Source organism: Hibiscus syriacus, unplaced genomic scaffold (genome assembly GCF_006381635.1).
Source record: "Hibiscus syriacus cultivar Baekdansim isolate YM2019G1 unplaced genomic scaffold, ASM638163v2 tig00111366_pilon, whole genome shotgun sequence".
NCBI classification, from domain to species: Eukaryota; Viridiplantae; Streptophyta; class Magnoliopsida; order Malvales; family Malvaceae; genus Hibiscus; species Hibiscus syriacus.
Genome location: NW_024063071.1, coordinates 437,179 through 491,892, shown reverse-complemented (window position 1 = coordinate 491,892; position 54,714 = coordinate 437,179). Strand labels below are relative to the sequence as shown.

At 34.7% G+C, this 54,714-nt stretch overlaps 1 protein-coding gene, 1 long non-coding RNA gene, 1 other non-coding gene and 5 pseudogenes across 3 annotated transcripts; 2 read left to right on the top strand and 6 right to left on the bottom strand.

Annotated features, from left to right (window-relative positions):
- Nucleotides 1-3,186: 3,186 nt before the first annotated feature.
- On the bottom strand, nucleotides 3,187-12,929 carry LOC120159494 (annotated as a pseudogene).
- An 822-nt stretch (nucleotides 12,930-13,751) lies between these two features.
- LOC120159493 lies at nucleotides 13,752-16,749 on the bottom strand (annotated as a pseudogene).
- Nucleotides 16,750-18,940: 2,191 nt separating this feature from the next.
- LOC120159628 lies at nucleotides 18,941-20,460 on the top strand (annotated as a pseudogene).
- Nucleotides 20,461-21,986: 1,526 nt separating this feature from the next.
- LOC120159557 lies at nucleotides 21,987-27,024 on the bottom strand (annotated as a pseudogene).
- A 10,675-nt stretch (nucleotides 27,025-37,699) lies between these two features.
- On the top strand, nucleotides 37,700-37,837 carry LOC120159636 (annotated as a pseudogene).
- A 1,184-nt stretch (nucleotides 37,838-39,021) lies between these two features.
- LOC120159635 lies at nucleotides 39,022-39,176 on the bottom strand. The gene has a single exon (XR_005519371.1). It is a non-coding gene; the product is annotated as a U1 spliceosomal RNA (small nuclear RNA).
- Nucleotides 39,177-41,263: 2,087 nt separating this feature from the next.
- On the bottom strand, nucleotides 41,264-54,341 carry LOC120159453. Its single transcript, XR_005519353.1, has 3 exons — nucleotides 54,331-54,341; nucleotides 52,912-52,917; nucleotides 41,264-41,613 (listed from the first exon to the last, which is right to left on the bottom strand). It is a non-coding gene; the product is annotated as an uncharacterized LOC120159453 (long non-coding RNA).
- On the bottom strand, nucleotides 41,697-45,431 carry LOC120159451 (putative disease resistance protein RGA3). Its single transcript, XM_039170046.1, has 3 exons — nucleotides 45,224-45,431; nucleotides 41,994-44,779; nucleotides 41,697-41,770 (listed from the first exon to the last, which is right to left on the bottom strand). The coding sequence occupies exons 1-3, from the start codon at nucleotides 45,395-45,397 to the stop codon at nucleotides 41,722-41,724; spliced, it is 3,009 nt and encodes a 1,002-aa protein (XP_039025977.1). The 5' UTR covers nucleotides 45,398-45,431; the 3' UTR covers nucleotides 41,697-41,721.
- Nucleotides 54,342-54,714: the final 373 nt, after the last annotated feature.

Here is a 54,714-nt window from a genome sequence, read left to right as displayed (position 1 = left end):
TAAGTTCACAGAAACTCAAAATTTTCTAGAAACTTGTGATATCACACAATCACCAAAAATGTCTATTACTAACGGAAAAAAATATGCTCAGGTACTAACGACTTTTTCTTCAAATTACAAGTAAGCTCCATAAATTTAGGAGAGATAAAATAGATGAGTCTGCATCAACCCACTGGATAACAGAGAAGCATCATTATATGCAGAACGAAAACAAAATAGTAACCATAACCAACTGGATAACAGGTAACCCATAGACACTATGATGTAGTTTCCACTATTTTAACTCATCAAGATGTTTCATGGTTCGTTGTAAGCCATAAATAGATTTGATGCATTAAAGCCATGTCCTTCCTCGTGGGGAAAAACATTCAAGCGTATCAAAAGCTGCAGGAAACTTGGCCTAATTGAACAAGGCTTATGTCACATGCAATCAATTTATCATAAGTGAGCAAACACCTATGTTACCCAAACTTGCAGGCAGTCAGATATGTTAATGTTCCAACTTCCAACATGAGTATCCTCAACCCTAAACCTTTCATCAATAGCTCTTAACTCTCTCGATTTCAAAAGGATGTGTTGACAAAAGCAATCAATACCAGGCAACTATCCAATGCCCACTAAAATTAACATTTTCTATGCAGTTTATTGTTCTTCTTCATCTTAGAATTAAAAAATACATTTTCCTGAAAACAAATCTGATTATAAAAAGACGACTGATCATTAAATTACACAATCATATAAACTAAATTAGAAATGGAAACAGAACAGAATCCACTATGTTATTACAACCCAAGGGGCAAACAAAAGGCAGGGTCAAAAACGAAAGCTAAACATTGCAAGCAAAAGTTATACAACGGAAGATTTCCTTTTCCCTTCTTTCAAGAATGAAATAAAAAAAATCAATAAATGGCGGCAGATTCAATAACAGAACCCAACAATCTGAAACGAGCGTAAAAAGAAGAAAAGGGGGGGAAAATCATAGTCCGAGAATTAAGGGCCTACCGCTTGCAAGCATAAAGATAAGAGATAATTATGTATCTCTAAACATAAATCCCCGAAATAAAAATGAAAACTTTCAGCTAAACCAGAGACAAAATGGAAATAATGGAATTAACTTCGAGCTATATTCTAGCTATTTCTTGAGTTTTCGAAGCAACCAGAAAGGAACCTGGCGTTTGTCATGATCTGGGAGTTACTCAATATCATGAAAATTTATGTACTTTAAGAGCCAGGGAAAGAGGAATTTTAGAAGATATGTTCTCAAAAATCAAAGAAGAATTCTGGGTAAAAAGCAAATAAGACAGTAAAGGAGGAGAGATGGATTAGGACTTACATAAGAGCAGAACAAAAGCAGACCCACCTAGTAACAGATAGACGAGAAGGATCAAAAGAATAAGCGGTTCTATTATGATATTATATTTTCATTTTATTTTGCAATTGAAAGGTTCGGAGTTCGGACATGGAAGATTGGAGGAAAGCATCTCAATTTTAATTTAGATTCTCGAGAACCCATTCTATATTTCCATTTCCCATTTATTATATATATATATATAAGAAACTATCAATTTTGAGTGAAGATACTTATATAATTTGATACATTTTACAAGTTAATCTTAAATTTTAAAAATACAATTAAAGATTGATTTTAATTTAAATATATATAAATTTCACTAATTTTAATAACTTTAATTACATTGATGAATAAAAGAATCTGAGTTTTAAAAAAATAATAAAATTAATTGAAGTTCATAGTTTAAACCTTAAATTTGTTATTTTATGACTAACTCAAAATTACAACATTATTTTTTTGAGATTTTTTAGACTAATAATTTGATTTGATATAAACATATTTCTAGACTTACAATGACTTTTTCAAATATTTTAGATATTGATTACAAAATTATGATTTAGTCCTTACATGTAAAATATTTTACTTTGATTGTATTAATGCATGTTTGATGATGAAATGATATGTAATATGCATGATTTCATTGTTTATTAATTATTGATTGATGAATGTTGGAAAAAAAAGTATACACGTATAAAATTTTATGAAATTGAATCATCCATTCATTTGAGAGTTCTTTTTACCATCCTTACTCCATAGCTCGGGTTGGCTTATTTTTGACATTGTATTTTTTCGTCTTCCTTTTTATTTTTCCGGTGGCCAGCTTTTTTGAGGTTTCTTTGTTAGTCTTTGTTGCCACCGCCGATGATGTTGGACGAGAGTGATACTGGCGCAGTCCATGCACTTTTCGGTGTCTACACAGTAGGACTATGTCAGATTAACTCGCAAGTCCTCGCCGTTTCATTGATCAACTTTCACGGTAGCACCGAAACCAACTTTCTCGTGGTGAAATGACCTCCAACTTTCTATACGGTCATTTTCGGCAATGGAGAACGGCAACACCATCTAGACCTTATTTATCGTAAGCTAGAGTTTTTTTTTTGAGATGCTAACTGTAACTTTGGGTGGTACTAAATTTAAGGTTTAAGCACAGAAGTAAAATTGGATCACAATGAGATGTTTAAGGACTTGTTTGTCCATACTGAAGGAAACTAGGAGCTCGTAAACTTGTAGTTTTACAATCTAATGAGCAGAATGAAGCAAAGATCATTGAGGAGGTACAAATCAGGACTAAAAGAAAGTAGAAGAAACAAAGCATGTAGAGAAAATGACCGGGTCTGTAACATTATACAAAAGCCTCTTCGGTGCTTCAATATACGAAGAATTTTTTTTCAGTATAAATAAAATAAATTCAATTAATGATTTCAAATATGTGATAAACTCCCATTTGTTTTAAAAAATTAATGCGTATATTTTATAGATTAACAATTAATATGTATATTTTTATATTCTAATAAATTTAATGAAACTAATACTATCGACTAATCTGTTAACAAATTTAATATAGTTCAATCTTGAAAACTATTAAAATTGAATCCAAGAATCCCACATCGAAGGATAAAGAGCTCATCGGGGTTCCAATTTCCATAGCAATAGTTGATTGCTTAGGAGAGCTAAGTGAACAATTAATATATTATGTAGAGATTTTGCAGTACAAGTTCCCATATGTTGAGCCCCACAAACACACACAAAACTACAACCCAACCAGTTGATTCATGGCTCAAGGAGGAAATAAAAATAGCAGTGTCGTAGCGTCTAAAATTGAAACAACATTGAAATGGGCTAGAATCGGGTAATCGTCGCTAAGACGCTAACTCTCAAATTCTTTCTACATTGATAATGGCACATATAAAAATGCCTCGAAAGAATATATATGCTAAAACTTTAAATAAGCAACTAAAATCATAGTTTCAAAGCTAACCGAATACTTGTATATGCCCCTCCCCAAGCTCCAAACTGCTGGGTTCATGAGACAATCAGACCTCAGTTTGATATCTGTTAAAACAACGATAATGGTAATGATTTATCCTATTGAACCACTCTGTTTAGATTTTATTTGGAAAGAAATAAACACTGCATCTCGAATAAGTGCTGAGTGGAGCTCGAAATGAAGATACATGCACATTTATAAAGGGCCAATATGCGTACTTTGGCCCCTAGCCCAAGGTCGGGCATGAGTCAAGCGAATTCAAACCATGAAGGCTTTCTCTTCAAGAAATAATAAGAATACCAGTTTCTCACCTCGAATAAGTGCTGCGAAATGAATGTCTTCATGGGACCTAGTGATCTGGTGTAAGCACTGCCAACAACAGAATGATAAAAAGTAAGAATCAAGGCACGGCAGATCAAAAGAACTATCAAAAACACCATATAATAACAAAATCTAGGATTCATAGTAATGTCCTATGGTACACAGAATAAATATTACTATTTTGATGATGTTAGAATGCACTAAATTGATAGTACAAGCATAAAATAAATACAAAAAGCAGCCTGCAAGGTACATGAGGAATTGAAGGCCAACAAATTTACATCCTATTAATCAACAATAGGCGTCAAACTAATTTGATTGCCACTCATGTTTGGGAAACAAATTTGTTAATACGGGAAAGAAAGGCTATATTAGTAATATCATAATTTGCAAAAGTCAAAAAGACGAAAACAAAGTCAGAAAAACTGTTTAGAGTTTAGCGGGGCAGTATAATTGTTACAATTAGTTGTTGTGTGCTACGAGTCAGTGAAGCCCAAAAGATAAAGGGGTTAGAATGACATTTTAGAAACTATTAATCACCAGAGACAATTTCGATTTTTACACTGCCCCAACCAATAGCTTTTAGGCTGACCGGGAACCTTCATTATTCATACCCCACTCTTCTTCAGGCTCATTACCATTGATGAGTACTGCACCATCATTAGAATCAGCATCCACAACAACAGCCTCCTCTTGGCTACCCTCTTCTCCATTCTGATCTAAATTCTGATCAAGTCCATTTGGTTCTGCAGCCTGAATCCCACAAAATAAAGGACAAAGTAAAACCAGACCTTAGTCCTGAACCACTCAAAGCAGTTCCTAGATTTAATATATTGCCAACTTAAAATGGAAAAGAATACATATATAGATTATACCTCATGATATACATCACCATTTTCAAGTGGCTCCTCATCCTCTACTTGCATGCTTCTGAAGCATCCACAAGTGTCATCCGTGATCTATCAGCATGGTTCAAATAGTCTTCTGCAGGAGGATAAACACCCCTACAAAACAATCGAAAGTTGATAGCATATCCATGTGAGACAGAAAAATAGGGTGTACCAAGATCATGTGAAAGTGGTACAAATTAAAAACAGTACAGAATTGATTTGATAAAATTGTCTACAAATATAGTAACCAATAACAAGCAAAAATAAACAGAAACGAATCCTGTTTAATACCTTCTTTCTGCCACTTTAGACTCCATTGAAAGAGAAAGTTCCCAATCCTCAAACAAGTTCGAATACTCTTGAGGATCAGCTAAAGATTCAGCAGCTTTTGGATTAACCTACAGATGATGTAAAAAATAACCTCAAATCATTTAGCAATCTATTCAATTAAACAAACATAATAAGTATTAAGTAACATAAGTAAAAGAAGTGTTAGAGAAGGTAGATTTGACTTCCGGGTACCATCAAAGAAACACACAAGCTCAACTGATTCATGTCGCATGCGTACAAAGAACTTAAATAGCATTGCACTTTGAATAAAAATACAAAGAAATTAAAAGAAAAGGATAAGTCTGTTTTCATTAGCTTTTAGATCCAACACTCCATTGGAAAGAATTTCAAACCAGTCTTTTCCAGCAAAATACCAAGGTGTTACATAAAAAAAAATGAACCGTCAACTTGAACAAAGGGAAAGAAATCAAGCCATACTAGTTTACATCTGGGATAAAAGGGGCAAAGGTAGATATATTCACATGGTTGAGAAACATGCTAACTTATGAACCACAAGCTCAGAGAGTAAGAAGAATAGTAAACTATTAACAAGATCAAACAAGCAGAACCAAAACGAACAAGAGTTCATGATAAAACAAACACAATTTGTAAAGAAGAAAGCACGAAAAAACACCACAAATACAAAGTAATGGGAACTAACTTTGATGAGGTCTTTTCTCCAAATTGCCACTATCTCTGAAACTTTGTTTGGAAGATAAGATCGAGCCATAAGAGCAGCCTCTGGTATCCGATTGCTGCAAAAGGAATACTTCAATAAATCCATTACTGGCACATGTGGCAGTCTATTTTTATCAGGTAACTAACAAGGAGTTACCTTTCCACTAAAAGCTGAAGGCAGTCCTCCAATTTACCCAACATGAATAAACAAAGGAAAGCAACATTGTTCTTCCCTTGCTCTTTGGAAAGCGATGCAAGTCTTGATATTCCTTCAGCATCTCCCAAGGAGGAATAAAGCAGCAATAAACCACTTAGGTCCAAGGCATGCTTCATGCATTCCTCAGCCATTGTTAGCTGCAATGACAATAGACAAGTTTAACATAATTAAAAGAAATTAATCAAACTAGCTGAGAGAACTGGAAACTAACAATGTATACGGCATTTTATGTCCATCGAGCTACATTCAGACAAAAGACTAGAGCATGTCATACAATTCAATATCTACTTCAGAAAACTGTAATGTACAACATTTCATGAAAGAAGACACTAAGCACACATAAGGCCATTTTACAATCCATTTACTAGTCAAATAACCAAGCCATAGCTCTATAAATTGAAAAGTAGTAATTAAAAGCAAAGCTCTATTCCTGCATCCTTGAGAGATATTCATTCAAGAGCTAACACATTGAACATTTTCAGATTGTGATCAGTAACCACATGATTCAAATATAGAAGCAAAAGCTACTAAAAACGGGTACTGGAAAAATCAAGAATGACAATCATAATAGAGCCAAATGGCACAATTTTTTTTTTGGCAAATTAGAGAACACACAAACACCTTTCCGCTGGACAAGGCCAATTTTCCCAACTGTTTCCATTTAGACTCGCTCTGAACTTGTGCGGCTATTTCCTGCACAAATGAGTATGAATCTCTAGTGAAGACAGAAATTTCTTAAAGAGAATATTAAAACTGAATATATAACTCAAACATTCAAGGAAATATCTAAGAAGTGGCACTTCCATCCCAAGCCAATTAGATAACACTTACCTGAGCAATATCTAGTTTACCAAGCTGTATCGCAAGCTCAAATCTGTAGTCAGGGTCTGTAGCTACTTCTAGAGCTTCCTCTACCATACCTCGTGATTCCAGGAAACGAGCCACACTATCATGCAAGCAAACCACTGATTAAATCCAAGAAGTATTTCAAAAATCATAAGTTAAAAAATGGAGAAATTGGATACAGCAATTTTAAAATAAATGGCTTCCAGGGAAAGGAATGCCCAAAGATAAAGGGAATAGCTTTATAGTAAGCTACTTGTAGAGACAAACGGGAATTTAGAGTTTCTCAACACATCCAGAGATGAAAAGATATTTACCAAAGATGAAAATAAACTCCAAGCACAAGAGGCATAAATACTCAGCATGAGATGAGTAATCAGGAACCAGATGTGAAATGAAGTACAAATGAGAGAAAATAATGAGAAAGCAGAAATGAATTTTACGTCTCCAACCCAATAACAGTTGCAAGAAAACTGGAACATGACCAACTATATTCTTTGAAAATGGAAGGAAATATATTGAGGTGCATACCTATTATGATGCTCTTTAGGAATTGAAGATAAAATTTCATTGGCCCTTTCCAAGTCTCCACGCATCACAAGAGTCTTGTACTCAATCAGGCTGAGAAGTAATGTGTATCCCATGACACTACAAATGAAAAAAAATGAGGGCAAATTGACATTAGCAATGCATTTTCAAAGCAAAACCAACATCCATTTTGACATAAAAATTAGCATTCACCAATTGACTTACTTAAACTCTTTGTCTATCAGATATACTCGACTTTGACTTGCAAGATATCCCAACAAGTACATCGGACGATCCAAATGAAACATTGTGGTTACCTAAACCCATTAAATAATCAAAGTGAACCATCAAAACCAACACATCTAAATGTATGGAACAATTTAAACCTAAGGATAAGCATAACACAAATACCTCTCCACCAACACAGTAATTAAGTCTCCATGAAGAGTTGTTGTAAATGAAACAGTCCCCAACCCAAATTCCAGTCCGGACACGTTCATTGGTCTCATGAAGAAGCTCAAATGCATCCTCAACTCCTTGTTCATCAACCGGTCTTCCACTTTCTAAGTAAGACTGAACTACATCCCGCTGCAACACGAAAGTATCAAAATTCATTGGTGCACAACTGTAAGAAATTGTGCACTTAACAGACAAATGAAGAGTCCATTGGTTTTGCTGGTCTAAGAAGCAGATTACAGTAAGGAGACTTACATTGTACTTTAGGATATAGAAAGATGTATCACTAGCTATTGCCACCAAGTCACCACTGTCAGCCCAGTAGAGATTCTGACATTTTCCGCAACGTAAACAAAAAAGACATTAGAATGAATGATGGAAGAAGCAAATGGAGCAAGTAGAGCTATTTTTGCTTACTTTCACAGTAACATCAATTCGACGAATCATCCTGCATTCAGCCCAATCGTAAAAACAAATAAAATCATTGGAGCACATTGCCAGTAAAGTGCCCCCAAAAATATGCTCAGCAGAGAAGGTTGGCCGGACACTCTTCTTTTCCTGGAAATGTTAATCTCTGTCAATACCGCTACATTGTAAATATGAACTTGAATATATCATTAGATAAAATTCCATAACAAATGGAACTACATAATACATATAACAAGATATTAATCGCATCCACTTAAAGAATAGCAAGTCAATCTGTTCAATTCAAAGTTAACATTGTCTTGAATATTGCAAACCCCTTCCCTACCCAAAATTTTATTCACCCAGTTGAACCCTCTAGAAGCGATAGATCTGTAGCTTATATCAAATCTTTCAACAACATAAAACAAGGTGTGCAAGCACAAAAACCTTTTATATGAAAAATGCCTTCCAAGAAGAGGAACCATCTAAATGACAAAAAGTACAAACCTGGAAACTTTTGCTGAAAATCTGATTTTTGACGTGCTTTCTCTAACAGCATACTCACTATCTGATGACCAAACACATTCTAACGCCGAACCAAATGACCTATTTCTCCATGCTAAAGCTGTATATATAATGTACTCACCATCTCCACAGACTACAACAAACCTCCCATTTGGGTTATGCTTTAAGCTCTGGAATACAGATAAACTAAAGGGTAAAATTATACACAAACATAAAATGCAGCCTACAAACAAAATTAATCGACATATTTTAGGAGTGACCCATAATATTATGCACAAATTCATTTAAATGATGCTAGAAATCAGCAACTCACTTGAGGGTATAGATCACAGGTCCCCAATTCCTTAACAGCCAAAGGCAATCTCTCTCCATCAGTAACCTAAGAACCAAAGAAAAAAAAAATAACACTATTACCTTAAGGTGAAAAACAAATCCAATATTGAAGGTCACACCATGAATGCAGAAAGAATTTTTTTATGACAAATACACTTACAAAATCTGCTCCTACGCTCTTAATATTCACGGTTTGAATTTCATTTTGCTTAGCCCATATAATTTTCCCACTGTTGTCCATACTTGCTACAGGTACTTCACGGCCGATTTTCACCATAATAGTTCCTTCGTATCCAATCACAATCCTGTAAGACAAAAACGGTATATTAGTTTTACCCTGACATGAAAACTAATCAAGAACTCTGTTGAGAAATCCAATATCATCAATTTGCGTGCAAAAAGAAACATACAACATAAGAAGACAGGTCAAACAACCTAAAAGAATGTGGTTATAATTGATATCTCACATGTTTTCAATGAGTAATAATTGATTGCTCGCATTTCTCAAGAGTTTTTTCTAGCATTTAATGACCACAAAATCATTCTAGCATTTAAGTTATAAACAAGCTAAAAAAAGTTAACACTGTGGGGGGGAAAAGAAGAAATAACATGAAACTGTTGCATGATTTAACCAAAAGAAATTACCTCAGTGAACCTTTCATATATCCGACTGCCCAAACTCTCTCAAGACCATAATTCAATGTATTTTCTAGCCTGAAAACAAATGAATTGGGTAAAACGTAATAAGTTGAAGCACATAAAATACACTATCACATGCATCAGAAACTATTAAAATCAAAACATCTTAAGAAAACACTAAAGGATGAAATATTAATGGTTAAAGCAGCAAAGTAGCTCCAGACCATGGATATCTACATCTATCTCAAGATTAGACCGGTCCGTGGCCGAGGCCTGGGAATTTTATATTTTGCCTACCCATGCTTGTGGCCACCTCAAAAGCCCAAATTACAGTTACATAATAAAATATAAAATATATTTTTATTTTAATATTTATATTTTTTTTTATAACTGAATCCAATGTATTTTCAAGCCCAAATTACAAATTCCTAGTCCAGGGCCTGGACCTTGGACAGGTTTACTCAAGATACTCATGCCAACAATTTACAATCCAAAAGCATTCACACTTTAGCCAATCCAATACTGAGACATGAAGTGAGAAATAAGGAGGAATTTGAGTTGTTATGCAGAAACAGAACTAGATAATATTAGTCTCACCACAAAATAAACGGCCATTGGAAATCAAAAGGGGGTAAGCATGACAAAGCAGAAATGTTTCTACCTATAAGTGGCAGCATGCCAGATACGAACTGTCCCATCCTCAGAACCGGTGATAATAATTGGAAGGTCAGGATGGAAACATACAGCAGAAACGTTGTGTGTGTGGCCTTCCAATGTCTGAACACAACTCTTTGTTTGGTAGTCCCATACCTGCATCCATGGAATTTATCAGTAAATAGTTCCTGAAGATTTATTTATGGTCAAAAGAAAGCAGAATAAATGTTTTAGCAGCATAGTGCATACCTTAGCAGTGTGATCGTCAGAACCAGTGATCAGATAGGGCTTATCACCGCCTGTAAAGTAATCAACACAATTTACACCTTTCTGATGGGCATCCAGAGTAAAATTGGGTCGGGGGAGCCAAGGTTCCAAATCTAGAAATTTCAAACAGAGCCAAGGCTGATTTAGCAAGGTTATACAAAATGAAGCAAGAAAATTAAGAAAAAAAATTACAACCAGAAAGGTTCCCTTTGTACCTTTATAGTACGGTCAAGAGATGCACTGGCAAAAGTATTAGTGTCCTTGGGATTAAAGGTCACTTGCATGACATAATGGGAATGTCCCTCAATATCTGAGTACAACACCCAACCCTTCTCCCAATCCCAAAGCTTTATGAGCATATCATCAGACGATGACAACACATAAGGAAGAGTAGGATGGACGGCCACACATCTGATGTAATCGGTATGTGCCTCAAATACTTTGACCTTATCCATTGTGTTGTAATTGTAAACAATAAACATGTCATCAGCCCCAGCAACAACCCATTGTTTGCGTGCAACAAACTTGGCCGACCTAACTGCAGATGGAAAATGTCAACTTCAGAGAATAGTAATAACACCATCACAATGAAAGAAAATGGAAAAATAGTATCAGCAGACAAAGATAGATGAATCATAACAAATGAACATATACCTGGCAACTCAGTGACTTCGAACGACTTAGACATGGTCTGTACAACAAGGACAGCTAAGTTAACACTAAAAGATAGGTAAAAACTCTAAACGATTCAAATCTACATATAATGATTAGCAAATTTACAAAACAAACATAATGCTATTTTAATATGATGTAAGAATCCAAAAATCTTAAACTAAATAAATTTCATGAAATTAATAGTAATTTTTATAGACCTGTATTATGAAATTATATCAATGTGAAAACAAAAATTGCATTCTTCATAGAACTAAAAATATACAAAAAAATGTTTCACAAATAAAGGACAAGCCATATACATAGAGCTAAAAAGATCCATGTCCCCGCCATGTTCCATGAGTTTGAGCCGATGATCATAAAAGAAGTGATGGAATAAGAAATGTAATTGAACACAAAGAGTCAATTCAAGTGTCATACCCTAGGTCTAAGGTTACTCTAATATATAAGAAATTCTCAATTCAAGTGAAGAGAGGAAGGGTTTCTATAACACATTTGTTGGTGTGATAACTAAGATCATCATCATTATTATGATTAGGTAAATATGACTTTGGCACCTTATATCTTTCAGAAGAAGAAAAAACTTGGACTAAGCAGAATGGACAAAAATTAATCTAGATTAAGGCTTAAACTAATTAAGTTCAATGAATGTTTTCTACGGAGAATAACCATCTTATACTCCAACCATAGTTTATTGCATAGCATCCCACAACACCCACAGAATTGCACTGTGCCAGATGATGGGAAAATGTTTCAGACAGTAACAAAAAATCAAGCTCCATTATGAAATTTTCAAAATGGTTTCTTTACTTCACTACATCAAAAACATAATAACGAGAAGTGTTAGAAAGAAGCAAACAGGATAGTTATTTAACTAAACTCCAGATACTAGCCGAAATAATAAAATATATCCCTTATTCAACTAATTTTTTTTTTCAGCTTATGGCATTTCACTACATGGGACATGGCAAAGCTTCTGGTTTTAGCAATTAATAGAACTCCCATACCTGTGACTGGTAGTTCCAGATACACACTGTTCCGGTATACAAACTTGCTAGAATCCTGCAATTACAATTATAATAGATCACATTTAGCCTTCAAGTTTGAAAAAAAATAAAATTCGAATAAATGGGAAACCGAATAAAGTTAGAAATTACCATGGTTCTGTTGGATGGAGATCTACTGATTTTACTCTCTCTGACCTTTGAGCAAGTTTTCTCTGATCCCAACACCACAATTAAGAACATTATTCACACATTTGCAAATAATAAGATCTAACCCACCCATAAAACAGAAGTCAAATTTAATAAAACGTACCTTAATTTCAAGTCTGAGTGGCTGATAAGGGGGGAAACACGTAATTAGTCGAAGCCAAAAAACATTAAATCAAAATCATTCGAAAGCGGGAAAGGAAACAAAACCGAAATTGCAGCATTCGTATTGCACGATTCAAATAACAAAAAGAAAAACACATTCACTCGGCAGATCTCAATATATTCAAATCCCTAACACTCTAGCTTTGCTGCATAGTACTGAAATGAGAGAAGGCAGTATAACTCGGAAAAGATAACATAACTGGAAAATCTTCCCATTTCAGGTTCCATAAATTAAACAGAAAATTGGGAATTGATAACCAAACAAAGGGGGTTTGAATCAGATCTAAAGAGGAATAAAATAGATCAAGAAATTAACTAACCATTTTTGCAGATAAAAATTATAAAGAAGATGCCTGGATCGAGATCGTGGATCCAATTGAGGAATAGGTGCTTTTGATTGGTGTAATGTAAGAGAGGGAGAGAGAGCTTTCCTCTGTGTCTTTTAACGTAAAAATATGAATTAGAAAGAGACGAAATGCTTTGGAGTTGAGGGATATATTTACGGAAGTGCCACTCTCTCCCTTTGATTAAAATAAAATCTACATTTTTTTCATATTTTAAAAATGTGCAAAATTATTCCTTTCAACGATATATATATCCAAAATTTTATAAAATTATTAAAAATTATAAAAGTGATACATTATAAAAACTTTAGATTCTTCAAAACAATAAATTTGAAACCTTAAATAACAAAATAACAAATCAAGTTTATTATATTAAATTTCAGATATTTTTGTCTTTAGCAAATTATTTGCTCTAGTCTAAAACTTAATCATGATTTAAATTTCGTTAAAAGAATGAAACTTTAAATATATTAAATAATAATAAAATAACTATTAAATACTTGTTTAAATTAATAATAAAATAAACAATAAATATTTATTTAGACCAACAAAAACTTCAAACACATAAAACAAACTAGAGATGTAGTTTAAACACTTATTTTCAACCAAACCTATAATGTGTGATTGAAACAACAACAAATGATAATATGAGCATTTCCCCCTTCTCTTTGGAATCTTATTTGTGTTTTCTTTTCATTTTCCTTTGGAAAAGACTGAAAGTTGTTTACTTAAAACTTGACCACTTTAAACATTTTTCCAGAAATCCAAAGAATTTAAGTATGTGGCTTTGCTTTAATGGAAGAATTGAAAGTTAAAATCAAACAAGTGTTATTCTCAAGTAGCATGCGTGACAGAATCAGCTTATTATCAACCAAACAATTAATTAAAGAATAAAACTAATCAGATATGCAGATAGAATCAGAAAAACAGTATCAGAGAAGGTGTATCATCTTTTCTCAAAGGTCAAAGCCAAATGCACACGTAGCCTTCTGTGCTTCAGTTTCATATCACTTAAGCACAACTATGAACTACCCAAACTTTTATGGTTTCTCACTATCATCTTTGGAACTAGGGACCGAAAATAGAATCTATAACATAAGCTAGCTCTTTCTCATATCAAATTATACTTGGTATTCAGAGAATTACATCCTTCAGCTCCTCCAAAGCAGTGGAAAACAATGAATTTTAATGCCACCGGGAATTTTGTCGTAATTGATTCTTCATCATCAAACATCTGCAATTAAGAGAAAAAAGATTTGTTAACTGAAAAGCAACTATAGATTAGCAGTCTTGGGTGGTAAGTATTTGACTCTTTATGTTTTAACTTGACATAGTTCAACTGTTCAAGAACTTATATTTTTCCCCTTATTGAACTAAGATGCACTGTATCTTCTTTTCAAATTAGGAGTTTAAGAATCAAAAAGATTTTTTGGTTCCTGGAAATGCCTCCCAAGCGTGTCGATGCTGCAAGCCAACACAATTTTCTCAGCCACATATGCGAGTTCCCGACCACTTTAAGCAGTTGCAAGTGATAAAACTACTTTAGCAAGAGTAAGATTTCTCACATAACTAAATTATCTCAACTAGAATCATGGTTCAGAAATTCTTTTAAAGATATAATAAAAATTAGCACATCCCCTAAAACAGACATTGTATAGATATAAAATAATGCAAAGAGCAAAATAAGGTTGCAAGCCAATAACAGCCCACACAACAGAGGAAATTATTTGGAGAACAAAGAGAGCAGCTGAAATAGAAGAACAGACGGGAATCAGTAAAACTGATTCAAGCCGTGATGAAGAAAATCATCATACTCCCTTCAAGCATAATACCAACTACTAGTAAAATGCAGAATTTATTTGGCAGACCAAGCATCAAACAGAATATATTAAGAAGCGGGATAAACAAAATCCCAAAAGAAAAGAACATGCAATAGATTAATAAAGAAAAAAAAATCACATTACAATTATCATAAGAAGTCACTTTTAACATATATAGGACTTATTTCTTACTTGATCGAAGTCGTGTAATGGGAATTTCTATGAGTTCCCGTCTAATGCACAGATATTCACCTAGCAAAGCCATCACTGCAACTCCAGTAACATTCACAACCCACCATGTTATTGAGGAAGGCCAACCTCCATATATGATACATATAAAAAGATGTATAATATAGAGAGTGGCTGAAAAGTCTAAGCATTTCTTTGCCCTTTCAATCAAATAAAGCATGTACCCAGCTCTGCATAGATCCAAATAAAAAAAACGCTCAGTTTAGAAAATGCCGATTACTGTTATATCTCTAAACTTCTTATATACATTACTTCAATATCTATATATACATGAGCATTCAAATACAACTAAGGTTAAATGAAGATCTTCACAGAAGCATTATCTAGCTCTGGATATATTTAACTTGCAAGTGTAACTCCCTCATATAGGAGACCAACTGTATCAGAAAAAATAACCAATAAAAGATGCAATAAATTGGACAGGTAGGTACTAACTTTTCAAGATTAGATACTAATATCCTAAAAAAAGTCAAGATTCAATACTCTTAACATTCAATTTTAAAATTCATGTGCACAGCTTTATAAATCTTAACTTTTACACAAATCATGAAACAAATGACACATACAAACACCACAGCTGTACATCATAATCTGAACATTGATCCAAGCCAGTTCCAAAACCCAGAAGCATGGAAGAAACAGGAGAAATAGAGACTCTGCAGTTTAATCATAAACCAAAGGATCTATAAAGTAGGAGTAACAGAGCTAGCACATATACTGTTTTTGAATAGTTAAGATAAACCTAATTGTGCACAACTTTTACACTGTCATTCAATGAAAACAGGTATTCTATTCAAGAGCAAATTTAATAAGTAACACATTCGAAAAGCAGTAGATCTAAACTACCATTTGTTATATAAATGTATTCAAAACTGAAAGCTGCAGATACAAAGACAGATATAAATAAAGCATCATTGTTAAAAGACAAGAATGAAACTATATTCTCACCCTGCAATAGAGCTGAGCAGAAAGGAACAACAACGCACCAGCCGGTAATGGTAGAGGTAGTAACGGTGGCAAAGTCAAAGAATATACCAAACTCATACGAGAAACACGAGTACCGACAAGAAATGACAAGAAAACCCCATGTGTGAGGTAGTATAAACATTGAAGGCAAACAATTTGGCCTACAATAAGCCAAGGGTCCCATTCCACGGCACCATAGAACATGACTACAATTGAATCCTTTTCAAATTCCGAATTCTACTAAATCAGCAGAAAAACAATTCAAACTAATCCCTTAAAGTATATTAAATTCCTTATACCCAAGCATCAAACCCTAAAGAGGAGCTAGTTCGTCGAAAGCTTATTTATTCAAAACCCCAGTTCTAAGAAAATTGAAAGGATTAGCAAACCCAACGGTTGCCCAGCAGGAGTTCTTCGAAGTTAGAAAAACCCAATTTTTTATGAATGAAAATTCAACTCTGAAACTGACTTTAAGGTTCTATGTTTAATGTACCCAAAATTGAGACTTAGCGAACTCGGATCTGGTAAATCAAGGTAGTCCTGAGAGGAACAAACTCGAATCTCAAGCCCTTTTCTTGGAGGGGATCTGAGAATAAACCAGATGCAATTTGAGGTAAGCCAAAACTAATAAACAAGCAAACAAAAAGGAAAAGCAAAGTTTTCCCGACTCCAGCTAGCCTAAGTGGAATCCAGGTTTTGATTCAAAAGGAAAAAAAATGATGAAGATTGAAAACTGACCACCGAGGTTGATAGACAATAGAGGTTAGGGACTAGAGAGACGTCTCCACGAACAAATTATGCAATTCTCGCTTCTCGGAACCTTCTTCTGCAAATTAATAAAAAAGATTACACAATTTCAGCCTGACACCGCCCTCCGTCCAACCTTCTTTTGAGAGGGGTTGGAGCGTTCTTTTCCTTTTAACTGTTTATAATGTCATCAGCACCTCAACCAACGTATTACAATTATTGGTAAACTACACCCATCACCACTTAACTATAAGGAGATTTCAATTTGATCATAGAGCTTTTAATTTTATCAATAAAATCATTAAACTATTTAAATGAAACAAATCAAGTCATCCGTCGTTAATATTTAACGAAAAAGCTAACGTAACAGTTAATAAAAACAATATAATTACACACTTAATTTTTAATACTTATAAATTTTATCAATTTAATTTCAATTTGAATATAATTCAATAAGTTTAGTCCTCTAATCACGTGATAGAAAGGACATAACTGAGCATGTTAGGAGGAACACTTGTCGGGCCCAAAATTTACATATAATTTTAAAAATTATTATCTATTTAATCACTCACTCATTCATTAATTTATTTTTATTTTGATCACATAATAATAATTATTATTAAAATTATATTTATTATTATATTTAATTTTTGTTTCGATCATCTAATATTATTTTTTATTTACTCTTATCATTTAATTTTTTTTCAAAATTTATTATTAGATACCTAATTTTTATATTCGCCCGAGGTCAATAAAATCGAAACGAAAATAATAGTAGAATGTGTCAAAACAAATTACATGATTTTGATTCCTATTAAAATCTACTCGTAATGATGTTTGATAATCAATTTTAAAATTTTTAAATAATATAATATAAATTAATAATATATGATTTTATATAAATTTGAAACACTTTAAAAATTATAGATATTAAAGTTATTAATAATGTACCGATGTACATATCGCTTCTTTTATAGCAATAGTATGTATTAAGAATAATAATCGTATTAATTCAAATTTTATTGATATTTTTAATTTTTAGATTTAATTTATTTTTAATAAATTATATTATAAAAATATGTTTTCATATAAAATTTGTTCAATGATTTTAGTGATAAAATATTATATTATTTTATTAAAATATTTAAACTTAAATAAGTGTCTATATATATATACACGTTATTAATAAATTTAAAATTTTATAATTACGCTATTAAGAAGAATAAAAAATATCTATTTAACGAATGGGCCGGTAAATATCAAGGCCTGTTATTCAAAAGTTCTACGAAGATTACGAGGCGTACAGTTGCAGATAGGGGTGTAAACAAACGTATTAATTCAAAAATTTTGAAATGGGCCTTGATTCGATTAAAAAATTCGTGAGTTTAAAATTTTTAAGCTTGACTCGAACTAAAAATTCTGAACTGAAACTCGTGAGCAGCTCGAAAAGGCTCGAAATAAAGAAAAAAATCTTAAATTTAACTCGATTGAACTCAACATAAATATTAATATTATTAATAATTTATTTTTTAAATAAAATATTAATATATTATATTTTCGAACTGCTCATGAGTTTTTCGAATTAAATATCAAGTAACTCATTTCGGTTCGTTAAGAACTCGAGTCGAGTTCAAACTCAAATCGAGTCTATTCGATTTGAATATTTATCAAACCCGAGTCAATCTCAAGTTATTTTGGATATGTTTCATCTCATTTATAGCTTTAGTTGCACCTCATTGTATCCCCCAATTCTTATTGTTTACACTACCCGCCACCACAGTTTGTTTTTCTTCCCTTTCCGTCTCATATCCCCTTCCCGAGAGAAACAGAAATGAACAGTTTCAGTTTCCCTTAATTTTTGAGCTAGATGCTTCTTGTAGCTTCATTTAAAGTTCTATTTTTAATAGACATTTGGGCATTTCGAGAACTTTGTCAGGTAAACTTTGATTGGGTTGCCGTTGTTCTTTACAGAAACTGGATTCTGAATTGATAATACGTTCTTTTAATTATTGATTTTACGAGGGTTTTTTTGGAATTTGATTTGTGTTTTGGTGCATGAAGGATGAATCAGTGACCAACTGCTGGAAAGTAAAAGAAAGGAATTGGGAATTTATTGCCTTTTTTTCCTGCATTTGCTAATCTAACCTTTAGGCGTTTGATTTTGTGAACTTGGGTGTTGAAAGATCGAGAATTGCATGATTTAGTGTTGGAAAAAGTTAACTTTTTAAAGGTGGGTGCATAATTTTCAAGTTCTTTCTTTTTTATCAAGAAAAGATTCAAGGCTTTTGGGAATGTTGACGAGAATGGATTGTTTTTGGCAAAACAGTAGCGGCTGCTATGTTGTTCTTGAAGATTGATTGAACGAAGAAGATCAAATTGGGGATTGGAAACCCTAAGTGTAGGAGAAGCATCTGGAATTAGAAGGCTTTTTTTGAAGATTGGGTTGGATTTTGTTTAGGGATATTTTAGTGTTGTCTCATTGTTAAGCTGAGTTTTTTTACTTTAATGGATGACATTGAGGGTGGTGCTAGCTATCCTCCAAATCCTTATGGTGTTAGCCACCGGCAGGGTTATGGTTCTTCGAATCTCCAAAAGCTTCCTGTAAGAAATGTTCCTTTTTCTAGACCGATAAGGAATCAGTACATCGATGATGATGAAGACCTCGACGATGAAGTGGAAGATTTGGGAGAGGAAGAGGAAAATCTTAACCGAATAAATGGTGTTCAATATGTAGGAAAAGGTGTGAATGATAATGATGATGGCGATGATGACGATGATGATGATGATGACTTGATGGATGATGATGAGGATGATTATAATGAAGGTGGTGACTTGGGGAGGCATCCAAAAAGAGGAAATTGAAGTGTCTGGTGTCTAGTTATGAATTTGTGCCTCGAGTACCGGCCCCGGCAGCAGTTGCAGCTCCATCCGTGCTAAAGCCTTCATATGGTGGGAGGAATTCTCTTACGGATTGGACCGAGCATGAGACATTTGTTTTGCTAGATGCCTGGGGTGACCGCTTTTTGCAATGTGGGAGGAAGAGTCTTCGGACCGAGGAATGGCAAGAATTGGCAGAGAAAGTTTCAGAGGTTTCAAAGATTGAAAGGACTGAGACACAATGCCGGAACCGGTTGGATACATTGAAGAAGAAATATAAAAAGGAGAAGGCTATGCTGGAAGAGACCGGTGCTACCACTAGCAAATGGGTTTATTTCAAGAAGATGGATATGTTGATGTCAACTCCTCCACAGCAGGGCCATCTCTCTTGCGGATTCGACTCGGGTGAATATGTATTCATGAACCCTCGGGTTTATTTGAACCGTGCAAATGGTTTGGATGAAATGAGGGATAGTCCAGCAAATTCTGAATCCTCTGGTGGTGAAGAGGATGTCCCAGATGGACTGCCGCCTAAAAAGAGAAGATTCGAGTGGCAATCTGGTGAAGGTTCTTCGGTCGGACTGCTTGCACATTCAATTCAGAAATTTAGCGACATATATGAAAGGATTGAGACTAGTAAAAGGCAGCAGATGTTGGAATTAGAGAATATGAGAATGGATTTTCAGAGGGAGTTGGAAATGCAGAAGAGGCAGATCATGGAGAGAGCACAAGCTGAAATTGCAAAAATCCAGTGCAGTGACGTTAATGTCTCCGCCGAGAATGTTAGTGGGTAATCAAAACCAAAACCCAGTTATCTTCTTTATAGCATTCATCTGATTTTGACTGCTAAATGTTGTTGTACAATTATGTAGGAGCCTTTTGCAAATTGCTATCATGATAGACAATAATACACGGATGTCATACTGCACCGTTCAAAGTAAGTAGAAACTTTTACTGAATTTAGAGATCATTACTCCCATTATCACTTGCACAATTGAATGTTCTAGTTCACCTGCGATTGTTTCCTGTTTTTGACAGTTTTGTCGCCGACGATCTAGCTTGGAAAAAATAGACCGTGCTTAGGTAAACATCAGTTTTTTGAGGTGAATGGCTGAGTTCTTAGACGTCTTAGGTGTTGTATGAGAAAGTAATGCAATGATCCGAGTCCTCTGATTGCATAAACTATACAAGCTCTGAATCCTCGAATTTCTCTAATTGCCCTTCACTTATTTTTTGACCTGCAATGAATCTGAGTTTGTTTTCCAGCAATAAGGAGGGAGTAAGAAATAGAGAAGATACATAGCGTAAAAGAAAGAGAGGCAAAAAGAGCAGTACCTGGGATTTACCCAGGTTTTAAGAGTTGACATCAAACAAATTTCAGGTTCGAGATGAGTCGATAAATGGAACATGCGATCACCTTTAATAATCATCTGCACGGCGACACTTTCCCTCGGTTCCTGATAGAACTTAATTCACTTGCAACTTCACATTGCTTTGCCTTTCCCCAGACGGGCCAGGAGGAGGAAAACCCTCTTTCATCCATCTCTTCCTAAAGTAACAAAGCTTTCTGGATTCTATTTGTCAAAGTAACTGAACTGGGGTGCTTCGGTGTCAAATAAAAGTAACAAAACTTCACATTTGATAAGCATTGCCAACACTTTCTGGATAGGAGGAAAACCTTCTTTCATCCGTCTCTACCTAAAGTAACAAAGCTTTCTGGATTCTATTTGTCAAAGTAACTGAAGTGGGGCGCTTCGATGTCAAATAAAAGTAACAAAGCTTCACATTTGATAAGCACTGCCAACACTTTCGATTTCATTGAAAAGCTTCCCCCCGCACTTGACCCTAAAGCTCATTTGGCATGTATATACTCTAAATTTGATTATACCTTAACTCTATCTCGACTCTTGGAATTTTCAAATTATTTATCAGGTGTCTAATCTTTCACTTTGTCTATCACATTAGCCCATTAATATTCTTCAACTGGATCATTTCAAATCCACATAGTTTAGACATGTTATAACTACTATTTGGATTGGATCATTGGAACTGATTTCAAAGACCAAAGAGAGCAGGTAAAATGTGTATAATATGAATACTAATGGTAAAATTTGATTGATTTATAAACCAAGAGTAGAGTTGCCGAAGAAATCGAGAATAAACCGATGAGAAAATATGGCAGTGAAAAAGAATTAAATACAACAGGAAAAAAATTCCGAAGATTGGAAAATCAGGGTTAACTTTTTGCATGGGAAATCCATTCAATCATCGATCACCTCAGTTGAGGGGTTCAAACACATTAAAAGACTAAACATCCAGAAATAAAGTGAAATCTGAATTAAAGAAAATCCAATAACAATACTCACAGCAGAGTTGTTGATTACTTGCTAATCCCACCACAAATCCTAATCATTTAGCACTTGCTATATCCTTTGAACTGTAAACTTTTAGCCTCCCACTAACAAATACATTGTTAGCAAGGAAACCATAATAGGGATGTTTTTTTCTCTCTTAAAAACCCTCTTGATAAAACCAGGATTCTATCGACTCGGTCTTTTAATAAAAACAATCTCGGCAAGCAATGCAAAGAGAAGGGCTTTACGAATTCAAAATTATGACCCCAAATAACACAACCGATAAAAACCCATCCAAGCGGATCAAGAGTTGGTCTCAAGCTTTCTCGAAAATAGTGGTCATACATAAGAACGGACACCGACCGAGCTTAATGATTTATGCAGTAGTAGAAGCACCCTCCGATTTGTCGGTTTCCATTGGTTCTGCAGAAGCCGGAGGTGCCTCACTGCTACCTGGGACTGAATTTTCACTGGGCACATTGTTGCCGTTGGGGCTTGCATTTGTATCTGCACCCTGGGGCTGTCCCTCATTTCCCTGAGGTGGTGGGGTTGCAGGTGTTTCGGGCGAGGCTGGTTTAGCTGGCTTAGGTTTCATCATTATCGGCCTGCAAAACCTGTTTAATGTAAAATCATATCTCAGCACCAGTCATCATATCAAACAGAGACATGAACATTTATGATAAAAGATACACGAGGACAAAACCTTAAGCATGTGAAATAGTCGTGTTACCTATCTAGGGCTTCAGCTTTCTTTCTCACATCAGCTGACAAGAGAACTGGAGTGGCATACTTGGGAAGTTGGTCCTGCTGCTGTTTTTTCTCTCTCAGCCAGGCCTCGGCATCCACGCACTCATTCAACACCTATTAATTGCAATGCACGAAAAGGATTAGATATCAATCACTAACAGAAGGGAGTGAAGAGAGTTACGGGACCAAGCCGCTACCTTTTGCTTTTCGGCAATTTCAATTTGATCAAATTTGGGATCATTTGACATGGCAGCCTCCCTGTAACTGTTAATACAGTAAGCAAGTTGATCGATGACAGTTCCCCTCTCGGTATACTCTTTGTAACGTTCTTCAATAGGATCTCCTTGCTTCAAAATTAAGACAATCTGTCAGGTACATGATGTATATAATCAACCTGATAAGTCTGAAGAAGAACAAGAATTACCTTCTTAAGCTCTTCAAGCTTGGCAACATAAACACCCTTTGTTTCATCCTCTCCATCTTCATAAAGCCAATCCTCAGTTTCCTGAAGCTTGGCCATAAGCTCTTCCTTCTCCGGAGCAGTAACAAAATCATGGTGTTTGTCACTAAGCTGAAGAGTGAAGACACAAGGAATAGTTAGTTTTAAGATCATAATAGCCAAGAAACAGTTCTAGGATTCAGAAAATTAGTAGACAACATCATACCTTATTCCTCATGTCATATACATAAGCCTCGACAGCATTCTTTTTATCTTTGGTTTCTTCCATAACCCTATCTTGCAAAGCCATTTCAAACTCCTTCTCTACTGCCTTTTGAACATCTGCAGCTAACATTGCACCATAGACCAACTCTGCCACTGGGACATTTGTTTTCTTCACCTTCTTCTTGGGAGCCTCAACCTATGTGACAGGCAGAACAACAAATATAACCAACCGGCCAAACCATGCAAGAAACCAGGGACCCAAAAGTATTCCACATAAGTACCAACTCTGGCAGTTCATGCATATACTACAGATAAAAATCACTTACTTTAGTATCAGTCTCCATTTTCACAGGCTTGTCACCAGACTCAGCAACACCATTTTCAGTCCCTGCTGCATCAGCTGTACCCTTGGCATCTTGCATGTTAACATCCGTCTCATTGGCACTGGGAGCAGCAGTACCACTAGGTGCTTCATCAGTCTCCATCTTAGAATCATCGTTTTGAGGCTCCTTTGAAACTGGAACTTCAACTTCCTCCTCTTCCAACAGCTAAAATTACATTAAGTCAGGACAGCAAGAAAAAGAAGAATCACATTTCAGATATTATCAAATTTTAAGAAGTTAATTCAACAACCACTTACTGTTGCCGACTCAAGGGATACAATCCCATGCAAATTCAGACGCACTTTGACCTTCAATTTTGGTCGTTCATTTCTTATTGTTGGAAAAGGGCCAATCTGCCATTTAACAAATGCCACAAGTTATAACAAATAAAAAGTAGAACAAAAAAACAAGTTAGCCTTGTGTTGAAATAAAAAGACAGAAAAGGCTAATCAGAAGAGTTCGATTAAGGTCTATGAATTTATTACCGTGCAAGTACTGATCTTTGCCGGGGCCTGCAAATACCTAACATCAGAATATTGGACATCAACAGTGAAAGTACTCGATTTGTGGAATGTCACAGCCTTGACACTGGGAATTGGATTTCCCTTTGGAAAAACCAGTTGTTGTTGTTCTGCTCCTCCAGTCTGAGCATCTGGACCAGAACCTTTCCATGATAGGGAGATTGGGAACGGGAAGCTCTCATTGACCTTTTCAAATAAAGGTATTAAGAGGTCAGATGTGTACAAAATACAGCAAAAGGAGGAGAAAGGACAATCATTTTAACTATACAACATGGAGCAACAACAATGTAGATATGAGGAATGAAAAAGGTACAAGGAAAAATCTTGCATAAAGGGAATAAAGAAAAGTAACAGCTTGAAATCATACCACAATACATTCAAATTACAGATAATGAACCATGAAAATGAACAGCTGATATAAAACACAATACAGACAACAAAATTATCACAATAACTTATTAAAAAATACCTGAAAGTCTCGAACTTTGAATGTGGGACTAAGAATTGCACATTCTAAAGCACAACCCCTAGCAACACATTCACTAGCATTCATTGTGCGCCTAGGCTCTTTACCAAAGAACTCTGTGAGGATTTTCAGCATAGCAGGAACACGAGAGGCTGAGCCAACAACCTCAACCATATGAACATTTTCAACAGCAAGACCAGCATCAGCAAGAGCTTTCTCAAGTGGCTTTTTCACACGTTGCAAAATTGGAGCACTGATCTGCTCAAACTCCTCTCTCTTGATGAAACCCCGAACATCCTTCTCATCCATCAAACATTCAATATTCAAAGGAGCCTCAGGATTGGCACTAAGTACCTTCTTTAGCTTCTCACAAGCTGCCCGAAGCCTAATACAAGCCCTAGCATTCTGGAAGACATCAATCTTGTATTCCTCTTTAAATTTTGCAGCAAAATGTTGAAACAGAGCTTCATCGAAATCCCTACCACCCAAAGAGCGGTCAAACGAATGAGACAAGATCTTGAGTTGCCCCTTCTTGAAGGCAGCAATACAGACTTGCATGCTAGCATGTCCAATATCAACAAAGGCAACATTTAATGGATCATTTTCAGGTAAATCAGTTTTATAAATACCATAAGCCAATGCTGTTGCTGTAGTTTCATGAATCAAGCGAAGGGGGTGCAAGCCTGCAATTGTGGCAGCATCTAAGACTGCCCTTCTTTGAAGATCAGTAAAGTAAACCGGAATTCCAATGCAGCAATCAACGACAGCTGCATTCAGATTTTTCTCAGCAATGCTTTTCAAATCCGACAAACCATCCCCAAAACTTGGGTTGGGGTAAAAGCTCTCATTTCACCTAAATACCGAGCATGAATCAAAGGAAAACCATCAGTGCCCTCAGTGACATTGAAGGGCAATGACTTTAGATCTCTTTGCAACTCGGGATCTGAGAACTGACGGCCAATTAACCGTTTGATCTGAGAAATTGAATTCTTAGGGTTCATTGTAGAAGATGCTGCCCCTGCAGTACCAATGAACCTCTGCTTGTCCCCAAAGCAAACAATAGCTGGAGTTTCACGCTTTGATTCATCATTAAGCACAACATCAATTCCTCTTTGCCTCGCGACAGCAACAATGCAGCTCTCGTTGCCAAAATCAAACCCAACAACGCTCATTTTCAGCAGAAATTACACGAGTTTACTTTATAAATAAAATCAATCTGGCATCCAATAAAACAAGGCAATGAGATTACAAGTATGTATTTATGTCTGTGTATGAATATACACATATATAAAAAAATTAAAGCATGAAACCTATCTATTGTAGTAATCACACATTTAATAAATAACATATAACATCAATCACAGTGATAAAAGTATATTACCACTTATTGTGAGCAAAAAATCACTGCTCAAGATTACATGTCAAACTCAATGGGCTTGAGTTCAAGGAGTCATGAAATATAGCAATGGGAGTACCATAATTGAACAATTAATTAGTAACTCATAGCATCAACTGCGGTGATACAAGTATATTCCCATTCTTTATGTGCAACAAGTTGCTGCTAAAAATTCCATGTCAACTTCCAAGGGCTTGAGCTCATAGGGTGATTGCTCTTTAATACATACAATAAAAATTCCCCCCTTTTGTTCCCATTTTAAGACTCGTATAGAGTTTACCATTCACACGAAAACACAAACCAAATAACTATTCAAGGGTCAGAGGCAAGTGCTAACTACATGCAAGCGGAGATACAAACACCTTTATAAGTTAAAATTACAACACTAAAGTTGGGAAAAAACCCTAAATAAATATACAAGTAATAAACATACATAAATCAAACAATTAGAAACAAGCACTAAAACTTTTACAGTTACATACCAACCCAAAATAAGCACTCCTTTAACTAAATTTATTCAGAAATGAAAACTGCTAGCAATGACAAACTCGAAATAGCTTTCAAATTAACCTAAAATAACAACTTTAAACGTCAAAGAATTTCCAACGAGAAAAAGGAGTTGAATCTGAAGAAGAAATGCACAAAAGTACAAGGTAAAACCCCTTAAAAAAAGCTATTTTTCATCCCAATTGAATCGAAAAGTTAGAAATCAAATAAAAAAAACCACCCGATCCTCTAGAAACAGCTAAATCTGAAGAAAAACAAATATGATACGAATTTTTATAAAAAAAATACTCGACCGACGCTTCAAATCTAGAATTAAACAGATCTACGAATTCCCGACGGAAAAAATAAATGCAACAACACCAATCAATAAAATCGACGAAACAGTAGAGTGCAAGTGGCGGCAAATCATACCTTCAAAGGGAAGACGGAGCAAAAGGAGTACAGGAAATTTCTTATACGTTCCAGAGAGAGTACTAGGAAACAAAGTCAGGTAACCGAGAGAGAGAGAGAGAGAGAGAGAGAGTTTTATTAATGAGGGTTTGTGTGAATTTTCGATTTTTTTTTCTAATTAAATTAATAAAAAATGATTTTAATTATTTAGTTTTTTTCTATTATTTTATAAAGTTCTAAGGTAGTTCATGGAAGAGAAAATAATCTCAGTGACCAAAAATCTCATATAATATACGATTTTAATCAATTTTTTTCGGATTTGCCAAAATGACCAACAAAATCGCAATGCGATCGCTAATTCGCAAAGCGATCTCCATTATCGCAAATCAGTTTTCAGATTCGCAACGTGATTATAACTATCGCAATACGATTTTCCAATTTCGCGTTGCGATTTTCCCAATTCGCAATGCGAATAAGTAAATCGAAATGCGAATTTGGAAAATCGCAATGCGATACTGACTATCGCAATGCAATTTTCCTAATTCGCATTGCGATTTACGTATTCGCGTTGCGATTTTCATAATTCGCAATGTGAATACGTAAATCGCAACGCGATTAAGTAAATCGCAATGCGAATTAGAAAAATCGCAATGCGAATTAGAAAAATCGCAATGCGAATACGTAAATCGCAATGCGAATCTTACTATCACAATGCGATTTACATAGCGCCATTCGTATTAACGCGTATTTTTTTTTTCAAATTCCAAACACGGATTTTTTCTTAATAAATCGGAAACTGAACCGTCCACAGTAATCGCAACTCATAACCTCAAACCTAAAATCACAACACTCAGTCCATCTCCATCTCTCACTCTCTACGGCGAAATCCGTCCCCATCTCCGAAGATTTCCGTCCCCATCGCCGACGAAATCCCTCACAACCATTCACAGTCAGAAATCCCTCACAATCATTCAGAAATGAAAAATCAACCTCCGATGGTTAGCTTTTTTATTTTTATTTTGAAATTTTTGCATTATTTTAGGTTTTTCATATTGAGATTGATGATAAGTTTACTGGTAATTTCAATAATAGATTAACCATTTCACTTAGATTTCTTATTAAATTCATTCGATTGCTGCTAATACTGCTAAACTGTTTAGCCTGTGAAGTTAGTATTTGTCTTTGTTTTATCTTTTGGTTGAAGTAATGCAGAAGAAGAATAGTTTCGAGAATGAAAATCGCAACGCGGAAATAACTAATACATGCCTAACTGAAAATGTTAAAAGTTCACACATAAAATCTACATAATACAACGTTTGCATTTAAAAATCACCTAAGTTAACAGTCCCAAAAGGTGAAGCCAGTTGTGATTGGGATTTTAAAGATGTTGCGATTTTGATTGCCTTTTTCTTGACACCATATGAGCTTTGGATTTTGATGATGATCCATATTTTGGTAGAGGAAAAGATGATTGTGATGGCACTGGTGATCCACATGTCAACCTTGTATGATCACTTTCCTTGCACCGACTACATGTCGATCTCTTCTTCTTTTCACCCTTAGACGGTATACGATCGTGACTTTTTGGTCGGCCAGGTAGCCTTCTGTCCATGGCTGGTGGCAAAACTGTTTGTAAGTCATCTGGTATGTCCCACTCAGAAGGATGTGGAATAGGGTAGACAATCTCGGCATAAGTCTGTCGATATACTTCTGTAGTGTAGCAATCCATAGCGTATGTGCTTGAATCATCTTGGTTTAGATGAAGAGCAACTTTTATAACATGGCCACACGGATAACCAGATGTTTGCCATTTCATACAACTACACGTCCTTGCATTTAGATCGACAAGCCCATTTAAGTTATTATCCAGTACTTCAAACAAAGTGTTTGAACATGGTTCAACTCTCCATGACGTTGACTTCACAACACGTTTCACTATCTTTTTTTCAGTCCATGGTGTAACACGATGTTCCAATGTTCCTGTAAATTTAAATAAATAATACTTAGTAAAATATATGATAAGTTACGAATTCAAAGAAATAATACCTGCATGGTTTCTTTTCTTGTAGTACCACTGTTGAATAGAGGCTCGAAAAAACTCCATTAACATAGTAATAGGTAATTTCCGGGAATGACGACTTAGAGCGTTGATTGATTCTGCACTATTAGACGTCATGAAACCATATCTTGCTCCAAGTTGCCCTATCGGATATGATTGTCAGATTGCTAATAGGACCTATGCAATCCCTAAGATGCCCCATAAACCATGTCCATGAATCAGAGGTTTCAGATTTGCCAACCCCGTAAGCTATTGGCAATATCCCATTGTTAGCATCCATGGCTACTGCTAATAAGTTTACTCCAAGGTATCGACCTTTCAAATGTGCTCCGTCAACTATAATAACTGGGCGCATGCAAGTAATAAACGAACGAATCTACAAAATAATATACACAAGAAATATAATCATTTAAATGTGAAATGCATGTAACTAACAAAAATGAGTCAACAAAATTATATTGATTTACTAACCGCAGCACCAATGGCGATAAACAGCAACTCAAAGCGTCCATCTCTATCTGTTTTGATATGAGTTACCGACCCAGGATTTTTCAGCTTTAAATTGTGACAATAAGCCGACAGTTGGGCAAACGATGCTTCTGGCGACCCCCTCAACAATTCCAAGGCATAACATTTGGCTCTCCAAGCTTGAGAATATGATATACTAATCTTGAACCGAGCATTCATGTCAGTCATAATTTCATGTCCCCGATATACTCTGTCATTCAAAAACATTAACTCAACCAGAAAACCACCCAACACCTTTTTGTTTGCCTGTCTATGGTGAGGAAAACTTGGGTTCTTGAACATGTATGTTTATCAATAAAGTCCTAACTTGAAACATTTCGCAATCTTTTATCCTCTTTGCAATCATACGCCACGTACAGTTTTTGTCAATCATACACCTTGTTTCGAAACGATCTTTGCTTGATTTGTTAACTTTTAGTTGATAGCCATCTTCCACACATTTCGTATACAAAGCTATCTTCAAGTCTTCCTTTGTATCAAAACAATCATATTTCTTGATACGAATAACTTTTGTGTAACAATCAACTGCTTTCTTTACCAACTCTTCTTCCGGTATCTAAAGTAATTCTGGCATATTCCAGTTATACTCCCGTGGCATTTTCTTTTCTTCGGGGACTTTTTCTTCTTCTTTTTCTTCTTCTTTTTCTTCTTCAGGATTATATGAATTACAGAATGGATGTTCAACATGTTCATTCACAGTCGTAACTTCCTCCTCATTATCATCAACAACATCTTCCTCGGCAACAGTTGTTTCATCATCAAAATTCGGGTATTGACCAATATCAAAATCATTACACGCAGGGCCTGTTTCTTCTTCTGAAACATCATCAAAATCCAAGTATTGACCAATATCAAAGTCCGGGTATTGACCAAGATCAAATTTCGAATACTGACTAGTACTCACAATTTTTTCTGTTGGTTCATCATCGTCTAATTGGTCAATACGAAAACCGGAATTTGGTGCTGAAAGTTGATTAGGATTTGGATTAGAGAAATGTTGTGGGTTTTGAGAAAAACTTAGTTGATTACTACCCGCTACTGACCCAACAATACTACTTCTAGGTTCAACAACATACAATGTAACATCATCACTTGAAATACTAATGTAAGCAATGAATCGTTCAACATCTTCATTGTCGGTTAACAAATAAACTTTATCATTTCTCTGATAAGATAGCCTAAATCCACTTAGGGGCTCTAAATTCAATTTATTTGAAACACGTAACATTAGAGTTTCATAAGTTAACTTTTTTAATGACAGTTTTAGTTGAAGATTCATGGGTAAAGGCATATATTGTAAAACACCATGAACATTCTCCCATGACCCTCCAAAACACAAATCTATCCAAACATGATCAACATTAGATGATTTCATGGTTGTAAATTAATTTATTAAACAAACGAGCTGCGAAACTAAGACATGTTGCCGGATGGGGAAGGATGTAGGAACGGATGTCGCCGGAGAGAGTGATAGATGGAGATGGAATGAGTTGCGATTTAGGGATTTAGGTTATGAGTTATTGCTGCTGCGTAGATATATACACAAAAAATTTGTGTTGCGAAACTAAAACCTATTGCGAACTTTGAAAATCGCATTGCGATTCTGTATTATCGCGTTGCGAAAGTAAGTATCGCGTTGCGATTTTCCTAATTCACAATGCGAATTTGGAAAATCGCAATGCGATACTGACTATCGCAACGAGATAATACAAAATCGCAACGAGATTCTGACTTTCGCAACGAGATTCTGAAAATCGCAATCATCTTCAAAATCCCAATCACAACCGGCTTCACCTTTTGGGACTGTTAACTTAGGTAATTTTTAAATGCAAACGTTGTATTATGTGTATTTTATGTGTGCACTTTTAACATTTTCAGTTAGGCATGTATTAGTAACTTAAGTTTGAACATTGCTATGATCTATTCAGTTGTTATCACTTATTAGACATTCATTTGACTATCGCAACGGGGAAATCGCAACGTGAAAATGGCTATCGCAACGCGAAAATGGCTATCGCAATTCGAAATGAAAAATCGCAACGCGAAAATGGCTATCGCAACTAGAAAATCGCAATGCGAAATGAAAATCGCATTGCGATTTTCTCGTTGCGATTTTCATTTCACATTGCGATTTTCTCGTTGCGATAGTCAGTTTCGTGTTACGATAGTCTGTTTTGCCTTCAACATAATGCAGATTGAAAATCAACAAATCAACTATTACATTTCAATCAATTAAACAAGCACATATAAGAATTATGTACACACCAATTAAACAAATCAACATTTACAAATCATTTTTTACAAATCAATTAAACAATCAAAATAATAATAATTCTTATTTCCTCATCAATTATTGAATCAATGAATCAACTTTTGCACCCGTACATCCATTTCACGCAGCTCACTTAAGGATTAACCTGCAAAAACCAAACATTTGCTCAAACAAGACTTCCTACACATCTAAAACCTACAAACAGCAAATTATTGAATTATAGGTACTTAACCAAACATTTTCAAACCAAAAGGAGTATATATGTTAACAAAACCTGCATTTGACTTACCAATTAACAATGGATACTTTCATAACGCGGATGCAGGTAGGCAGCGTCTAGAATATATCGCTCTAGCCATATAATGCCGAAACCACAAGCCTACTGCAGCTCTATCTCTATCGGTGGGAGGTAGAAACTCTATGCTTCCCGTCGTCAAACGCGCCAAGCACATGCATACGAGAGGACCACAATCTCCTCTGGCTCCCGGCGATTGTTGTGGCACGGTCTCGTCTCTGACAATTGTGACATTGAACTTCTTTGGCTTCTTGTGTCCAGAATGAGTCCAATAATTAATCCCATCCAATAATTTAGCCAAATGAGAGCTCCATCCCTTGATAATATCTCTCAAATCAGACAGTGATATGTAATTTATCATGCTGTCATATATTATTATCTTTAGGGATGGGAGCTGAAATTGGACGAGAAGCCAATGACGACGTTCCAAAACAGGGATAAACACCTGCAATCATAAGTAATAATTCATTTATTTGCGCACTTATTTATGAACACCTTTAAAAAATTTTAAAAATAAACACTAACCTTATCGACCTCCCACCATGCAGGATAAAGTTTAGCTTGTCCATTGCCCAACGAAAATGATTCATCTCGTTGATTCTTCAAGTGAACTGCGTGAAAAGCCGCCGACATTATTGTATATCGCGATTTTTTTTTTATTTTTCCTAAGCTTCCTTATTATTAGAAGACGTGACACCCACGCATCGATATGCTGTTTTACAAAAAAAGGACATATATTAGTGAATTACATTAATTTTTAAAAAAATTAATCAAAATCATATATAAGTCAAATATAAGACTTACCTCCCCATCGAAATAGCCACTGTCTTCAACCCCTAATAACACACCCCACCAAGACCGATTAAGCAACAAATACATCTCATCGTTGAGTTTGCTTATGTCAGTGTAACACCCTTGGCAACGGTGTTGTATCCTCTCCACTTCAGATACCGGAAGGGTACTAGTCGGTAACTCATACGAGAGCCAACTCTCATCCATCATGTCCAGCAACGGTGGGGGTTTCTCAATAATTCGATATATTACCCCATGTGAATCGGGCTCTGGAATGGTGGGAGGGACCTCTTCAACGATGACAGTGGCCTCTTGAACGGTGGGGGGGGACTCTTGAGGGATGATAGGGGCCTCTTGAATGATTGGAGGGGACTCTTGAGGAATGACAGGTGAGTCAGGCTTCTTCTTGCGGAGTCTTCGCACCATTGGGGTGAACGGAGACGTAATAGCACGTGCACGCCGTCTGATGCATGAACTCCGTCATGCAAGGAAAACCCGACGTAAAGCATCCACCTTATCGGGCCGCTAAAAAAAATTAATACATAAATCAGTAAATAAACAGACATGATATTAAACAAAGACAAATATGTTTCAAACTTGCATTGTATTCACCCAAGTCATTATTCTATCATAGTTCACAAAATGCATCAGATAACATTCCAGAAGTAAGCACTTGTATAAACATTTAAAAGGACAACATATATAAACATTCAAGAAGAAGAATAGTTTACTTTCGCAACACGAAACTTACTTTCGCAACGCGGAAATGACTATCGCAACGCGGAAATGGCTATCGCAATGCGAAATGAAAATCGCAACGACAAAATCGCAACGCGAAACACAAATCGCATTGCGATTTTCATTTCGCGTTGCGATTTTGTCGTTGCGATTTTCATTTCGCATTGCGATAGCCATTTCTGCGTTGCGATAGTCATTTTCGTGTTGCGAAAGTAAACTATTCTTCTTCTGCAAATTGAAACTTGAATGGATTGCATTACTTCAACCAAAAGACAAAACAAAACCAAAACAAATACTAACAAAAACAGTTTAGCAATATTGGCAGCAACCGAATGAATTTATTAAGCAATCTAAGTGAAATGGTTAATCTAAGTGAAATTACGAGTAAATTTATCATCAAGTTAAATATGAAAAATCTTAAACTTACCTCGTTGCGTAGAGTATGAACCTTATTCTGCAACGATGCTACCATCTCACGTAGAGCGGCTACCTCACCGCGTAAAGTAGACACCTCAACACGCCATGCACCATCGTCTTTGCGTAAAGTACCGACCTCCTCACGCAAGGCATTGACCTCATCACGTAACTCTCCTAACTCATCCCGTGGAGGTGGAGAACAGGGAGATAAACGTCATGGCATCTTTGTTGGTCACCTATCTTGCGGTGATGGTGGAGAAGAGGCTCGATGATGTGATAGAATAGGTGATGGCTGTCGTTGTGGAGGTGTATAGTCGGGTCGATCAGGTGATGGCTCTGGGTGAGGTGATAGCTCTGGGTGAGGTGATGGCTCCCGAAGTGGAGGCTGCTCATCATCCGTGCCATAAAAAAACGCTTACTAGCTTGCCACCAATCAGTGGCAAGCTCAGCTTCCGTGGGTGTCAGCCTCTGTAATGAAGTGTTGGCCTCCTAACAATATAAAAGCTCAAACAAAGTTAAACGTGTACTAGTAATAACTTGTTTATAAACATATGGTAGTATTTATGTTAACTTACATTATTTATTGTCGTATACCGTAGTAAATCTTCCCATTGCAAGGTCCGTTTCCTCTTCCAGGAAATAGCCCTGGGAATATCATTTGAAGTTTTTATTGCATATGTCTTCATGGCGGGAAAGGCCTCAAATATCCAAATCTACAAACAATATAATAACAAACATTAGTAATTGTTAAATAATTACTTATAGTTTTGGAAACATTATATAAAAATTCTTACCTTAAAGGCCCAAATAAAGCCTGTCAAAGTGTATTTGGAACCATCGCCATGCAAACTTTTTCGATCATCCAAGGCAGACGATAACTTATTCCATGTAGCTTTCCATAAATACGAGCCCCATGGAAACAGGTTCCACGCATTTAGGTCTTCTACCAATTTGATTAGATCATTCGGAATAGGTTGTCTGGCCTCTCTGCCTAAAAAACCAGCATGCAAAAGTATTAGAAGGCATACTCGGACAACATCGACGTCATCCATCCGAGTAAAACCATCTTTCTTATTCAATAATATCGTCAGGTCTTCCACGTGTAGATTCGGCCTCTCCAGCTCAGGAAAAACTCGGGATAACCATGATGGGCGGGTAATGTGTCTAGTGTACCGACCTACATCATCGTGTCCGAAGCGTAGACCGATGATTAAGCAAAACTCCTCCCGCCCAAAACACGTATACACCGGTGGAAAATCAAACCATATCTCTTCATCACGACGTTGTATAGTATTTGGTAGATCCCTAGTCATGGTTTGAAGAAACAGGTGTGTCAACATCGCATCTCCACCGGGATGTTGTACTTTCAGCCATGGCCCGAAGCAAGTATCCTCAAACATTTTTCTTTGTGCAGGTGAAAGCTTCGACGCAATTGTTTTGGCCAGGCTGACTTTATTTCTTAAGGTCAATTGAGCCGAATAAAAGTTCTACAAAAACAATAAACATACTAAGTTAGATATACCAAAAACTACACTGTGAAGATATACCAAAAACAATAATAAACATAAAGAGTAGTAGTTTATTCTTCAAACTTAAATTTGCAACACTGTGAATTTCTTATTTGTCTTTGTTTTTTGGTTGAAGTAATGCAATTCATTCAAGTTTCAATTTGCAGAAGAAGAATAGTTTCTGAAAATGAAAATCGTAACACGAAAATGACAATCGCAACGCGAATTTGACTATCACAACGAGAGAATAAAATCGCGTTGCGATTTTGTCGTTGCGATTTTCATTTCGCGTTGCGATTCTCGGTTGATTTAATAAGCAATCTAAGTGAAATGGTTAATATATTATTGAAATTACCAGTAAACTTATCATCAATTTCAATATGAAAAACCTAATAATAATGCAAAATTTTCAAAAAGAAAATAATTAAAAAAACTAACCATCGGTGGTTGATTTGGTTGATTTTCCATTTCTGATTGTGAGGGTGGCTCTGAGAGATGGAGATAGACGGATTTCGCCCGAGATGGGGACGGATTTCGTCGGAGATGGGTGAGAGAGTGAGAGATGGAGATGGGACTGAGTTGTGATTTTAGGTTTTAGGTTATGAGTTGCGATTACGGGATATACTGTGGACGGTTCAGTGTTCCAATATATTAATATTCGTGTTTGGAATTTAAAAATAAAATACGCTTTGCGATACTAATGGCGCTTTGAAAATCGCATTGCGATTATGTATTATCTCGTTGCGAAAGTCAGTATTGAGTTGCGAAATTAAGTATCGAGTTACGAAAGTCAGTATCGCGTTGCGATTTTGTATTATCGCGTTGCGATAGTCAGTACCGCGTTGCAATTTTCCAAATTCGCATTGCGATTTTCCAAATTCGCATTGCGATTTACTTATTCGCATTGCGAATTGGGAAAATCGCAACGCGAAATTGGAAAATCGCATTGCGATAGTCATAATCGCGTTGCGAATCTGGAAATTGATTTACGATAATGGAGATCGCGTTGCGAATTAGCGATCGCATTGCGATTTTGTTGGTCATTTTGGCAAATCCGAAAAAAATTTGTTAAAATCGTATATTATATGAAATTTTTGGTCACTGAGGTTATTTTCTCTCCATGGAATTGAGCGGCCCAACCACGACTAGCGATATCCGGAAAGATATGAGCTTCTGGAAAGATCCCCACACAGAAAAGTCTTTTGAATTCTTTAGGTCTTTGGTAAGTTTGTGGGTTGAGCTTTCATTTGGGTTCCAATTGGACGTAAAAGAGACGGGCCTATTTATGCGGCCTTGTGTGTTTTTCCTTTCCAACTGTGTTAAAAGTTTCTTATTATGAAATTTTTAAAGAAAAATGTATCGACTTTAGTGATAATGTTTATATTTTCAACTGTATCAATTCAGAAATTTTTATTTTTAAAAAATTATTTACATCAAACAATAATTATATCTTTTAATTTTATTATTATTATTATTATTATTTATAATAATCAATATTAACATTTTTATTTTCAAACAGAAACTTAATAAAACTCGGATAAATAAAAACAAACACGATCATGCTTACAAATCTCAAAAGCCTCCGCAACCTTGGGATGTAATTGCTAACCGCGAGTGATCTGATAAGCATCAAGCCATATCCTCAGCATTGTTTCGCACCACACAGCAAATCCCTTGACAGGCTCCGATTGCCGGCCTACACCACATGCTCTTTGTCAATGTTATTGGAGCCTGGTCAACGGAGTCAGACGCCTGTTTTTTTGCATTACACCAAGTAAGAATTTGCAGATTAAATGATTTGAGATGTTCACACTTCTTCGTGCTACCAACACAACCTGTTTTGAGATTCGGGTTTTATCATATTGGAATTCTTTTGGACTCGTACTTTCTTGAACTCGGGTTTTTTCTTTTCAATCTCAAAATTTTCAACTTTAGTTTCTCAGATTCAAATCGTTATAGGCTCGGATAGATACGAACGGATGTTCGAGTACGGATCTGTGTTTGCTAGTCCTGATGACTATGGTTTTGAGGTCAGTTGGCATTGAGGTTGAGCTGCCTTCGATGGTTATTATAAGCATTATATTTAAAAATATAAATTGGCTCCTACGTCCCACAACGAATGAGTAATTAATTGACAATTCTTGCATGTATTATGAAATGGAGCTAACAAGGCTGGTTAAACTTATCTATGCGCTTGGGGCAATGACGCAACTAGTTGGGTACTAACCGAGGTGCGTCTATTGCTGGTTTTCTATTTCCAAACCCCCTCTTAGGCCTGCGTTTTGCCCTGGCCTTTGAGAATTTCTGGAAGTGATCCCTTCGGGGTATAGCCCTACAATTTTAAAGACTCGACACCAAACCAAATAAATTATCAGCTCTTCTTAAACATTTCTATGACTAATATTAGATACTTATTACCTCATTAAGCATATCTTCATCAGACCACCTTGTAACCTACCTTAAATATAAGAGAAACATACTGTTATACCCAGGAAGAAGGCCTCAAACTTAAAAACACTACTGGCCTAGAAGAAGTCATAAGCTCTGCAAATTAATATTCAGCTGGTACATAATAATTGCATGATTAGTACGCATCAACCATTGACAATAAAGCATGATAAAATCAGATGACATGATCGATAAAGTAGATGGAGGAATACTATCGTCCGATCCAGGGAAATGTGATTATCAATCCCATGCAAAGAACCGATTGTTCTCCACATTCTTGTATGAGATAAAAACCTTGATATAAGCCCCTATGTATCCTTACTATGGCATCCTCATTTTCTATTGGGTCGTTATTCAATTGATACATTCCCTTAGAATATTTATTATTTCCTTTACATAAAGCTTCAAAGATTTTTTAAAAAACCCAAACTCTAACGTCTCATAATTTATGTTTTTTCTAGTATGTCAATTAATCCTTCAATCTAGAGTTCTTCAACTCATCTTCTTTTGTGCTCAAGGAAATAGAGATGAGAGCCTACAGAACAAATCCAGTTCAAGTAAGTTAAGTATTCTCCACTGAATATTTAATTTCCACATTGATAAACATTGAAATAAGAACTCAAAAAGCACTGAACCTTGTTTCTAGGCAAACACATAAGTGCACAAAATATAATTCTTTCAATATACAAGTCAAATAACAGATGCTTTAATCGTTGGATTTTGGGACTTGAAAGAATTATAGGTATACTTGTGAATAACAAATCTAATGAGACTGTCTAAGAAAAAAACAGTCATTGAAGTATAAGTTCGGTAAATTGTCTGATGTAGATGTTAACATTAAAATTTATTAGTGTCCGATCTCGAATAGGTTTTGCTACAATATAAATGATTGAAAAACTTGCATCGCATTAAATTTAATTCAATGAAAAACTAGGATATATAATTAGTAGTGCACTGAATAATGTCCTGATATTCACTCGATACAATAGATTCAAAATACGTTAATTAGTGGATTAACAAAAAATAAAATACAAAAAAAAGATTACAACTTAGAAATGGTGGGGGCTGCACGAACGCAAGCCCCCTCTGCAACAAATTATGGCGTAGGCTCTCCCACTTGGGGAGACCTTAGAGCAGCACCCCTCCTCAGTGCAATGGAGGTTACTACTCTAGGCCATGAGCCTTCTTGATCACTCATCTTACGTTTCTGTCTACATGCAGAGATTTTTATGCAGAGATTCATTTACAGGGATTACTTCCTATTACAGACGCACATATGAAAACTGCATATGAAGACTGTTTCAACTATGTATTTATATATACATGCATTGCATTTTATCTTTATTTTTAATTTTCTGACTGCCGGAGGTCTTCCACGGAAGCTGCTCTCAACCTGGCGTTGGGGGCAACCTACTACCCTACCTCCCCCTTACCCCATTGCATATGGGAATAGGGTTTTGTTGTTGTAGTAGTATATTATCCTTGTTTTTTGGTTTATCATATGATAAAGATGTGGGATCTTTAGTCAATATTGTGCATTTGAAAGTGGTTCAAGCACATTTCAAGTTCTATCTTCTCTGAAAGGGTTCTTAAAAATCAAAACGTGATTGAAAAACATTCATGGTATCTCTTGCAAGCTTTTTAGTTTTGTGTACCACAAGCTTTTTCACTAAACAATTTCCATTGAACTTGCAGAACACCTCCTATGTTTATGCTACTCAATTCTAATGCCTTTTAAGGGATCGATTGTTTATTGGGTTTTAAAGCTTGAAAAGATTATGATGTCACATAGTAATTCCTTTTATTACCCGAGATCATATTTTTAAAGGTTTGAACTTACACTTTGATATCTCACAAACCTTTTTGATGATGGATTAAAGATTGTTGTTGATCATGTAATACAAAAGTTATTTTCTTACATATCTTGTTATTTATTCAAAATATTTGTTATGTTGTACTTCTTTCTACTCAAATGAGTTGAAGATTAACTCAAGGTTGGAGATTCAATTCACTTATCTTGAAATTATAAAGTGTTAGAGTTTGTGTTTTAAAATACTTTATGGAGTTTCATTCAGAGAAAATAGCAAAATAGGGATGCTCATGGTAAGCATACTTGGGGAATTATATCAAGGTATTTATCTAGGCCCCTAAGGTTGTTGCACTTACACATTTAAGCATGTGCAGAACAATCAGTTCTTTGCATGGGATTGGTTCGTACGTATTCCTTGATCTGATGATGTTGTTCCTCCAACTCATTTGTTAATCATGAATTGTTCTAATTGTTTAAAAAGTTCGAAGAATTGTTCGAATAAAGGACAACTGTTAAATTAGATATATAGAAAGCGTATGATTAGGTAGAATGAAATTTTCTTATGATCATGTTAAAAATGTGTTTTGTATCTTTATTCTTATTATGTGGTATGCCAATATAGTCTCTTATTGTTTGAGAATTAATAGGAACGTCACTGATTTTTTTCAACCAGACAAGGGACTAAGGCAGGGTGATCCCTTATCACCTTATTTTTAGTACCCCAAAGATCGAACATGTCTAAAAGAATATATTAACATCTAACACGGACGATCGCTAATTTCTTAATAAAAAAGACAAATTTGAAACAAAATGAATAACCGGATAATCATTATATAAATTTTAACAGTCGAAGACCCCGTAACCGGAAGATTATTTTATAACTTTTAATAATAAGACTCAACAGAATAATATTTTATAATTGAAGAACATTTGTATACTTTACCAAAAAAAAATTAAATGCCAATATTAAAAGGTTATCACGTTCAGTTCATAAACTATTAAATATAAATAAAAATGCAGCTCAAACCCAATGCCAAGTAACGGAAAAATAATATTCTAAACAGTAATTCAAAGGATGGACGAGCCCATGAACCCTTCGGAAGGGTAAAACATCCAAAATGATAGTTCGGTTTTATTCATTAATAAAAATCAATAAGAATAGTTAGGAGCAAAGGAGTCGTACAATCCATTAAATATAGAAGTGCTTTTGATTGACATGAACGTAGAATATGCTGGTAAAAGCTATGTTGCACACGAGTATGAATATTACACAACGGGTTTTACAGATCAGAAGGATGACTCGCAAAGTAACGACCAATTTCGACACAGAGGATCAATGTATGATGAACGATACTGCCTTCCTTCCATAACCATGATTGGTTGCCGGTTGACCTTTACTGGCACCACACAAAATCTAGAGATACAACATGCTTCAGTCACCTTCCTTCTTTCCAATTGCGTCATCCCATATTACTTTGCCTCGGATTCCAGTTCCTGTCTTCACAGCATCAATGGTAAGTAGTTAGAAAACAGCACTTCAGAACAAATATGCCTACACTTTAAACTACTAAATTACTTGGTTCCATTTATCATTAACAATCAAGGAATGACTTATTACCAGACTCTATTTTCCATGCAATACCCAAATGCTTTCAGGGGGGAATTCCCTCTTCACATGCTTCGAAATCAAAAGTATTAACCTCAACGTCGCATGAACTTCAAAGGACGATCAACATTGTATGCATTTCAATAATTTTACAGAGGTGCCTTGAAATAAAATTAACATTCTAATTATTGCCTATAAATATAGTAAGATTTTCTTGCTAGAAATTAACATCAGCTTGATGCCCAAGGGAAAGAAAGGTGAAACAAAGATTTATATATTCCAACTTTAAGATCATTTGACAAAAATGACATAAAGAAAACTATAGTTCATACATACCTCCCATCAATTTTGTTCGAAGGCTTTGTGGAAAAATTCCAAAGTTGATGAAGAGCTGAAAAGCATGCAAATAGCAGGAGATAATTAGTTAAGGGTAAAGATACAAGAGCTCAAGGTAACAACATCAGAAAAGGTAGACCATTATCACATGCCAGTTATGGAGTAAAGTTTTCAGAAATAGGAAAATCTTTAGAAAGTTCAACCACAAATTTTGGAAAGTTATACATTTGAATGTGTTGTAATTTACACAGATAATTATGATAAAAATATAAGAACACCTGTGTATTGGTTGCAATTGCAATACCCCAAACTCTTCAACAGAAGAGCTGTTTGCTTGAATGCATAGACCGTCGATTGTGATGCTATGAATGTGAGAAATTTTTAGCCAGTACTCCCCAGTTTCCTTCCTGCAACGTCCAGAAAGAATAGGACTCTGACTTATATCCAATTGCTTTAGACTAGTATTCTGAAGAATGTAGCACGGTAGTTCCCTCAACTTTGGGCAGGAACCAATAGTTAGGGAACGAAGCTGAGGCATGACACTAATATGCTCTTCTTCTGTAGTTGTTAATGGCATCCAGGATTCCCACTCCTTTAAATCAAAGAATTCAAGATGTTTTAAATTAGGGAAGGCAATATTAGATGATGAAGGTGATTCAGAAGATGATGGTACTGCTGATGTCTCTTCTCTATCTACACCCAGAAATTCAACTTCCACTTCTTTCACTCTTCTCATTTCCCCTATATAGAGTGATTCAAGGAACGACAATTTCCCTAAGGGAGGCAAAGAGTTCAAATGCAAGCAAGAACCTAGTGAAACATGGCTCAACTTGGTCAAACCCATCATCCAGTTGGGGAATATGGTGAGGCCACGGTAGCACCATATCTCCAATTTTTCCAAACAAGGAGGTGGTTCCAAAGCTTCAAGAAGGTCCCCATTATTTGTTCTCAGCAAACTTTCTGACATCAATCCCTTAGGAATAGCAAAATCTAGTATCAAAGTGCGTAGGCCTTCCTTTTTTCGAATTTCAGCTTTCTTAGCTTCAGCCAAATCACAAACAGCTCCCAACCCACTAATCTTAAGATGCCCTCGAAGATGCTTTAACATTTGAAGATCTCCAATAGTAGATGCATTACTGTTATCAGTCACCACGAACACACTTAGTGTCTGAAGGTTTGTTAATCTTCCTATTCCTTTCGGCATTGCCATCAAGCTCAAGTCTGTTCGCTCATTCTCAAGATGCCTCAAATTGATGATTTTTCCAATTCCACTCGGTAATTCTTTAAGACTATCACACCATTTTAGGTTTAAGGTCTGTAAATTGCATAACTCACACAGCGATTCAGGTAATTCTTTCAATTTTCTATTGTTTTTCAAATTAAGATATCTCAAGTGAACCAATTTTCCTATTTCATCAGGAAGTTCTTCAACTGAATTTCCAAACAAACTGTTAGTCAAATTTAATGTCCTTAGGCAAGTCAATTGATCAAACAACTTGGGCAAATATGGGCTTAGTGATGAAGTATCATGATAGCTCGAGTCAATAAGGAGGCTACGCAACTTTTTGAAATGGTAAATGTTAGGTTCTGTTGGTGTAGCTTGTTTACGATTCAATGTTGCATGGCGAACCCTTTCACAAGACGAGTCTACTTTTAACTCTTCAAAACCATCATTTACTATCATTGAACATTCCGTGTCCATTAAAACTTGAAGAAAATCATGAACTAAATCATGCATTTTGTATTTCATAATGCCACTATCAAGTTCATCCCTTTTAAAAACCTCAAAAAAAGATCGCATCTTTAGCTCATCAAAATATTCCTCGCCAACAATCTCCATTTCTTCACCCCGCACTCCCTTCAGGTAATCTTGTGCCATCCACAACTTGATCAATTCATCTTTGCTTATTATCATATCTTTCGAAAAGACAGCACAATATGAAATGCACTGCTTTAGAGCTAAAGGTAACTCATAATAACTCAGAGACAAGGGAGGGAAAATATTTCGTTCGGCCTCTTCAATGTCCCATATTTCACTATCCAAGACCCTCTGCCATTGTTCTCTAGTTCTCTTGAACTGCAGCAAACCACCTAGAATGCTCGCAGCAAGGGGCAGGCCCTGGCATTTTTTGGCAATTTTCCAACCGATATCTTCTAAATTTTCGCTCTCCTCTCTTGTCCTCCCAGAAAATGCTTTATGGCTGAGTAATGACCAACATTCCTCTTGTGACAAAGTATGTAAAAGAAATGAGTTTGATGGCATTGTTCCCATAATAATAGCAACTTTTTCCTTACGAGTAGTTATCAAAATTCTACTCCCAAGAGAGCAATACTTGAGGGAATTTTTCAATTGCTCCCATTTTGTCGCATCTTCAGTCCACACATCATCCAACACAATGAGCATTTTCTTCCCTAAAACATGGCTACGAACTTCCTGCAAGATGTTATCTTTTCCAACTAATTTTGAACTTTCACCTTTAAATGCTTCGAGTATCTCTTTGGCAATCCTTATATCATCAAAAGGGTCCGAGACACAAATCCATATTCTCTTGTCAAAATGACATTCAACATCATTGTGATTGTAAACCAGTTGAGCAAGTGTCGTTTTCCCGATCCCTCCCATCCCTACTATAGAGATGACATCGAGACTTGACCCTCCACTACTATTCTCCCCTACCATCTTATTCACTAAAACTGTAGTTTCTTCAAACCTTCCATAAACCTCTTCTTCATCTATGAAAGAAGCAGTTATTACCCTTTGGGATTCTTCAACGTCCTTATGTAACCCAAACTTGTATCTATCTTTTTCTTCAGCTATACAATCAAGTTGTTGGTTTATATATTTTATCTTCGATGCAATATTATAGTGTAGCATAGTTTGAAAGGTAAGAGAAGAGATAGAACGGCGTATCTTCTTGAACAAGGGGAAATTTCCGATTTCTTTTACTTCTTTCTCTATCTGTGGTTTCAGTTTCGCAGATTTCCACTCATCCAACACATCTTCAACATCATAAGCTACATCTTTGAGTTTCTTCAACCAATTTCTCACATTACCATCCTTTACCTGTTGAAAACGAAGATAAGATTTACAACATAAATTTCATTTAATATATTGAATTCCAATAGTTTCAGAAATTTCATGAACAATTTATTTGTAATCCAAATATTTTCAGTAATGAATGAAGCCGACTATCTCCAGATTTAAAACATTTGATTCAAACCCAAGATTTACCCAAACAGGATGCGAAATTCAATACCGCTTAAAGCGCTTTTTTTCGCGGGAGGTGCTTGAACTAAATTTAAAAGTCAAAACATTTTTCTTTTTTTTTAATTTTAGATATAAAATATTGTGTAAAATTTAATTTGAGAGGAAAAGTGTCTAATAGGGCCCCAATTGTTGACAGAATGCGGCTGCCGGCTCTGAACATCATATATATAAACAAAACAAAATCCAATTTTCAAACTCATCCATAAAAAAGACACCAAAAAAGCCAGAGGAAAACTTTACCTGTTTCGATTCTGCATCTTGAAGAACTGATTGAATATCTTGAAAATGAACAGACAGCTTCCCGATTTCTTCTTCAAGAGCCAAGGCCAACTCAACGTTCTGTTTTATCTCTTCGGGTATCGTTATCAAGGAACCCAGCTTCTCCAAAACAGCTGAAACAATTGATTTCACCATTGTTTATTTCTTCAGACTAATTTCTTTACCATAAAACAATCTGGAAAAAAACGAAGCTAAAAACCGTGTGACCGCGTGGTTCGCAAAGGAATGAAATGGAGTTTTGATTTTTACTGCTTTTGCTTCCTTGGGAAGATAAAAAGATTAGGGATTTCGAAACCTTTTTCCTTATTGATTACTGCTTTCTATGTACGCAAAGAATCGTATTTCGTTAGTCTTCAACGAAAAGCAAAGCTACTGATATTTAAAGACCTATGGCTGTTTAAGGCGTTGCGAACGGTGCCTTCTGGAAAGTTCTACAATATTTTACCCTTAATATATAGTAACGGTTGGTTATTATTTAAATAATAAAATTGATAAAAAATTATTTAAAATATTATTATTTTTATCTAAAATATTAATATATTTAGTAAATTGTCCAATAATAATAAAATCGGTATAAAAATAATAAAACTAATAACGTTTTAATAGTTTTATTAACAAATTCGATAAAGTGTCAAATAATAACAAAATCAATAAAAATAATAATATTTTTAATAATTTTTATCAATTTTATTATTTAAATAATAATAAAATCAATAATACTATTTTAACAATATAATAACGCGCGGCATGTGATCATTTCCCGTGCCTTCCTCTGCAAGCTACAAGATAATTTTATACTTCACTTATTATTGAAGTTTCCAGTAAGGGTCCACGGGTGTATTTAGTCACTTAATTAATTATTTTTAAAAATATATTTAATATTATATTTTGATTAAATTTTAATTATTTATTATTAAAAAATTAATAAAAATATTAATATGTTATTATAAGATAATTTATTATTATTATTAAAAAAATAACATATAACAGTTTTATTTAGAACTAAAATTTAACCTTAAATATGATAAATATTATGAATATGAATATATTATTTAAATTTGTTATAATTATCGAAACAATTAATCGGTAAATAAATACAATCAGAGAAAAGATAAAAAATCAAAATTTATATAAAAAATTAAAAGAGAAAAATAGACAAAATAAAATAAAATAAAATTTTATTATGTCAAAAAAGATACAAAATTTCATTCGGTTATTGAAATCAAATATGTTATTACACTAATATAAAAAGACGGACTGAAACTTGTGATGGCTTTTTGGATCGCTTCGGTTATGAAGGCAATTCTTTGTGATTTCATTCGTCGCTCTTTCTTTTGACTGCTTAACGTCCATATCTTCCTTCCTTTAGACGGTTATATTGAGGGGGTTTTGGATGGGAAATGTGGGATTTTCATAGAAATATAATTTACATTTTTCATTTAGTTAGTCGAGAATTTTATTCTTGATAATGTAAGATTATTAATATTAAATTTTTTGGGTATATTACCGGGAATGTCATTATCTCCATTTCCTTAGGTATTATTGAATTACCGGCGTTTTGGATTAAAATGTCCTTAATTTTTTTTTTCAAAAATATCATTCTTATGTCATTGAATAATAAAAATTCTACGAATGTTAAATTACAAATTTATTCTTAAACTATTTTAGATTTACAAAAATAAAATAAAATTAAAATTTTATATGAAGTTTAGGGGGTTAAAATAAAATTTTACCATTTCATTAAACATTTTTATATTTTCAATTTTGTAAAAAAATTTATATAAATTTTATGAATTTAATTTTTTTAAAGAAAATATATAAATATTTTCCAACTTGTTAAAAAAATATAATAAGGACAATTTGATCAAATATACATTTTAATAATTTTTTATTCCTTTAACCAAACACGGTAATCTTACATTCCTGCTAAACCAACTAAACACAAAATACAACATTCTCAGTAATCCTATTCTCTGGTAATTATACATTCTCAGTTTCTCATTGATAATCTTACATTTCGTGAACCAAACGCACTCAGTGATAGACATGGGTTGAGTAAGGTCAGATTCTTGATTAATTTGATTTGATTTAAAAATTATATATTTTTTTTATTTAATTTGACTCGATTCGAAAAATATGTATCTTCCACCTTATCTGAATTCGACTCAATTTTTTGAGATAAAATCTCAATTTAACCTAATTTGACCTGAAATAATATATTTATTAAAAAATATTATTTTTATTTATTAAAAATAAGAATTTAATTGAAAAAATAGAGGGAAATTATTACAATTATCCCTAAATATTAGGTAAAATTATATATTTTTCATGTATGATATTTTCACCCTAAAGCTAAACTTGAACCCGACTCGACCCAAACATAACATCTAAAAAATCGGAACCGATTTGAACCCAATTTTTTTTTAAAAATTGATTGGATCTAATTGAATCTAATCAAAACTCATCATATTAGTCCTCTACAGGCCACGTTAGATCTCCAACTAAACGTTGTACTTAACTTTATATTATTAGCCACTCAATTATCACTGTATTTTTATTTTAGCCATTAAATTATACATCTTTTTAATTCCATCACTAAGTTTTTTTTATCTAAAAGTTTTTATATATATGAGTTAATTGCTTTATATGTCCTCAAACTATGTCCTCAATTCAAAATGATCCTTAAACTTTTAAACATTTCAACTTCATACCCAAACTATGACTCTTATTCTAAATAGTCCTTAAACTTTTTAACATTCTAATTTCATCCCCAAACTATGATATTCATTCTAAATTGGTTCCCAAACTTTTTGAACATATAAATTTCAACCCAAATTACATGTATATACTAATCACATCCATTGTTAATAAAATTGTTAATTATTGTATGTTTGGGAAAAATAAAATAAAATTTAGGTTAAACTATGGTTGAAACTAATTATATATTTAGATGAATTCAGGGATGAAATTCGAAGATTTAGAATAAGAGTTATAGTTTGGGGATGAAATTAGAATGTTAAAAAGTTTAAGGACTATTTTAGAATAAGAGTCCTAGTTTGGGGATGAAGTTGAAATGTTTAACCTTTTTAATCTTCCAATTTCATCCCTAAATTCATTCAAATATGTAATTAGTTTCAACCATAGTTTTATCTAAATTTTATTTTATTTTTCCAAACATACAATAATTAACAATTTTATTAACAATGGATGTGATTAGTATCTACATGTAATTTGGGTTGAAATTTATATGTTCAAAAAGTTTGAGAACCAATTTAGAATGAAGATCATAGTTTGGGGATTAAATTAAAATGTTCAATAGTTTAATGACCAATTTGAAATGAGGGTCATAATTGAAGGATGTGTGATGTAATTATCTCTCTCTCTCTATGTGTATATATATATATAAAGATACAAAAATTATTAAAAAAATACATAAACAAATTAAAACAAGAAACTTGGAGGCTTATATGTATAAATGACAACATGTTGGATGTCTAAGATTTTTCAATTCTCCGAATTTGAATGTGAAATCTATTTGCAACTGTTTTTTATCTATAATTATTCGAATATTATTATTCGAATTTAAATTAAATATTATTATTTGTCAGACATTTAAATTAAAAAAAATAAATTATGTCAAATATTCAAATGTGCACCCATATAAATCCATTACAAATTTTGAATGACGAAGGATCAAATCTTAAAAGAAAACATTTTCTTCATTTTATGCAACTCTGGTCATCTTGCTTCCATTACCGAGACTGAAACATGATTAATGGAACAGTTGTTCCACTTGGTTTTAGCTCAAGTTGCCTCTTCTCCACCTGCATAAACGAAAAAAATGTCGATTGCTTCGATGCCGATAGCTCTGTTGTTTCATTCAAAAGCATCGTCCATTGTGGGTCTATCTATTGCAGGGTCTTACACAAACAGGAGGCCTACATGAAGGCATCTCAGTGCTTCATTTTTGGTTGCAGGAGCCCATCCGATATCGGGTCTAACCACTATACCTCGACCTTCATTCTAAAGTTGGCATGCCTGATGGAAACCACGGTACAGAAAATCAGGAATAACCGAAGAATTCGATTGTAGCTTCCGAAACAACCCATTATTCGACTCTAAAAACAAATAAAAATGAAAATAAGTGTACATACATAACCTATAGATTCAGTGAACGTTCTGGATGATAACAACAATTGTTCTTCTTGCCACTCAATCTCCAGTAGTAGGATACCGAAGCTAAACACACCAGTTTACATTGAAACAATTGGCGCGCTCCCGCTCCCGCTTATCGATGGTTATTAAGTTCGGTTTCCAGACTTCATTTACCACCTTATCGATCGAAGCCACCCGCTCCCGGCTTGTTTGCTACTGAAAAACGGTTTGTAGCAGCAGCAAAGCTTTCGAAGCTGAACACATCCATGATCCAACCAGTTATCATGTCCATCTCTTTTATCAAAGTGTCACTCTTGGTTGAAACCATAGCATCACCTCTGATTTCATTCAACAGCATCCTTTGGATTGTCATTCGAACCCCTAATAATCAAGTTACATGAATTCAGACATCGAGGATGTTATCAACTTATCATAGGGTGTTCATTGATTACTCCAGCATAAAACGAAATGACTAAAAGAATCGAGATCGTCACTTTAGTTCATTTCTAAGTTTAACTACCTCCTCTTTTGCTGTTTTTCCGTATCTTGTAACATATTGAGCATACTGGGGTAACAATCTTAAGTGCTCCAAGCACTGCCAGACGATTGATACGAGACAGGTTGTCAGTCTCGCTGAATTTAGATCTGGTTTTGGACATGAAGCCCACATGCTGCTGGAAAACTTCCCAAGCTTCTACTCCACGCAGGTATGTTCTGTTTCAGCAACCTATGCTCATGTTTTTAGCACACGAAACTTGTGAAGCCACCGGATCCGCCTTGTAACTCACAAGTTCGCCCTCCGAATTCAGTTTTAGCCCCGAGAAAATGGTGACAGCTTTCTTCACAGTATAATTGAAGTGCGTTCCTTTCTCATCCATAACGTAAACGAAATCGTCGGACTTATAGGATAAGAAGGCCTAGAGAAAACCATGTTACAATGACCCGCTTTTCCAGTAGGCTTCCCCTCGCCACCATATAACCAACTGACTCGAATCACTAGGGTCCAACCCGAGGCTAAAAGACCCTGTTGCAGGAGACTTATGACTTCCCCATGATGTCGATTGTCGACCAGTTGTACCGGGTCTCAGAGTTAATCACTGGTTGCATCCTCGGAAGAAGCGTATCCATAGGATAATCGAATCTCTCTCGTAGAACTCGATCTATGGAATATAGATGTATCCCAGTTCAGTTGATGCAGCACCAAATTGCCAGAATCCTCTAGGGTAGCCCTAGTGTTACACGGTTCTTCAACTGTGTACAACACCACAGGGTCAAGTTTGATGGCGCTAAGATCAATCAAAGACTAAACTACGTGAAGCTTGACTAACTATTAGTAAAATTAATTTTCTGTTAGTTATCAATGCAAACTAACAAAATGTTAAAACATATTGGCGGGCAACGATGCTACGACAGAGCATTAAAAAAAATGGCTGAAATGGGGCAGTGAAAAAAATTATTTTTTGAAGTAGAGTAAATGTTATGTTATAGTAAACATCGGAAGTCTGTCGGAGCATATGATGCCTTCAGGTAGACGACCGAAGAATCCGATATATTCAGCTCTTCATCTTCGACATCATCCGACATCCTCATCTCTAACATTAGGTGTTCCGGTAATGAAAAGTTTGAAGACACTAAATTAATTATCTTTCAGAACACGGTAGACGTTACAATTGACTTGCAACATTTATTGTAGCTTTCATCCTATTTAAAAAATAAAATCTGAACCACTCCAAATAAAAGTTTTCATTTTTTTCAATGCTCTATTGAATCAAATTTGCCATTTTGGCGACTCGATTAATTATTGTTAATTTCTTAACTAAATGATGATGTAAAACTTATATTAACGGATCATTATGGAAGGAATATATACCATTTAAAAATTGCAAATTGCCCTTATACTTTTTTAAAAAAGAATTTACTTTATAAGAAAAGGAAGCCAGAATTGGATTCTCTTAGTTTGAGGCAGCAAATAATCACGCGCTAAGCGCGTGTTAAATTACTTTCTGTATTTATACGAGCTTTTTAGTGGATTTTCCTCATTCCCGTGTGTTTTAGGGTTAGGGCTTTTAATTTCCGTCTCCCCAATTTCTCTGATCTATTTTCTATTTTCACCCGTTAACCCTAACCCGAGCCTCATAAACATGTCGTCCAAGCAAGGTAATCTCTTTTTCAAATTCGATGATCTCGACTTTGTTAGTTTCGATTCTTCAAATTTCTCGATAGGGCTTTCATTTCGCGATTTCTGTTAATTTCAAAGATACTGATTTTTGTTGTGTTCTTTTTTGGATCTAGGTGGCAAGGCGAAGCCTTTGAAGCAACCTAAAACTGCAAAGAAAGAATATGACGAGGTATCACAATTATTATATATATTATTGGAATCGATGTATATGTTTTATCGATGTAGTTGAATATTGTTTTGCATATTACTTAAAAAGTGTTAATTCGTTTCAAGATTTAGTTTCCTGTTCTACCTTAGAATTCGTTTGTTTTTGCTGATATTAGGAGCAAAATCCTGTAAAACTTATGTGATTTGATATTATAATTTTTTTTATCTATTTCATTTCTCAACCAATTTTGATGATAATGTAATTGTATTTATCTCCTTTAATTTTTTTTTCGCAGGTCGATATGGCTAACATTCAGAAAAAGAAGGAAGAAGAGAAGGTGAGGTGTTGGTTTTGTGACTCTTGTTGTTTTATTTTTACCTTAAAACTTTTTTTACTTTTTATAAGTATGTTCTGTGAATCCTTGGTCTGATTTTGTTCTTTGTGATGAACAGGCTCTTAAAGAGCTGAGAGCTAAGGCAGCAAAGGGACCAGTTGGTGGTACAGGACTTAAGAAGAGTGGAAAGAAATGAGTATCTAAAACTCATCTATACATGAACTAGTGTGGCTTGTGTTGGTGAGTACAATTTCTATTATGATAACATCTTTTGTTTTTTACTGTGATGCTCTAGACATCATTTGGAATGATCTGATGCTATAGTTTCGTAATTGAATTTGCTAAAAACATTGTGTGGAAAGTCAATATTGTAAAACCATTTTCAAGTGATTTGTTAATGGGATTTCCTGTGCAAATCTGATTCCTTAGGCATCCTGTTCAGGGCTGCTTCCTGAATTGTCATTTGATCTGTTTGAGATGGATAGCTTTAGGTTGTGAAAATGGGTGCTTATTCATCTTTGGTGTATCCAGAACTGTATTGAGTTCATGCCATGAATGATCATCATTATTAGAACGATATCGATTCTCCCTCGAGTACTACCGGTGTCTAAATCCGAGTTCCTGCCATGAATGTCCATCATATTAATACACTTTAATTTTTATAATTTTTATTTTTATATACACTATTTAGAATTATCTTTTAAATCGAAGACTATTATGTATATCTAAACGTTTGAATCCACGACATTTTTTATATTACAAGTAATAACGGTAATCAAATTAATATTAATCGATGAAATATTAATTTATGTTGAAAATATTTTTGAATTAACGATTGTCTTATACATAAAAATTTTAAAGTTGCAATGATAACCGCGTAATGATGGTTATATTTTATTTCGAAACTAATTTTTTAATTCTATTAATCATATTATTTAATTATTTAAATATTATCAATCAAAATTTTTTATATTTAATGAAAGAAATGATATATTATTTATAAATATTGATATATTATACATTTAATTTTTTGTTACTTATATTTAATTTTATTTCTGTCAACAACTGAAAAGGCATCATCTTTAGGGATGTGTATGGTAGGTAAGGATTTTCGGTTATTGATCCCCGGAAATTATACATTCTCCATCCGAATTTGACCTGAAAATGTACTTCTTTCATTCAATTTGATTTTTTTGAGATAAATATGAATTCGATCTAAAAAATATTTTTATTAAAAATATGATTTTTATTTAATAAAACAAGAATTTAATTAAAAAATAATATATAGAGAAAAATTATTATAATTATCAATAAATATAAAAAAGTAAAATTATACGATTTTAACCAGTCGGGTTGGATATTTTTCAATCTAAATTCCATGTCTGATATGAGCATAACCTTTAAAAAATCCAACACGATCTGAACTTTGAAGATTAGGGATGGATATAGGACTCAAACGGATTTTAAGTTGTAAAAAATATTTGACCCGATTCAAACTCAGTTTTTTTAAAACTTAAAAATCGTCTGATTTGAGTCCTATACCCATCCCTAAACATATTCAGAGTATAGAAAAGGCAACATCATATCCTCATCCTTGCTGTTAAATAATATAAATCAACATGGGCATGCTCCATCTTATAAATTTATCATAGCTTATTGCATCCACAACCATAATCATCAAAGTTGAGTCACTCTCCTTATCATCAACTACTCGAATCTCCTAGTATTTCTAATATTAGTTGCACTTCCAAATTGTCCAACACATACTCTCATCGTTAGATTTGCTTAGCTCAGGATACATCTGCGGTGCTTGTGTCCCTCAGTTTGCAAGTAGTTTATGCTGGTACTCCATTACTTGAAACTTTCAATGCTCCAACTCCATGATGCTGCAATCATTATATAGTGATGAATCCGAATGAAAAAAAGGGAAAAAAGAGTGAAGATGAGGTTAAGTTTGCATGGTAGCTTACCCTTGCACTTTGTCTTTCAACATAAACACGGGAAAGCAAGAACAAGGATTTTGTGTGTGTGTGTGTGTATTCCGGGGGTTTGAGTTCCTTGAGTTTCAGTAACGGCAAAACAGGTTCTATCAAGAGAGGAAGCGTATAAGTGACATTTGGTGAATTCAATAACTCTTAAATAAGCCAGGAGCATTGTATTCTCTTGAAGTTCTTGCATTCATTCGTACAAACGGAAATGCAAAAGAGAATCTACATGATCCTATCGTTAAACTAACACCATTAACAACTTACATCTAACAAGATGTTCCCAGGGTGACAGTGCAATCTTCATCCTATTATTTATAGGATGACGTTCAAACATCAATTTATAAATGCTGAATGATGCATTAATGGGTTCTGCGTACAACCAAAATCGTAATATAGCAGTGACTTCCAAAAATCATGTTCCAACTTGCAGACAATTTATAAATGAAGCACATACATAGGCTAAGGAACTGACCGATAAGCAATAGCTCAGTAGTTTTCCCTCACAAAAACAAGGTCCTACTATGTACACAACTGTACTAGTAAACATGTGGTACCAATATCATAGTTCCGAATCTCCTCTAATAGCTCCAAAAAATTAATTTGCAAGAACTAAAGTAAGAGATGATAAACGAAAATACAACACACAGA

What these genes read in the sequence shown, in the direction of transcription:
- LOC120159451 (XM_039170046.1), bottom strand. Translation starts at nt 45,397, where the DNA reads ATGGTGAAATCAATTGTTTCAGCTGTTTTGGAGAAGCTGGGTTCCTTG. An exon ending in AAGATGCAGAATCGAAACAG is followed by an intron (nt 44,780 to 45,223) that starts GTAAAGTTTTCC and finishes CGTTTTCAACAG; the next exon opens with GTAAAGGATGGTAATGTGAG. An exon ending in CAATTGCAACCAATACACAG is followed by an intron (nt 41,771 to 41,993) that starts GTGTTCTTATAT and finishes CATGCTTTTCAG; the next exon opens with CTCTTCATCAACTTTGGAAT.